This window comes from Hyperolius riggenbachi, chromosome 7 (genome assembly GCF_040937935.1).
Source record: "Hyperolius riggenbachi isolate aHypRig1 chromosome 7, aHypRig1.pri, whole genome shotgun sequence".
Taxonomy (NCBI): domain Eukaryota; kingdom Metazoa; phylum Chordata; class Amphibia; order Anura; family Hyperoliidae; genus Hyperolius; species Hyperolius riggenbachi.
The window spans coordinates 25,046,518-25,118,606 of NC_090652.1; the positions used below are offsets into that span (position 1 = coordinate 25,046,518).

A 72,089-nucleotide genomic window follows, 5' to 3' on the forward strand; every position below is an offset into this window, starting at 1 on the left:
GACCCTAACCTGCCCCTTGCGGGCGTCTGATCACCCACCCACAGTGGGTGAGTGAACCCACCTCCCTGCATCTAACTACCTTTGTGTTGAGTGAACCCACCTCACTACATCTAACTACCTTTAGTGTTCAGTGAACCCACCTCACTGCATATAGCTAGCTGTTGTGTTGAGTGAACCCACCTCACTGCATATAACTACCTATTGTGTGGAGTGAACCCACCTCACTGCATCTAACTACCTTTAGTGTTCAGTGAACCCACCTCACTGCATATAACTACTTATTGGGCTTGATTCACAAAAGAGAGCTAACTATTAGCACGGCCGTTTTCGCGCGAATTTTTGCATTGCGCGTGATTGCGAATTTTCTCGCGAACCGATAACGGTTTTCACGCGCAAACATGAATTTTCGCGCAAATCGATATCATTTTCGCGAAAAAAATGCGTTTGCACATGAAAACCGTTATCGTTTCGCGCGGAAATTCGAGATAACGTGTGATGCAAAAATTCATGTGAAAACGACCGTGCTAACAGTTAGCACTCTTTTGTGAATCAAGCCCATTGTGTACAGTGAACCCACCTCACTGCATCTAACTACCTTTGTGTTGAGTGAACCCACCTCACTGCATATAACTACCTTTGTGTTCAGTGAACTCACCTCACTGCATATAACTACCTTTGTGTTCTGTGAACCCACCTCACTGCATATACCTAGCATCCCCCCCCCCAAGATTAAAAAAATGGACAAACCAGGTAGAGGAAGAGGTAGAGGTAGACCCAGAGGAAGGCCACCTGGCACCGGCAGGTCTGTGCGAGGTGGTGTTGCTGTGATTTCGTGCAGACCTGGCCCAAAGTACAGTGCTCAGAAGAAGGCATGTGTCATCACTTCCCAAAATTGTGAGGACGTGCTTAAGTATTTAACACAGAACACCTCATCTCCCGCAGCCACCAGCACTACTACAAGCACCACATCCGCTGCATTTGACACTTCGCAGGAGTTATTGGGTGTGGAAATCACTGATTCACAGCCAATAATGCTACAACAAGATGAAGGCGCTAAGCAAGTTACAACACCTCATATGTCTGAGTTAGGTGGTGATAGTATGGACGTAACGTGTGAGGAGGGGGATGATGAAGCACCTGATGTTGGTGCAGTTGTGGAGGTGTCTGAGGAAAGCGAAGCTGGGCAGGAGGATTATGATGATGATTATACGGATGCCACGTATGTTCCCAATAGAGGAGATGACCAGGGGGACAGTTCAGAAGGGGAGTCAGAGAGGAGTAGGAGGAGACGAGTCCATGATAGAAGCAGAGGGAGCTCATCCTCAGAAACAGCTGGGGGCAGTGTCCGGCTCCATGTATCAGCAGCTAGGGACAGCCAGCCAACATGCTTTTCAAGGTCAGCTGCTGATGCCACCATAGTGCCATCACCCCAGGGTTGCTCAGTGGTTTGGAAATGTTTTAACGTGTGTACCGCAGATCGGAGCAAAGCCATCTGTTCTCTCTGCCTCCAAAAATTGAGCCGTGGAAAGGCCAACACTCACGTAGGGACAAATGCCTTATGAAGGCACCTGGAAAAAAAGGCACAAACAGCAATGGGAAGAACACCTGAGGAAAAGCAGCACCCAAAAGACAAGTCACCCTCTTTCTCCGCTTCCTCTTTCAAGTGCAGCATCTTCAGCCGCTTTCTCCCTTGCACCTTCACAGCCACCCTCCTCCACACCGCCTCTGCCCTTGAGTGGTTCCTGGGTGATGATATATTAAGCAATATATATCAAATAACAATAATAATCCTAGTCTGTGTGAAATTCCCGGTTTCCTCCCGGATCAAAGCACACCGGATCTATCTAAGGGTCTGGTTCATCATCATTTTTCCATACAATGATGATGGCAAAAAGAGGACCAGCTCAACAGTTGTCTGGAACTCCAATCAATCTGAGGGGAATGTTTTTGAAGCCACGGCATACCAAGAATCACTGTGGAGGTAGCCATCTTAAGAACAAAGAATTGTTCTCTATGCAAAACTCCAATCTGACACAATAATACAGGAGTGCGAGAGAGAGGTTGTTTGCTCTGTAGTGGTGAATCATCCACTGCAGTAACCACAATCTGACATCCCAAGGAAAGGAAAGGAAAACCAAACTTGACAGCAAAATCATAATCCATAAAATTAGCTGCAGAACCCGGGTCTATAAATGCCTGGGTGGACCGGACTTGATCCTCCCAGGTGATAGAACACAGGAGCAGTAAGCGATTATTTTTTAGAGGTGAGACAGAATCGCCTAGGGTAGTACCTCCAGCTACACCTAGGCGATAGAGTTTTCCACCTTCCTGGGACAATTTTGTACCATATGACCCTTCTCAGCACAATACAGACAGAGTCTTTCAGTACATCTCCTGTTTTTCTCAACCTCCAAAAGCTTAGATTGTCCGATTTGCATCAGTTCATCCTGAGGAGGAGAAGAAGGAGCAGAGAAAGGAATATGAGAGTGTTTTCTTGGCGGTCTAGCTCGAGTCTGTCTTTGATAACGGACTCGACGATCAATCTTGACTGCTAAAGAAATTGCCTTATCCACCGTTTTAGGTTCTGGGTGGCTTAACATTAGATCAGCAACAGCATCAGATAATCCTGATAGAAAACAATCTAATAAAGCATACTGCCCCCATCTGGCTGATACTGCCCATTTTCTAAACTCAGCAGCGTAAGTTTCAACAGTATTGAGCCCTTGTCGGAGCATTTTGAGCTTCCTTTCTGAAGTCATAGCTAAATCGGGATCATCATATATAATTGCCATAGCTTTAAAAAATTCCTGAACAGAAGTTAAAGCCTCATGACCAGTGGGAAGGCTGTAAGCCCATGTCTGCGAATCTCCAGATAATAACGTCTTTAAAAAAGTAACTCGCTGAGTCTCAGAGCCTGAAGATACCGGGCGTAACTCAAAATATGACAAGCAACGATGTTTAAAGTTCTGGAAGTCAGACCGGTGCCCTGAAAATCTTTCAGCATGAGGCATCCTGAGCTCACTGACTATAGGGGATGACACTGTTGTATTGGTCTTTTGAAGTCGGGTCACTACCTCAGATAATAAATTAATCTAAGTCTGCTGTGTGTTGACCGCATTGGTAAGATCGTTTACGGATGTGGTCAACAATTTGACCTGAGTGCACACTGTCTCCATAGACATGTTCGTCTGCTGTTCTGTAACGATTTGTGTCAGCAAAAGGCAGAATTCTGATTATTACAGTGCTGGGCGTAATGGAAAAAACTACGCTTACGGATCATTACGCGTAATTTTACGCTATTACGCATTACGGAATTACGCTTACGGCGTAGATATTTATCTACGGTTCATGTCTGTAATTACGCATAGCCCTTACGCATTTACGCATAAGAATACCGTAATGCAGGTTGTTAGGTTATTGCCTTACGCGTTATTTCCTACTAGCAATTAATGCGTAAAGCCTTGCTCCCAAGCGGAAAAGTTGACGCATGGATCAATGTTAGGTAGCCGCCGACTTTAAGGGTTAATAGCAAAGCCCCCTTAATTGCTGAGAGCCTCAAATTTGGAGAACATATTAAGGAGATCAGAAGGAATAAGAGGAAAATTTTTTTTTCAAAAAGACCTTATAGTTTTTGAGAAAATCGATGTTAAAGTTTCAAAGGAAAAATATATACATTTAAAAACCCGCCGACTTTAACGGTTAACCTCCTTGGCGGTATGAAAAATACCGCCAGGAGGGAGCGCAGCAGTTTTTTTTAAAAAAAAAAATTTTTTAATCATGTAGCGAGCCGAGGGCTCGCTACATGATAGCCGCTGCTGAGCGGCACCCCCCCGCCCGCTTCGATCGCCTTCGGCGATCTCCGATCAGGAAATCCCGTTCATAGAACGGGATTTCCTGGAGGGCTTCCCCCGTCGCCATGGCGACGGGGCGGGATGACGTCACCGACGTCACTGACGTCGGGACGTCATTGGGAGTCCCGGGCCACCCCTCGGCGCTGCCTGGCACTGATTGGCCAGGCAGCGCTGGGGTCTGGAGGGGGGGGGGGGCCCGCGCCGCAGCAGATAGCGGCGATCGGGCAGGGGCCGGCGGCGATCAGAGTGCTGGCGCAGCTAGCAAAGTGCTAGCTGCGTCCAGCAAAAAAAAAATTATTAAAATCGGCCCAGCAGGGCCTGAGCGGCACCCTCCGGCGGCTTACCCCGTGTCACACACGGGGTTACCGCCAAGGAGGTTAATAGCAAAGCCTGCTTAAAATTTAGGAACACCAAATTCCCAGGGTATATTAAGGGGATCAGTGGGAATAAGAGGAAATTTTTTTTTCAAAAAGACCTTATAGTTTTTGAGAAAATCGATTTTTAAGTTTCAAGGGCAAAAATGTCTTTTAAATGCGGAAAATGTCCGTTTTTTTTGCACAGGTAACAATAGTGTATTATTTTCATAGATTCCCCCAAGTGGGAAGAGTTTTACTTACTTCGTTCTGAGTGTGGGAAACATAAAAAAAAACGACGTGGGGTCCCCCTCCCGGACCTCTTTAACCCCTTGTCCCCCATGCAGGCTGGGATAGCCAGAATGCGGAGCACCGGCCGCGTGGGGCTCCGCACCCTGACTATACCAGCCCACATGGTCCATGGATTGGGGGGTCTCGGAAGGGGAGGGGCAGCCAAGCTTTCCCCTCCCCCTCCGAGCCCTTGTCCAATCCAAGGACAAGGGGCTCTTCTCCACCTCCGATGGGCGGTGAAGGTGGAGGCCGCGATTTCCTGGGGGGGGGGGGGTTCATGGTGGCATCTGGGAGTCCCCTTTAAAAAGGGGTCCCCCAGATGCCCACCCCCCCTCCCAGGAGAAATGAGTATAGGGGTACTTGTACCCCTTACCCATTTCCTTTAAGAGTTAAAAGTAAATAAACACACAAACACTTAGAAAAAGTATTTTAATTGAACAAAAAACATAACCACGAAAAAAGTCCTTTAATATTCTTAATTAACCATTAATACTTACCTGTCCCTTTAAAAGCCAGTTCCCACGCAATATCCTCGGAAATTGGCTAATCAGTTACAATGTAACAAAGTTGTTACAATGTAACAACTTTGTTACTTTGTAACTCCACCGCACCCGACGTCTCTTGCCGCTCACCCGCCGGCCGCCGCATACACTTACGCTAAGTCCCCGCCGGCTCCCGCCGTCCACTCCACCCACACCTGTCACCCATATACATGTATATAGGTGACATGTGGGAGAGGCGGGGAGGGCAGCGAGAGCCGGCGGGACTTAGCGTCCTGCACGGACCCGACAGAGCTCTGAGCTATATAGCTCAGAGCTCTCTAAGCATCTTTGTATTTGGGCTCCAAGGAGCCCCATTGGTCCTTAGCAGGTCCTTAGTCCTTAGTCCATTGGTCCTTAGTCCTAATGATTCTAAACGTCGGAGTGTTTCCCTTAGCTGTCATGGCGGCTGTGGACTCCTGCAAGTAAAGGTCGCGCATGTGACGTCAAACTTCTGCTCCGGTTGGCAAAGCAGCTGAGTGTCTATTGGTTGCTCCTGCTTTTTATGTGTTTTGCCTGAGGAAGCGGGCTTGTGTCCCGTGAAACGCGTTGCAGATTAATTGGTTTTTTTGGGAGTTTGAAATTGATTAAAAATGTATATCTTTTACCATACAAAGTGGTTGTTTGTTCTTGTAGGGCAGGCAAATCTACCAGTGCCGCCTACATTTTATTTGGTTTTAATTGGTATCATTTTTATCCTGTTGGCGCCTCTGTTTTTTTCATTACGTGATTATCCACCTGGTGGATAGGTGTGGACACCTTTTTTCTTCTATACAGAGAGCGACTTTTTAGCCTGAGCGGGGACAGGCTTAATCTCCCCGTCTGTGCTATAAGTGGTTGCCTGAACATGGCAACCCACACTTGTGAGTATAATTCTACTATTATTATTTGACGCCAACTGTTTTACAATATTACACTATCGGGGGCTCTCGATTGTTTCCTTTTTTTTTCTCCCTAAACGCCAGAAGCGTGCTCATGTCACTCAATGCGGGTTATGGTCGGCTGGCGCCGGATTATGACCATTCTGTAACGATCGGTGTAACACAGAGAGGGTCTGATTATTGGCGATCTGCAGTATCACCAAGAATACAGATATACCTGATTATTGATGATCTGCAGTATCACCGATAATCAGCTATATTACTAACCTCTGGACACCTGAGTAATATGAGTGTTTGGTGCAACAGTAATACTTTGAGAACAATATCAGGAGGACAGGTACAAAGGCAGTAAGGAATACTGCAAGAGTATGAGTACCTTTCAGCAGCCTGAGAATCTCCTGCAGGGAGGAGTCAGACTGGGAGAGGGAAGGACCAGAATGTGAGTGACACCAAGGAGGATGTCACTGACTGATCTGTGAACTATCTCTTAACTGGGGAGATAGCTCTCAAGGTCGGACAAGCCAGGTCGGCAACACACGGACATACAAAGTACAAAGACAGGAGACAGATTCAGAAATCCTAGGACATGCAGAGTTTGGCAACAGAATATCAGATATAGCGAAGTACCAAATCAGTAATCAGAAGAGTGGTCAGGAAAGCAGAAAGTCATAACAGATAATAAACAATGCCTAGTCTTGGTGTGAGCTCAGTGATCATCAACACCCTGGAACTAGTCTGGAGTATAACAGAATGGTAATACAAGTCCCTAATCTGGGTGTGAGGCCCTTGATCATCAACACCCTGGAACTAGTCTGGAGTATAACAGAATGGTAATACAAGTCCCTAATCTTGAGTGTGAGGTCCTTGATCATCAACACCCTGGAACTAGTCTGAAGTATAACAGAATGATAACACAGATTCCTAATCTTGGGTGTGAGGTCCTTGATCATCAACACCCTGGAACTAGTCTGAAGTACAACAGAATGATAACACAGATTCCTAATCTTGGGTGTGAGGTCCTTGATCATCAACACCCTGGAACTAGTCTGAAGTATAACAGAGTAATAACACAGATTCTGACAATAAGGTCTGAGTGCTTCCACGTAGTGATCGCAACGGCAGACAACCAGCGAATGACCAGTACCCAGTATATATAGCCCAGCGCTCTCCAGCGCCTCCCCTAAGTGCTGGACCAATAGGAACTGGTACAATCGTCAGCTGACCGGCTTGGTCAGCTGACTCCCTTCTGGCTGTCATAAAAGTTCTGCCTCTCAGCGCGCGCGTCCTTCTAAACCTGTGTGGACTATCAGTCCCAGCCACACCAGACATGTCTTGCATACCACCCGCCGCGCTGGACGCGGAGCCAGCCGCACCGCTATGAAGGCATGCGGCGGTTTCTCCGCGTTCAGCCATACTGACAGATGTAGGCCCACGCGTGCAAACCACCGCGTTGGATGCGGAATCAGCCGCCTTGTTCTGAGCGGACGCGGCAGCTTTTCCGCGTTTTCTCACAGTACCCCCCCTGAGGAGTGGACTCCGGACAGCTCCTACCCGGTTTCTCAGGATGTAGGGCTTGGAACTCCCTCTTTAATTCATCCGCATGCATGCGGCAATCAGGTACCCATGTTCTTTCCTCAATGCCATAACCCTTCCAGTGAACCAAATACTGTACTGAGTTCTGTACAATACGTGAGTCTAAAATCTTTTCCACTTCATACTCAGGTTGGTCATCCACCATCACAGGGGGAGGAGGAGTGGAATCTACCTGCACTGCTGGCTTAAGCAGGAATGGAATGATCTCACACCCCGCATACTGGCAGGAAGATCAATGGCATAAGTAACATTGTTGATTTTCCTTGTCACAGGGAAAGGACCCACAAATCTGAGTCCTAACTTGGGTGAAGGCTGTTTTAGGGCCAAATGACGAGTGGACACCCAGACCAAGTCTCCTGGCCGGAATTTCCACTTTATGGAACGTTTCTTGTCAGCTTGACCTTTCTGACTCTGAAAAGCCTTCTCTAGATTCTTTTTCACAATTCCCCAAATGCTTTTAAATGACTTTTGCCAAGCCTCCAGAGCTGGAAACGGAGTAGAAGCTAATGGCAATGGGGAGAACCTAGGCAACCTTCCTGTTACCACCTGGAATGGAGAGAATCCAAAAGAAGAGCTTTTCAAATTATTGTGTGCAAATTCTGCAAACGGCAAGAACTTGACCCAATCAGTCTGTGCATCCGCAACATAACACCTTAGAAACTGTTCCAGAGATTGATTAATTCTCTCGGTCTGACCATTGGTCTGTGGGTGGTAGCCCGACGAAAACGAAAGTTCCATGCCCATCTGATGACAGAATGCCCTCCAAAATTTAGAAACAAATTGGACCCCCCGATCTGACACTATATTTTCCGGAATACCATGTAGCCGGAAGATATGGAAGACAAGGGGAGTCCTTTCAGGGGCACGAAATGGGCCATTTTACTGAATCTTTCGACTACCACCCAAATGACCGACATGCCCTCAGACTTCGGGAGTTCGCCCACAAAATCCATGGACAAATGGGTCCATGGTACACTCGGGGTGGGTAAAGCCTGCAATGTTCCCACAGGTGCCTGACGAGAGGGTTTACTTCTTGCACACACTGCACATTCTCTCACATACTCCTTGCAGTCAGTTGCCAATGAAGGCCACCATGCACACCTAGCAACAAGGTCCTGTGTTCTGGTGGCACCAGGATGTCCAGCATTTTTGTGAGAGTGGAACATCTGCAATATCTGGAGACGGAATGGCAACGGCTTTCCTTCAGGGACATCCTGCTGGAAAGGACTTAAAGTTTCAGTCCAGTTCCTCCAGGTCTCTGTGGCTGCCAACACCACTTTCTGTGGGAGAATAGTCTCTGGGTCTGAGGGCTGTGCTGTCTCTGGCTCAAAACATCTGGATAAAGCGTCAGCTTTAATGTTTTTACTACCAGGGGTATACGTAATTATAAATCTGAATCTCGAGAAAAACAGTGACCACTGAGCCTGTCGGGAACTCAATCTCTTAGCCCCCTCGATGTATTCCAAATATTTGTGATCAGTGTAAACTGTAATCGTATGTTCTGCACCCTCTAGCCAATGACGCCATTCTTCAAAGGCCAATTTAATGGCTAGGAGCTCCCTGTTGCCTATATCGTAGTTTTTCTCTGCGGGTGAAAATCTACGAGAGAAATAGGCACACGGGTGTAACCTTCCCTGCAACCCAGAACGCTGAGACAGCACAGCCCCTACCCCAACCTCTGAGGCATCTACCTCCACAATAAAGGGATAGGAAATGTCAACGTGTCTTAAAATGGGTGCAGTACAAAACAATTCCTTCAGGGTGGAGAAAGCAGCAAGGGCTTCAGAGGGCCAGTGGTTAGCCCCTTTCTTTGTGAGACTGGTAAGGGGTGCGATGACTGTGGAGTACCCCTTTATGAACCTTCTATAGTAGTTAGCGAACCTCAAGAATCTCTGGAGAGCCTTCAGACCCATGGGCTGAGGCCACTCCAGAACAGCAGAGACCTTGGCAGGGTCCATAGAAAGGCCCGAGGTAGAAATTATGTACCCCAGAAAGGTGACAGATGTTACCTCAAAAATGCATTTCTCCAATTTGGCATATAACATGTTTTGCCTTAGCTTGCGCAACACAACCCTGACATGATCCCTATGCTCTGAGAGGTTGGCTGAGAAGATTAATATATCATCCAAATATACCAGGACAAATTTGCCTAAAACCTCTCTGAACACCTCATTAATGAGCTCCTGAAAAACGGCCGGGGCGTTACACAACCCGAAGGGCATCACCAGGTACTCGTAGTGCCCATCGGGTGTGTTAAAGGCCGTCTTCTATTCATCGCCCTCTCTGATCCGTACCAGGTTGTATGCACCCCGCAAATCCAATTTTGAGAAGATCTTAGCATTGGTGACCTGAGTAAATAAATCGTCTATCAAAGGCAATGGATAGCGATTTTTTACTGTGATTTTATTCAGGCCCCGATAATCAATGCACGGCCGAAGGCCTCCGTCTTTTTTCTTTACAAAAAAGAAACCTGCACCAGCAGGCGACCGGGAAGGGCGAATTAACCCTTTAGCTAGATTTTCACAGATGTATTCCTGCATGGCCAATTTTTCGGGCCCAGATAAATTGTAGAGATGACCTCTTGGGGGCATACAACCAGACCGGAGATCAATAGGACAATCGAAAGGGCGGTGTGGAGGAAGTTTATCGGCCGATTTAGGACAAAACACGTCTGCAAACTCAGAATACTGATCTGGCAATCCTTCCACATGAATCTTGGTCTCACCCAAGGTTACCTTCGCTAAACAATGATGAAAACACTGGGAAGACCAGCTCGTTAGCTGACCCGTGGCCCAGTTAATCTGAGGTGAGTGAAGTTGTAACCAAGGCATGCCAAGAGGTCGTCATACGTAACACAAGGAAAAACAAATTTTCCCTATGCAACACCCCGATAGTGACCCCCACTTCTGGAGTCTGTGACAGAGGACTGTTACCCTGCAGAGGGGAATCATCTACTGCAGTAAGCTGTATCTGTGGTTTTACCGGAGTGACCGGAATACCCAATTCTTTTGCAAATTCAAAGTCCATAAAATTAGCCGCTGAGCCAGAGTCAATGAAGGCTTCAGTGACTTCAGACCTATCCTCCCATGAAATAGTACAGGGAAGAAGCAAACGTTTATCATCTAGGGGTAAAAATTGAATGCCTAGGGTATTACTCCCGACTACACCTAGGCAGTAGCGTTTCCCGACTTTTTAGGGCAGTTCTGTACTCTATGACCCCCCTCTGCACAATAAAGACAGAGACGCTCTGAGATTCTGCGTTTCTGCTCCACTTGAGACAACTTTGACCGACCAATCTACATTGGCTCCGGTGGAGGTGAAGCGGGTGAAAGGGGAGTCACTGGAGGTGCACCATTCTCACATGGCTTTTACCCCGGGTCTGTCTCTGATATCGCAGCTGGCGATCTATCCTGATGGCCGATGAAATGGCTTTATCGATGGACTTAGGTTCCGGCTGACTTAACATAAGATCGGAGACCTCGTCTGCCAACCCTGATAAAAAACAATCTAATAGGGCAAATGTGTCCCACCTGGCCGATACTGACCATTTCCTAAATTCAGCAGCATATTCTTCTAATGGACTCTTGCTTTGACGTAAAAGTTTGAGCTTCCGCTCAGAAGTCGAGGCAATGTCTGGATCGTCGTAAATTATAGCCATAGCTTTAAAAAATTCCTCTACAGAGGTTAGGGCCTGGTGACTGGAGAGAAGGCTATACGCCCAGGTCTGAGAATCGCCAAATAACAAGGTTTTAATAAAGGTAACCCTTTGGGCCACAGTTCCTGAAGAATTAGGTCTTAACTCAAAGTATGATAACACTCTACTTCTAAAATTACGGAAGTCAGATCTGTGACCAGAAAAATTTTCAGGTACAGGCATACGTATGTCTGTGCTAAGAGTATATCGCACATCCTTCACAGCCATCTGGAGGGTTTGTAAAGATCCAGACAAAGCGTCCATTACCGTCTGGTGGCTGCCCAGCACTATATTGATGTTTTCCACAGAAGTGGTAAGTGTGCCCAGACAGCTGGTGAGTAGTGTTGGGCGAACACCTAGATGTTTGGGTTCGCAAACGTTCGCCGAACATCGCCGCGATGTTCGGGTGTTCGCGCCGAACTCCGAACATAATGGAAGTCAATGGGGACCCGAACTTTCATGCTTTGTAAAGCTTCCTTACATGCTACATACCCCAAATTTGCAGGGTATGTGCACCTTGGGAGTGGGTACAAGAGGAAAAAAAATATTTGAAAAAGAGCTTATAGTTTTTGAGAAAATTTATTGTAAAGTTTCGAAGGAAAAACTGTCTTTTAAATGTGGAAAATGTCATGTTTCTTTGCACAGGTAACATGCTTTTTGTCGCCATGCAGTCATAAATGTAATACAGAGAAGAGGTTCCAGGAAAAGGGACCGGTAACGCTAACCCAGCACAAGCAGCAGAACACGTGATGGAACAGGAGGAGGCGCAGGAGGAGAAGGCCACGCTTTTTGAGACACAACATCCCAGGCCTTGCATGAGGACAAATAGCGTGCGGATATAGCAATGCTTTTTGCCACCATGCAGTCATAAATGTAATAAAGATGAGAGGTTCAATAAACAGGGACCGGCAACGCTAACCCAGCAGCAGCACACATGATGGAACAGAAGGAGGCGCAGGAGGAGAAGGCCACGCTTTTTGAGACACAACCCAGGCCTTGCATGAGGACAAAAAGCGTGCGGATATAGCAATGCTTTTTGCCGCCATGCAGTCATAAATGTAATACAGATGAAAGGTTCAATAAACAGGGACCGGAAACGCTAACCCAGGCCAGCAGCAGCAGCAGCACACGTGATGGAACAGGAGGAGGCGCAGGAGGAGAAGGCCACGCTTTTTGAGACACAACATCCCAGGCCTTGCATGAGGACAAATAGCGTGCGGATATAGCAATGCTTTTTGCCACCATGCAGTCATAAATGTAATAAAGATGAGAGGTTCAATAAACAGGGACCGGCAACGCTAACCCAGCAGCAGCACACATGATGGAACAGAAGGAGGCGCAGGAGGAGAAGGCCACGCTTTTTGAGACACAACCCAGGCCTTGCATGAGGACAAAAAGCGTGCGGATATAGCAATGCTTTTTGCCGCCATGCAGTCATAAATGTAATACAGATGAAAGGTTCAATAAACAGGGACCGGAAACGCTAACCCAGGCCAGCAGCAGCAGCAGCACACGTGATGGAACAGGAGGAGGCGCAGGAGGAGAAGGCCACGCTTTCAGACACAACAACCCAGGCCTTGCATGAGGACAAGAAGCGTGCGGATAGCATGCATTTTGCCGCCATGCAGTCATAAATGTAATAAAGATAAGAGGTTCCATAAACAGGGTCCGGCAACGCTAACCCAGCAGCAGCACACGTGATGGAACAGGAGGAGGCACAGGAGGAGAAGGCCACGCTTTCAGACACAACAACCCAGGCCTTGCATGAGGACAAGAAGCGTGCGGATAGCATGCTTTTTACCGTCATGCAGTCATAAATGTAATAAAGATAAGAGGTTCCATAAACAGGGACCGGCAACGCTAACCCAGCAGCAGCACACGTGATGGAACAGGAGGAGGCGCAGGAGGAGAAGGCCACGCTTTCAGACACAACAACCCAGGCCTTTCATGAGGACAAGAAGCGTGCGGATAGCATGTTTTTTGCCGCCATGCAGTCATAAATGTAATACAGATAAGAGGTTCAATAAACAGGGCTGTTCTGTGGGCTGCTGCTGCATGGGTGTCATAAAATTTTCCCACTCCAAGGACACTGCCGATACCATTCCCTTTTGGGCACTAGCTGCGGCTTGTGTTGTTTGCTGCCCTCCTGGTCGTCCTGGGTTTGCGGAAGTCAGTCTGTCGGCGTACAACTGGCTAGAGGAGGGGGAGGATGTCAATCTCCTCTCTAAAGTCTCCACAAGGGCCTGCTGGTATTCTTCCATTTTGACCTGTCTGACTCTTTCTTCAAGCAGTTTTGGAACATTGTGTTTGTACCGTGGATCCAGAAGGGTATAAACCCAGTAATTGGTGTTGTCCAGAATGCGCACAATGCGTGGGTCGCATTCAATGCAGTCTAGCATGAATTGAGCCATGTGTGCCAGAGTCCTACCAGAATCCTCATCATCCTCTTGTGAGCGTTGTGATAGTTGTTGTGATGCATCATAGTCGTCACCTTCTTCCTGGTCTGCTTCTGCTGACCATTCGCGCTGAATAGTGGAAGTCCAAAGTGCACCGCTCTGGCCCTCGTCAGTGGTGGCAGGAAATTCCTGCTCCAACTCCAGCTGTTCCTCCTCCTCTTCTTCATCATAGCTGCTGGGGCCAGCGTTTCCTGAGGCGGATGGCCTGATGTTGGTACCATCACGCTGATCGTTTTCTCCTTCAGATTCCCCCAGTTGCATCATGACAGCTGTTTCCTTGGTTTTCAACATTGACCTCTTCAGTAAACACAGCAGTGGTATGGTAATGCTGACTGAAGAGTTGTCACTGCTCACAAGCAACGTGGATTGCTCAAAATTTTGGAGGACTTGGCAGAGGTCCAACATGTTGGCCCAATCGGATCCACAGAAGCTTGGCAGCTGTCCGGATGCGCCTCGGTACTGCGCCGTCATGTACTGGACCACTGCACTCTTCTGCTCGCAAAAGCGGGCTAGCATGTGCAGCGTAGAATTCCAGCGCGTAGGGACATCACACAGCAAGCGATGGTGGGGGAGATTGAAGCGCTCCTGCATCTTGGCGAGTGCCCCCGAAGCAGTACTGGAATTTCTACAATGTTTGGCCACTCGTCGCACCTTCAACAGAAGATCGGCCACGCCTGGGTATGTCCTCAGGAACCGCTGAACTACTAGGTTCATCACGTGCGCCAGGCAAGGGATGTGTGTCAGCTTAGCCAACCTTAAAGCGCGAATGAGATTACTCCCATTATCACACACAACCATGCCCGGTTTCAGGTCGAGCGGTGCCAGCCACAAATCCGTCTGTTCCTTTATTCCCCTCCAAATTTCCTCCCCTGTGTGCTGCTTATCCCCAAGGCAGATCAGCTTCAGCAACGCTTGCTGACGCATGCCAACAGCTGTGCTGCACTGCTTCCACGATCCTACTGCTGCTGGGTTAGCGTTTCCAGATGAGGTACAGCTTTGAGATGCGTTGGAGGAGAAGGAGTCAGAGAGGTAGGTGCTGCTGTTGTTATCCAGTGGGAGGGATGGCGGTGCAGCTGTTTGCGGCGTGGGCAACACCCGCGCCGTAGCAGGTGAGGAATCGCTGCCAGGCTCCACAAGGTTCACCCAGTGCGCGGTAAGGGAGATGTATCGACCCTGGCCGAACGCACTCGTCCAGGTGTCAGTGGTGAGGTGAACCTTGCAGGCAACGGCATTCTTCAAGCTTCGGGTTATTTTGCTGACCACGTGCTCATGCAACTCAGGCACTGCAGAGCGCGCAAAGTGGTAGTGGCTGGGAACCACGTAACGTGGGATGGCCACTGACATCATGCCCTTGAAGCTGTTTGTCTCCACCACTCGATATGGCAGCATTTCGCAGGCCAGAAGCTTGGCTATGCTGGCTGTTACTGCCACGGCCCGGGGGTCATTTGCTGGCAATTTCCTCTTGCGCTCAAACATCTCCGAGACAGACAACTGAACCGTAGGGCTGCACACTGAAGGGCTGTTGGTTGTTGTGTTTGATGAACACTGGGAGACCTCAAGAGCACTACTCCGGAAAGTGACAGTGTCAGCGTCGTCTGATGTTTGTGAATGTTGTGAACCACGCAATGGCTGGGCTACTGCTGCTGCTGAGGCGGGTCTGGTGGTGAGTCTGGTGACCCCAAGGGAGGCAGTGTTGCTGGTACCCTGTCCTGCCGCGTTTGCCCACAGAGTGGGATGTTTGGATAGCATGTGGCGGCTCATGCTGGTGGTGGAGAGGTTGTTAATACGTTTCCCCCTGCTCAGCTATTCCCAGCAGCGACACAGAGCACAATGCTATACAGTGGTGGGTGAGCAGTGTACCACTATTCCCAGCAGCGACACAGAGCACAATGCTATACAGTGGCGGGTGAGCGGTGTACTACTGTTCCCAGCAGACACAGAGTGGAAGTAAACACAATGCTATATAGTGTGGCTGAGCGAGGTACACAGAGTGGCAGTAAACACAATGCTATATAGTGTGGCTGAGCGAGCAGTGTACTACTGTTCCCAGCAGACACAGAGTGGCAGTAAACACAATGCTATATAGTGTGGCTGAGCGAGGTACACAGAGTGGCAGTAAACACAATGCTATATAGTGTGGCTGAGCGAGCGGTGTACTACTGTTCCCAGCAGACACAGAGTGGCAGTAAACACAATGCTATATAGTGTGGCTGAGCGAGGTACACAGAGTGGCAGTAAACACAATGCTATATAGTGTGGCTGAGCGAGCAGTGTACTACTGTTCCCAGCAGACACAGAGTGGCAGTAAACACAATGCTATATAGTGTGGCTGAGCGAGGTACACAGAGTGGCAGTAAACACAATGCTATATAGTGTGTCTGAGTGAGCAGTGTACTACTGTTCCCAGCAGACACAGAGTGGCAGTAAACACAATGCTATATAGTGTGGCTGAGCGAGGTACACAGAGTGGCAGTAAACACAATGCTATATAGTGTGGCTGAGCGAGCAGTGTACTACTGTTCCCAGCAGACACAGAGTGGCAGTAAACACAATGCTATATAGTGTGGCTGAGCGAGGTACACAGAGTGGCAGTAAACACAATGCTATATAGTGTGGCTGAGCGAGCAGTGTACTACTGTTCCCAGCAGACACAGAGTGGCAGTAAACACAATGCTATATAGTGTGGCTGAGCGAGGTACACAGAGTGGCAGTAAACACAATGCTATATAGTGTGGCTGAGCGAGCAGTGTACTACTGTTCCCAGCAGACACAGAGTGGCAGTAAACACAATGCTATATAGTGTGGCTGAGCGAGGTACACAGAGTGGCAGTAAACACAATGCTATATAGTGTGGCTGAGCGAGCAGTGTACTACTGTTCCCAGCAGACACAGAGTGGCAGTAAAAACAATGCTATATAGTGTGGCTGAGCGAGGTACACAGAGTGGCAGTAAACACAATGCTATATAGTGTGGCTGAGCGAGCAGTGTACTACTGTTCCCAGCAGACACAGAGTGGCAGTAAACACAATGCTATATAGTGTGGCTGAGCGAGCGGTGTACTACTGTTCCCATCAGCGAGACACAATGACTGGGGGGACCCTGGCTAGCGTGGCTGGAGCGCGAACTACCCTGCCTGCCTACCCAAAGCTAAACCCACAGACAAATGGCGGAGATATGACATGGTTCGGGTATTTATTTACCCGAACCACGTGACAGTTTGGCCAATCAGAGCGCGTTCGGGTCCAAACCACGTGACCCGTTCGGCCAATCACAGCGCTAGCCGAATGTTCGGGGAACGTTCGGCCATGCGCTCTTAGTTCGGCCATGTGGCCAAACGGTTTGGCCGAACACCATCAGGTGTTCGGCCGAACTCGAACATCACCCGAACAGGGTGATATTCTGCAGAACCCGAACAGTGGCGAACACTGTTCGCCCAATGCTACTGGTGAGTGCGTCCATTTGCATTTTTTGGTCTGCCGTTCTGTAACGATCGGTGTAACACAGAGAGGGTCTGATTATTGGCGATCTGCAGTATCACCAAGAATACAGATATACCTGATTATTGATGATCTGCAGTATCACCGATAATCAGCTATATTACTAACCTCTGGACACCTGAGTAATATGAGTGTTTGGTGCAACAGTAATACTTTGAGAACAATATCAGGAGGACAGGTACAAAGGCAGTAAGGAATACTGCAAGAGTATGAGTACCTTACAGCAGCCTGAGACTCTCCCGCAGGGAGGAGTCAGACTGGGAGAGGGAAGGACCAGAGCGTGAGTGACACCAAGGAGGATGTCACTGACTGATCTGTGAACTATCTCTTAACTGGGGAGATAGCTCTCAAGGTCGGACAAGCCAGGTCGGCAACACATGGACATACAAAGTACAAAGACAGGAGACAGATTCAGAAATCCTAGGACATGCAGAGTTTGGCAACAGAATATCAGATATAGCGAAGTACCAAATCAGTAATCAGAAGAGTGGTCAGGAAAGCAGAAAGTCATAACAGATAATAAACAATGCCTAATCTTGGTGTGAGCTCCGTGATCATCAACACCCTGGAACTAGTCTGGAGTATAACAGAATGGTAATACAAGTCCCTAATCTGGGTGTGAGGTCCTTGATCATCAACACCCTGGAACTAGTCTGAAGTTGTCATGATCGCTGCTGCAGCAGGTATTGCTGGAAGTAGTAGTGCTGCAGCTCAGGCAGTTCTGATCTCTTTCCATGCAAGCTGCATAGCTTTGTCTGCCTTTCCCTGCTGTCAGCTTGTGACTGATTATCATTCACCTGTGTGGGAATCTGCATGTCTGCTCCCATTGGATGACCTCAGTATAAAGATCTGCTTCCTGCAGGACTCCTCGGGTTTTCATAGCTTCAGTTTAAGCCTGTCTTGCTGTCGCTTCAGCCCCCGATCGTGTTTCTTGTTCTAAAGATACTTTGCTGGTTTTGCATCATATATTGGTTCATTGCCCATATATATGCATACCAGCACGTTTATTATTTTCCTTGTATTCGTGTTACGTTGATACATCAGTGACGCTGATATATATGTACACGAACTGTTTATATCCTGTGTTCAGTTAGTCAGTTCCAGCACGTTTTGGTGGTTGCGCGTATCGTGATCCCCCGTGCTGAGCTAGTTATCCTGTTCCTGGTCCTGTTTGTGGATTGCGTTCATCTCTGCGAAGAGATAACGAATCCTTCTGAATCCTGTCCTGTTACCGTTTGTGGATTGCGTTCATCTCTGCGAAGAGATAGCGAATCCTTCTGAGTCCTGTTCCCTGTATCGTTCCAGTCCTAAGTCAGTGTTCCTGCTTATGTCATATATCGGTTCATTGCCGATATATACATATGTTAGTCAGATGTTACAAATAGTTTCATTGATAGCTGTAATTGTAATACGCTAGGAAAACATACTTATTGTATATTTGTCTGTGTTACGTTCATCTATCTTGATCCTGCTATTTCCTGACTATCCTGTCCTGTCTTTGTGAGGCACGCCATCGCCACCACGCATTGGCTGCCTCATTCCAGTCTGTCTTGTTGTGGACGCTTGCTGTCACTAAGTAGCGGCTAGCTAGCAAGCGTTCATTCTGTCTACCTGTCCTGATCTCCTCAGTTCTGGTTTATGCGCTCAGCGCTACTTTGCGCTGAGACGTTATAGCGAAAGCATTGTTTGTGGCTGTCGGATCTGCACCGGCTCTGTGCGCCACAATCTCCTATTGGAGTCAGTCCTCCCCTCCACTATACTAGGGATAGCCTGTTTCCTTGTGCTAGTGTGTGTACCTCCTCCACGTCCGCTCATGCGTTGCATGCTGACTGTGGAGAATACACCACCAAGCCTTACATTATGAAAACCCCATTACCAATCCCTATTGTGGGGGGAATTTCCAGAAATTATGACACTGTTTGTCAGGGGTCCTGCTCCTTTAAAAAATTTGAAAAGCTTGGTCCTGAAGTTACAGACAAATTTATATCAGAATTGGTTAAAGTTCTGGCCAATCCCGACTTTCGGGCTTCTGCAATTTCTACCTGGTCTGATTGGATCGTTTGTGCTCTTTTTAAGGGCAAACTTTTTGATTGGGCAATCGATGTCTTAGATCACACTCAGTTTAGACAAAGTCCTTTGCAATTTATAGCTTTTGTAATTCACAATTGGTTGCGCATAGATCCATTGCCTTTTCCTCTTAATGAACTCCTGGCAGCAGGCCAATCAGCTGCTCCTTCAATTGCTTGCAAAAATGATCAGCAAGCAGAAAGTGTTACTGATAATTTTCCTGCAGCCTTGAATAAATCACCAAAAACAGCAGGGTCTAAGGCAAAACGCAAACGTTCTAAGAAACGTGTCCGATCTGCAGAGTCGTTATCCTTAGCGACTGAGACCTATAATGAGATTCTGCCATTAACAGATAATGAAATGCAATTGTCTTTCAGGGGAGTTAAATGGACTTATGAAACTACTAATGAACTTTCATCACTGGCTAGGGAAAATAAAGATTTTTGTTTAAAAGAATTATCTGAGTATGATTATGAGGAGATATTACAGAGTATTGAACAAATCAACTTATTTGTGAAGCAAGGAAAGTTTGCATACACTACAGTTCAACACTTGCTACAGGTATTGGAGATTCTTAAGAATAAGGAATCTGCCAATCACCTGCTAATTAACCCAATATATGTCCCTGCCACAATCATATCTGCAAACTGTGATCTGCCTGTTAAGTATGCTTGGAATCCTCCATTTGAGAAAGGAGAGATGGAAGCTCTGGTCAATGAATGGAAGAATGATTCAAGTTCATTTTGTCAATTTTACAGTGCAAAAAGTGAATTGGTATTGAATGCATGCATTAAGTCTGCCTATAACCTAATAAAAACTGGTGTGTGTGGGTATGACTTTGTGGCTCCATTGATCGATGTGTGGAAAATTATTTTGGACGATTTTTATGCGATTCAATCAGTTGATACCAGGGAAGACACACTGTCAATTGGAGACTGTCCCATTTCTCCAGTTACTGAGTCCCTGCCATGTCTTGTGAATGTTCCTGTAACTCCACCCTGTACCATGGATAACTCAGTATTACTTCCCAGTAAAACAGAAGCCACTGATACTTTCTTAACTTTGCCCTGCACAAATTTCTCAGCAGAGAATCCAGAGGTCCTGCTGACTTCTGAGTCCAGCCTAGCCAGTACTCATGAGTCTTTGTTCAGTGAAACAGACACCAGAAAAATCTTGCCTGTCTCTGCAAACACTTCTGCAGAAATTACCTGTGTTAATAAAGTTCAACTCCTGTCTGATCCAGCAGATGCCAATAGATGCACTACATCAGTTTCCAGCAATCCTGTCCAGAAACCTCAGAACCCCAGCATCTGAATTTTCCAATTTTACAATTGAATGGTGATTCAGATGCGCAAACATTGTGTTTTGATCTTCCTGTTTCTACACCTCACTCTAGTTTCATGAATAACTCAGAGCGTCTGCTATGTGAATCCGAAATCGCAGAATTATTACCGTGTTCAGAAAATGTTCCAGTAAATTTGCCCTGTACCATGAATTGTGCAGTAGATCTCTCCAATGAAACTCAGGTCACAGAATCATTATGCTGTCCAGCAGGTGCTTCCATGGTTTTGCCCTGCAATATGGACTGTTCAGTGATCCTGTCCAGTGAAGCTGTGGTCGCAGAGTCTTATGCTTCACCCAGTACTTTGGATACTTCAAACCCTCTAGCAGAGGAGTCTGAGGCACTGCTTACCTCAGTTGGTGTTGCAGTAATATTCACTTGTCTAGCAGCTGTTTTGGAATTACAGTCTGCTCTAATAAAACTTGATGAATTTCTGCCCAGCGAAGCAGAAGCCATTGAAATATTGTCCTCGTCAGCAAGTGTGTTAGATACCTTGCCCTGTACACAGTCTGATTTAACCAATGTTGTTGAGTCCCTCTCCAGTGTTGTAACAGCCGAGGAACTCCAGCCCGGTCCTCTGAATGTTTCAAAAGTCTTGCCCTGTAACATGGATAATTCTGATTCTCTGGTCAAAATAATAGAAATCTCAGAATTTCAGTCCGGTCTAATGAGTGTTCCTGAAACCCAGCCCTGTATCCTGAAAGATTCTGGTTCTCTGGCCGCTGTGGCAGAGGTTCCAGAGTCCCCTTCCTGTCCAGGGAATTCCTCAGTTTTGCCTAGTCCAGTGGGGGCTGCTGCAATACTGACTTGTTCTGCAGCGCCTCATGAGCTCCAATCCAGTGTATTAGATGAGTCTCTGTCCAGTCCAGAGGTAGTTGTGGAGTCCCTATCTGGTTCAGTGCACACATCAGAAGATTTGTCCTGTCTTGTTAGTGCCCCTGAATCTGATTTGTTACTGACTTTGCTGGAATCAGCGACATCTAAGTCTGATCCTGCATTCTCATGTAAAAGTCCAGTAGTTGCGAAGTCTAGTCATGATGATTTTTTTTTTGGCCAGTCCTGGTTTTGGTCCTGTCTTGGCTGACCCTGAGGCCCACAGTTCCTTGACATGCCCAGAGGTTTCTCTTGTGCCAGTGTGCCCAGATGTTCTTTGTGTGCCAGAATGCCCAAGTGTGTCTAAGGTGTTAGCGTGCTCTGATGCTTCCTTAGTGGGAACATGTTCTGATGTTGCCAGTCTGCCTGCATGCCCAGAGATGGTTCTGGTCCCTGAAAGCCCTGATCTTGATGTTTGTCCTTGTGGCCCTGACTCGGGAATTGCCCTAGGTTCCATAGGGGTTCTTGATAGTTCTCCATGTGAGCCTAAGGGGCGTTCTGACCTATGGGGATCTCTTTGGAGCTTCAAGGTGTTCTGGGAGGTCTCTGAGAAAACTTGTCCTGGTGCCTTGGACTGGTTCAACAGTGGGTTTTGTGTTGGTAAAGACAGTCCCGGTGGGCATTGCAAAGGCTTTGGCGTTTTTGAACGGTTCCTGGAAGGCGGTGGGTATCGCTCAGGGAGTTTCGGAGGGCTTTCTTCTGGAAATCATGGTTCTGATGGGTGTCACACTGGGGCTTGTAGTACTGATGGGCATGGTTCTGTAGGTTCTGGTTCTGATGGGTCCAGTCTTGTGGGGCCTGATTCTGGAATTTGGTCTTGCCGGGCTGTCCCGGTCATCATGAATTATCAGTCAGACTGTTTTGTTGGGAATTTCAGTTTTGAAAAGCGTCTGGAATCCGCTTTTAAGGGCGGGGGTACTGTCATGATCGCTGCTGCAGCAGGTATTGCTGGAAGTAGTAGTGCTGCAGCTCAGGCAGTTCTGATCTCTTTCCATGCAAGCTGCATAGCTTTGTCTGCCTTTCCCTGCTGTCAGCTTGTGACTGATTATCATTCACCTGTGTGGGAATCTGCATGTCTGCTCCCATTGGATGACCTCAGTATAAAGATCTGCTTCCTGCAGGACTCCTCGGGTTTTCATAGCTTCAGTTTAAGCCTGTCTTGCTGTCGCTTCAGCCCCCGATCGTGTTTCTTGTTCTAAAGATACTTTGCTGGTTTTGCATCATATATTGGTTCATTGCCCATATATATGCATACCAGCACGTTTATTATTTTCCTTGTATTCGTGTTACGTTGATACATCAGTGACGCTGATATATGTGTACACGAACTGTTTATATCCTGTGTTCAGTTAGTCAGTTCCAGCACGTTTTGGTGGTTGCGCGTATCGTGATCCCCCGTGCTGAGCTAGTTATCCTGTTCCTGGTCCTGTTTGTGGATTGCGTTCATCTCTGCGAGGAGATAACGAATCCTTCTGAATCCTGTCCTGTTACCGTTTGTGGATTGCGTTCATCTCTGCGAAGAGATAACGAATCCTTCTGAATCCTGTCCTGTTACCGTTTGTGGATTGCGTTCATCTCTGCGAAGAGATAGCGAATCCTTCTGAGTCCTGTTCCCTGTATCGTTCCAGTCCTAAGTCAGTGTTCCTGCTTATGTCATATATCGGTTCATTGCCGATATATACATATGTTAGTCAGACGTTACAAATAGTTTCATTGATAGCTGTAATTGTAATACGCTAGGAAAACATACTTATTGTATATTTGTCTGTGTTACGTTCATCTATCTTGATCCTGCTATTTCCTGACTATCCTGTCCTGCCTTTGTGAGGCACGCCATCGCCGCCACGCATTGGCTGCCTCATTCCAGTCTGTCTTGTTGTGGACGCTTGCTGTCACTAAGTAGCGGCTAGCTAGCAAGCGTTCATTCTGTCTACCTGTCCTGATCTCCTCAGTTCTGGTTTATGCGCTCAGCGCTACTTTGCGCTGAGACGTTATAGCGAAAGCATTGTTTGTGGCTGTCGGATCTGCACCGGCTCTGTGCGCCACAATCTCCTATTGGAGTCAGTCCTCCCCTCCACTATACTAGGGATAGCCTGTTTCCTTGTGCTAGTGTGTGTACCTCCTCCACGTCCGCTCATGCGTTGCATGCTGACTGTGGAGAATACACCACCAAGCCTTACAGAAGTATAACAGAATGGTAATACAAGTCCCTAATCTGGGAAAAATGATAACACAGATTCCTAATTTTGGGTGTGAGGTCCTTGATCATCAACACCCTGGAACTAGTCTGAAGTATAACAGAATGATAACACAGATTCCTAATCTTGGGTGTGAGGTCCTTGATCATCAACACCCTGGAACTAGTCTGAAGTATAACAGAATGATAACACAGATTCCTAATCTTGGGTGTGAGGTCCTTGATCATAAACACCCTGGAACTAGTCTGAAGTATAACAGAGTAATAACACAGATTCTGACAATAAGGTCTGAGTGCTTCCACGTAGTGATCGCAACGGCAGACAACCAGCGAATGACCAGTACCCAGTATATATAGCCCAGCGCTCTCCAGCGCCTCCCCTAAGTGCTGGACCAATAGGAACTGGTACAATCGTCAGCTGACCGGCTTGGTCAGCTGACTCCCTTCTGGCTGTCATAAAAGTTCTGCCTCTCAGCGTGCGCGCGCGTCCTTCTAAACCTCTGTGGACTATCAGTCCCAGCCACACCAGACATGTCTTGCGTACCACCCGCCGCGCTGGACGCGGAGCCAGCCGCACCGCTATCAAGGCATGCGGCCATACTGACAGATGTAGGCCCACGCGTGCAAACCGCCACATTGGATGTGGAATCAGCCGCCTTGTTCTGAGCGCATGCGGCGGCTTTTCCGCGTTTTCTCACACATTCCAGTTATTGCATGTTCTTTCTGCTTGTCATGACAAAGGGTGTGAGAAGGCACCATCTCTTTTTACAACTCCACCCTCTGGCAGAGGAAGAGTTAAAACAACACTGCTGAACACAGGAGAGAGTCTTTTGTCCAGCAATCCATCTACCATTAAAGGATTGGCATTTCATTCTACCAAAGGACTTCTATCTATTCCACAGAACTTTCCATAACTGGACTTTATATCTTCTGTTGGACTTATTATCGCAAAGGACACGGTAAATTGACAAATTGCTCAGACTATCAATAGCTATTTTCCCATTTAATCTTTATTATTTCTGTATCGATTTGTTTCTATTGCTATATTTTGTTCTGCATTATTTCTTTAAATAAACTATTAAAAAATCGTTAGTCTAAGTGCTGTTCTGAAAAATCTCTGCAACAAGGATTCACCTCTCCTTAGAGAGAGACCCGTTACCATAACAGTGTTGATATTAATATTGTTATTTTTCTATCTCTAGAAAGGTTGTGTATTAACCCTTATTGTATAGCGCTGCGTAATATGTTGGCGCTATATAAATCCAATAAATAATAATAATATACTAATTCCCATTATTACTGTGCTCAAACTTTCCCATAACCAAGTTTATTGACCTAACCTCCCCCCATGGCAATCTATCTTACAACCTGTGCAGCGCAACAAGGGCATACATTTGCTAGTGATCGATCATTTTCATTTGACAAGAAACAGGCTAGTAATCAATCACAGCTCAGTCAGCTGAAACCTTATGACTGACTTATGAGTGCGAAAAATAAATCTTGAATCACACAGTTATAGGTGTATCTACCTGATGCTGTATGACTATAAAATGAACACCCAAATAATTAGAGTAAAAAGTGAGAAATCGAATTGGAGAAGATCCTTACAGGATGGATTGCGGACCAAAGAAATTCTACCATAAACATGACTTTGACTGTCGATCTTTCCATGACAGATATTTCTCGGATAAGCCAGATATGGTGTTTGGAGATGATACTTTGACATTTCCCATGGTGAATTTTCACTACGTGTTCAGCTCCGGTATGTATTTTACAGAATATATTCAATATGCAATAAATTCTACTATATACTTTTTATCCAAAGAAATGAACATTTTCAGCAGGATATCCTTTTAGTTTGTATGGGGGATATCCTGATTCTTTTGCTCTGTGTGTTACAGAAAATCTTTTCCAGTATACAGTAAGACTGCATTCACACTTAAAAGCGCAAAACGCCGGCGGTAATGGTTTGCGGGAGTGATTTTTCGTTTGCGGGAGTGATTTCTCCACGAGTTACCGTGGAAAAATCACTGAACACTGCAGCGATTTTTCCGCGATTGCGTTTAGCACTTCTATAGCACTGAAACTCGATCGCCTGAAAATCACCTGAAAATGGTGCAGGCTACGCGATTGTGTTTGGCAAATTGCGTTAATCGCTGGTGATTAACGCAAATCGCCCAAGTGAGAACAGGCCCATAGGGTTTTATTGCACTAGTGCTTTAAAAAGGGCTAGCACTTGAGCGTTTTGTCGAAATCGCCGGCAAAAATGCTCTAGTGTGAATGGGCCCTAAGGGTTTGTTCACACTATGAGCATTTGCAGGGTTTTTTAAGTGCTGGCGGTTTCAGAAATCACCCTAAAAGCACTTGTGCAATGATTCCCTATGAGAGTGTTCACAATTCGCTCACCAAAGCTCTGTCTGTACCATTTTCTGTGTGATTTGCCTATAATGGAAAGTATAGGGAAATTACAAAGTGCTTTGTATAGCAATTTCCCCAGCGTTTAGGTTTATGTCCTAACAGCATACTGCACATGATGTCTCTAGTAGAATGTGAAAGTAGGACCTGTTCCATAGTAGCCCATCTTTTTTCTTTTAGAGAATACCACCACGTATTGGCAAAATCTAAGTTACTTGCATAGTAATATTTCTCTAAATTAGGGATTCCTAACCCTCCTTGTTTCCTTGAGAGGTAGGAGATGGAGGATAAAAAGCGAGATCTTTTTCTTGCCCAGATAAAGTTACGCATAGTTTTAGTGAGATCCTTGAGGTATGAGCGAGGTAAGGGTAGCGGGAGCGACCGCAATAGGTATAGAATCTTGGGGAGAGAAAACATCTTAAATGCAGCTATTCTGCCGGACCACGAAAAGCCAAATTTGGCAAAATTAGTACAGTCTTTCTTTAAATTATCTAACAAAAGAAAAAAAATTGCTTAAAGTGATCTGTTACATGTTTAGTGAGGTTGATTCCTAAATATTGCACCGCCAAGTCTGCCCAGGGGAAGAAAAACTTCTTCTTATTGTAGTTCAGGGGACAAATTTAGGCCGAGAATGTATGATTTATGCTGATTGAGTTTGTAAAATGATGCATTTGAAAAATGTTGTCATTCTTCTAGGAGGTAACTAAGTGAAACTAGGGGACGTGAGAGTATTAAAGCTACGTCATCAGCAAAGAGACTAATAGAGTGTTGGGATTCACCTATCTTAATTCCTGAAATGTTTGGGGACATTCTAATTTTTTGGGCCAGCGTTTCCATAATGAGTACAAAAATAATTGGGAAAAGAGGGCAGCCTTGGCGAGTGCCATTAGTGATTGAAAAAGGGTCCAACAAAAAACCTGCAGCGTTAACTCGAGCTGTTGGGTTAGTATATAGTGACATGATAGCTGTTAGAATAGGGCCCGAAAAAACAAATTCAACTAAAGTAGCCCTGAGGAAACCCCAATGAACTCTATTGAATGCTTTCTCCGCATCCAAAGTTAGGCGGAGAGAAGGCATCTGACAGAGCTCAACCCTACGTAAAACATTTAACATTCTCCTGGTTCCAACAGGAGATTGCCTCCCCTTGGTGAATCCGACTTGGTCTGGAGTGATTAAGGTAGGTGTAGTATTTATTAACCACCTGAGCGGTCTGGACGAGCTCAGCTCATCCAACACTGCCGGAGGCTGCCGCTCAGGCCCTGCTGGGCCGATTTTAATAAAATAAAAAGCAGCACACGCAGCCGGCACTTTGCCAGCCGCGTGTGCTACCTGATCACCGCCGCAGCGCGGCGATCCGCCGCGTGCAGCGGCGAAAGAGGGTCCCCCCAGCCGCCCGAGCCCAGCGTAGCCGGAACAAACAGTTCCGGCCAGCGCTAAGGGCTGGATCGGAGGCGGCTGACGTCAGGACGTCGGCTGACGTCCATGACGTCACTCCGCTCGTCGCCATGGCGACGAGGTAAGCGAAACACGGCGTGTTACTTCTGGCCGCCGGAGGCGATCGGAAGAACACCTCCGGAGCGCCCTCTAGTGGGCTTTCATGCAGCCAACTTTCAGTTGGCTGCATGGAATAGTTTTTTTTTTATTTAAAAAAAACCCTCCCGCAGCCGCCCTGGCGATCTTATCAGAACGCCAGGGTGGTTAAGCGGTTCGCTAATAGTTTAGCATAGAGTTTCGTGACTGTGTTTAAAAAAGAGATTGGTCTGAAGTTGGCGGGTGACTGGTGATCTTTCCCAGGTTTGGGAATTACGGAGATGGTAGCTAGTAGATATTCTTCTGGGATGGGGGAACCGGACATAAAAGAGTTAAATAATTTGGATAAGATTGGTGAAAGGAGCTGGGAGAATAAGATATAATATTCATTAATAAAGCTGTCAGGACCAGGAGCTTTAATTTTTTTAAGGGATTTAATAGTTTTCATGACCTCTTCAGGAGTAAAGGGGACATTTAAATGATTCAAATGTGATTGAGTCAATTTAGGAAGATCAGTGGAAGAAAGGTAATCATCGATAATCTGAGGAGTGGGTTGAGGGGTTAGTTTATCCATATTAAGATTATATAGTTGGGAGTAGTAGTCTTTAAAGGCATTTGCTATGAGTTTTGGATTGAGAGTTTTTTGTTTAGTCACTGGGTGATTAATAGCATGTATGACGGACTTGGCTCTTTTGAATTTGATTAAGTTTGCCATAATTTTCCCTGCCTTATTATTTTGAGAATATCTGGTGGAGTTTAATTTCTATAGACTGTGTTCATATTTGTATAGTAAGAGATCATGTAATTCTTGTCATAGTTGAAAAAGTTGTTTTGGTTTTGTTTATGAGATTTTTCTAGTGTTTGAATCTGGTTCAAAAGTTTGGTGTACTTTTTATCTCTGGCTTTTTTAATGGAAGCACATTGCCTAATATAAAGGCTTTATGGGCTGACCATACAGATGATCCGTCAACTTCAGGCGTTTCATTAAGAGTGAAAAAATGTTCTAAATTTTGGGATAGATGAGGGATCTGTTAGAACCATTTGATTAAGTTTCCATGTTCTCGGTTTGACTGGGTATAAGTTATTTTTAATACATATGTGTATTGGTGTGTGATCCGGCCAAGTAGTACAGTCTATGTCTGTGGAAGTTACTACTTGTAGAAGTGACCTATCCATTAAGAAAAAATCTATGCAGGAGTGACTTATGTGGACTATAGAATAGTGAGTGTAGTTCCTACTTGAGGGATTAAAATTCTTACAGGTGTCAAACAAATCGTAACATCGGATGGTCTTCTCTAGCAGAGGAAGGGGTGATTTTCTAGTAGAGGATGAACCTAAGGGCGTAATACAAGCGTTAAAATCACTTCCAAGTAAAAAGAGGTCCTTTTTTAATTTCATTAATTTTTTTAAGTAGGCAGTTCAAAAAGGTTTTTTGGGCGCAATTTGGTGCGTATAGGGAGACTATAGTGAGGGGTTGGTCATTTATAGTTCCTACAAAAATTATATATCTCCCATTGTTTTGGGTTTTTTTTTTCATTTTTTGGTAACATGTTTGTATTTTTGGATGTTTTTGTAACAGCCTTTTGTAATTTTGCACAGTTTAATATTTATTGAGACTGTATCAAGCACGTACTAATACAATTCTCGCACTAGCACTTTGGTTGTTGTACTTTACTCCCATTATTCAACCATTTGTAACCTTGTATTTTGTGTGGTCGGGGATGTATTGCTTTTAAGCAATGTTTTTGGGAGATTTTATATAATAGTTTTTATTTATTTTAAAGGGATATGTCCCTAATAAACTGAATTTATTTTTTGAAAGATTTGTTTGGAATGATCAATTTTCATTTATCAGGAATATATACCATAATCTTTCACCATTAGTGGGCAGTCTTTTCTTCAATTAGATATACAATTGTTTGCCTGAGGTGTTAATACCTTATTCGAGATAGCGTTTTTGCTCAGTTTTTGCTCTCCCGTTGTTATCTGTTTCCGTGTAGTCAGAAGTGACTTTTAAGTCTTTATGAAATGCTAATAGGACACCACATTTTTTTCTTTTAAAAACGCTATGAAGGATCACAGGGTAATTGTGATTGACACAGTATTTAGTATTTGAGGATAATAAGTGTGTTTCCAGAGCCATTAATATTTGAGATCCATTTGTTGCAGCAGTGGACCACAATAACTTCCTTTTAAAAGGGGAGTTTAGGCCTCTAACGCTTATCGAGGTGATTTTAATAAAACCTGTGTTAGCTATAGGAGTCTGGACCTGACCTCATTGAGCCATTGAGCCAATCAGAGGCCTCCCAGCCTAAGCCCTGGCACCCAATCACAGAAAGGAACACTGGCCAGCCCCCCTGTATAATAAGGAGGGCTGCCATGATGAGACAGATCGTCCTGGCTTGCTGAATGCACACTGAGAGACATGCTCCAGTGCTGGTGCCCTACAAAGGGCTGTACACAGTTATAAACCTAAAGCTGTTCATTGATTAACCCCTTCACTACTATCACTACTCTATAGTTAAATCGTTAATTAGCTTGATTGATGTCTCATGGTGTGACAGTTAGAGTGTGTGCTGCAGTGCTTCTGGGCCAAGGGCTGTACACAGTGATAAGCTGTTCAGTGATTAACCCCTTCACTATCACTACACTATAGTTAAATCTTTCATTAGCTTGATTGATGTCTCATGGTGTGACAGTTAGAGTGTGTGCTGCAGTGCTGCTGGGCCAAGGGCTGTACACAGTAATAAGCTGTTCAGTGATTAACCCCTTCACTATCACTACACTATAATTAAATCGTTCATTAGCTTGATTCATGTCATTGGGCTCGATTCACGAAAAGCCAGTTTAGTCGTGATAAGTTTAGGCGTGATAAGTTTAGATAAGTTTAGATCGCGTGCAAAGTCCCGCACGCAAAGCAGCGCCGTTAAACTCTATGCAAAGTGCACCAGACTTTGCTAGCGCAAAACTTTTGATCAGCTGTGCACTGCGGTGCTAACCCAGTTGGTGCTATAGTTATCACGCCTAAACTTATCACACCTAAAGGGCTTTTCACCAGCATGCTAACTGTTGGCACCAATTTCAAGCCCATAGTGTGACATTTAGAGCTCGATTCACAAAGCGGTGCTAACCCAGTTAGTGACTTTAGGCATGATAACCATTGCACCACGCTGGTGAAAAGCCAGTTTAGGTGTGATAAGTTTAGGCATGATAAGTTTAGATAAGTTTAGATCGCTTGCAAAGTCCCGCAGGCAAAACAGCGCCATTAAACTTTATACGAAGTGCACCAGACTTTGCTAGCGTAAAACTTTTGATCAGCTGTGCACTGAGGTGCTAACCCAGTTGGCGCTTGAACTTATCATGCCTAAACTTATCATGCCTAAACTTATCACACCTAAACTTATCACACCTAAACTTATCATGCCTAAACTGAGTTTAGGCATGATAAAGGGCTTTTCACCAGCGTGCTAACTGTTAGCACCGCTTTGTGAATCACCTTAGAGTGTGTGCTGCTGCAGCTGCTATGTGTCTGTGTGTGTGATGTGCACACACCAGGCCAGCTGCTACCTGCCACGTGTATACACGTGTAAAGTGCAAAGTGCCATGTGCAAACACATGCAAAGTGTAAAGTGCCACGTGCAAAGTGCAAACACGTGCAAAGTGCCACGTGCAAACATGTGCAAAGTGCAAAGTGCCACGTGCAAACATGTGCAAAGTGCCACGTGCAAAGTGCAAAGTGCCATGTGCAAAGTGCCAAGTGCCACGTGCAAAGTGCCAAGTGCCAAGTGTAAAGTGCCACGTGCAAACACGTGCAAAGCAAAGTGCCACATGCAAACATGTGCAAAGTGCTATGTGCAAACACGTGCAAAGTGCAAACATGTGCATAGTGCCACGTGCAAAAACGTGCAACGTGCCACGTGCAAAGTGCCACCACTTTGCACGTGGCACTTTGCACATTGCACTTTGCACGTGGCACTTTGCGCTTTGCACGTGTTTGCGCATTACACTTTGCACTTTGGACTTTGCATGTGGCCCTTTGCACGTGTTTGCACTTTGCACATGGCACTTTGCACTTTGCACGTGTTTGCACGTGGCACTTTGCACGTGTTTGCATGTGGCACTTTGCACTTTGCACGTGTTTGCACGTGGCACTTTGCACTTTGCACGTGTTTGCACTTGGCACTTTGAACTTTGCACGTGTTTGCACGTGGCACTTTGCACATGGCACTTTGCACGTGTTTGCACGTGGCACTTTGCACTTTGCACGTGTTTGCACTTGGCACTTTGCACTTTGCACATGGCACTTTGCACTTTGCACGTGTTTGCACGTGGCACTTTGCACTTGGCACATTGCACATGGCGCTTTGGACTTTGGACACAATGTGGGCTGCACGACCGCTGTCTGGAACCTAGGCCGGATGTTAATTGACAACCGGGTTTTTTTTAGGGGGATTTTAAGTCCCCACATCATCAATTAGTGTTCCCCTTTGCAAAATAATGATGATCCATGCCTCATTGACCCCAAAAAAACTTTTTTAAAGCAATTTAAAGGGCACTTATGGTTTTTCTATCCAGATATCTGAATCCGGACGGATATCCCGGATACTGGGGCCGGAAATCCGATTTGGATTCCGGATTGGAAAATGTTGAACTCGGATATCCGAACCGGATCGGATATCTGGGTATCCAGATCCGGATCCTACTCGGATTTTGAAAAGTGGTATCCGAGCACCACTGCCCAGAGGCATGTCGCGTGCACAATGACATGCCTCTGGGTCATTGTATCACCGCTGCCAGCCCCCCCCCCCCCCCCGCGCGCTGCACTGCATCCCCTTGAACGATCGTCAGGCTAGCAACAATCTGCTTGTCGCTAGCTGGCTTTACTTATGTGAGGCTGTCCACCGCTGCTCTCCTCACCTCTGTTAACTTCCACCACTAGGAAGCCAAGCCTCGACCCAGGAGGCGCCTGGTTGCAGTTCAGACTGACACTTGCTTTTCTCTGTTTGATGCTGATGAAGTTGGACTGTGCCTGCAAAACTCATTGCAAACTGGAGCTACAAATAAATGTTATTTTTGTATATTAAAAATAATGAATTTAAGTCTTTTTTTTTTCTCTGAGGGATGTAAGTCCACCAACTTCCCCCTTTTAATCTGTTTTTAGATGCTTTTATCCAATTTTGGCACCTCTGTTCATGCCTTTATATTTAGTCTAGTCCACCCCTGGTGGAGGGGCGTTATCCCCTTTTTCCTGTCTACAGAGAGTGACTTCTTAAACTTGAGTGGGGTCAGGTCATAATTCTCCCCACCTGCTGTTTGAGTGGTTACCTATTAGGTAACCCATGTTTGTGAGTACATCTACAATTACTCATATAATTACATTGTGATCTACAAAGATACTACACTACTGTATATTGGGCTCTCGGTTTTGTTTTTGTTTTACAAACATTTGAATTATGTCCCTAGTGCAACGTATGGCAACAATATTATTTGGAAATAAAGGTGCATTTTTTTCAGTGTTGTGTTACTAATTACATGCCCATATATGCAAATATAACAGTAATATACCCTCATTCCATACATAGTAAAAAAGCGGAGTCCCTAACGTAAGTACTTATGCTTTTTTGTTCCGTTTTGCTTTTTTTTTGCTTTTTTTATGTTTGTATCTCATTTTATTTTACCACTAGATGTCCTCATAATCACTGTCTCTATGCTTAGGATAAGCACAGAGACAGTGTTTGTTACAGCAAAGCTCATTAGCTTCTTGTTAAACCCATGATCTTTGCTTTTAGGCACTTTGATTGGTTCAGAGAAGACTTCTTCCCTTTCACCAATTGCGGTGCTGCGGGTTCTCATCGTTACCTGCTCGGGCACAGTAGCGCTGGCGGCGAGGACATTTTAACCACTTAAGGACCGCCTAATGCCGATAGGCGGCGGCGGGTTTAAGTGGTTATTACATCGAGCGGCCTTTCCATGTCAGTTCACGGAGACTGTCTTCGTGAACAGTTGTGCGAGCCGCCGATCGCGGCTCGCATGCCAATGTAAACACACGGGGAAGAAATCCCCGCTGTTTACATCAATACGGCGCTGCTGCACAGCAGCGCCATAAAGGAGATCGGCGATCCCCGGCCTCTGATTGGCCGGGGATCGCCGTCATTTGATAGGCTGAAGCCTATCCTACAATGCGCAGGACGGATATCCGTCCTGCGCAACTCTATGAGGGAGAGGGAGGGACGGGGAAGGAAGGAGCACGGAGACCGCTGCGGAGGGGGGCTTTGAAGAGCCTCCCCACTTGGCCACACGGAGCGGCGGCGATCAGACACCCCCAGCAGGTCATCCCCCTAGTGGGGAAAAAAGGGGGGAAGTCTGATCGCCCTGCCGTGCACACGATCTGCGCTGCGGGCTGGAGAGCCCACGCAGCGCAGATCTGCAAGAACAGCCCCGGTCCAACGTCCTGTGCTCCATTAAGAGGGACCAACAGGACATTTTAAAATGGCGGGCGAGTGGTTAGTGGTTAAAGGTACTACCTGAATCAACATTAGTTGGTTTGAATGATGTCAACATATCGGCTCCCTCAACTAACTCTGGATTCATAACTCACTTAGCATACCAATCCAAAGAACAAAGTTGTGTTTTGCTGGAACTGGAAAAAAGGATGCAGGAGGCTCCCTGAAGGAAAAAATGGTGCCGCCATAGGGGCCTATTGTAGAAGCCGCAATTTTCTGGCAAAGAAAGTAAATTTGGGTGCACGGCGGGGCCTGCTATCAGGCACCTCCCTGCACCCAAATTTACCTTCTTTGCCGCAGACTGCGGCTTTTACAATGGCCGCAATATGCGACAAAGAGAGTAAATGTCAGCACCCGGAGGCACCTGATTAGCGGTACTAAAAGTACATTTATGGTAGAGGGGGTAAAGTTTAGAAGGGCGAGTAGGTTTAGGGGGGTTAGGATTAGGCACTGAGGGGGTTTGGTTAGGCACCTCCAAGGGGAGTCTTAGGGTTAGGCACCACCAGGGGGGAGGTCTTAAGGTTAGGCACCACTGTGGGGGCTTAGGGTTAGGCACCACAAGGGAGGGTCCTAGGGTTAGGCACCACCAGTCAGGGTCTTAGGGTTATGCACCACTGGGGGGACTTAGGGTTAGCCACAACCAGGGGCTTTAGGCATCACGAGGGGGGGGGGGGGTTCTTAGGGTTAGGCACCACCAGGGAGGGTCCTAGGGTTAGGCATCACCAGTCAGGGTCTTAGGTTTATGCACCGCCGGGGGGTTTAGGGTTAGGCACCGCCAGGGGGGTTAGGGTCAAGCATCGTAAATGGAGGGTTCTGTGTGAGAGTAGAGTCAAGTTTATCTAAAGTAAAATACTGGTAAACATTATCAATATTTTACTATCGGAATCTAGCTACTATATTCTACTAGTGGCAATCCCCTGCGCCATTTTTTCCAGGCGCCTTTTTTATGTATGTGTGTTTTGCCATGAACGCTCAGAATGCAGAAATGTGTACTGTTCAAGTCACAAGGTTGAGCAAGTGAAGTATACATAGCTGGGTTCTGTGAGACAGCCTGTATGTGGCAAAACAGAATTTTTATAATGGATCAGTGACAGTGTGCGAATGGAAAAGAAGAGGGTGCAATAAAAACATGTGCAGGTCCTGAAACGCCCCCAAATGGCTGTTGTGTGGAGGTCACAAGAGAAGCTCTTGTTTGCACTCAGTTTACACAGCTTTGTGGCATGCACAGTACAAGTCTCCTGCTAGGGTCCTATAGATGCTTCTCTGCCATAGGGGCAGCATAGCAACATACGATCGGAGTCAGTTGCAGTGGTACTCCTATGGCAGCTGAAGGCTATGCTTCTATAGCCCCACAAAGGGAATTTCTTATTTCTATAACCTGCTAGATGTTTCCTCCCCTGTGGAGGAATGAACTCACCTAAAATCTGTCTTCAAGAGTTTTACAAAGGATAGAGATAATTTAATTTAATTGTTGGTGGCATATGTTTGTTTTGATTATTAATTATATTAAGCATTTTTCCCAGGGGTCGAGTCCTGTGTGAACGCGGGTGGACGACGTCCACTTACTTTTTCCTGAGAGTGGACGCTGTCCACCCTGGCTTGTGTGGAGGGGAGCAGCACAGAGAAGGAGAGCTGTGGGGACAGCGAGTAAGTGCGGACATCTCCCCCCCCCCTTCCCTCACCTAGGGGCTTCCCTTCATGGCTCTCCCCTCCGGTATTTTTACAGCTCGGTGGCTAAAGTGGGCAGAGACTTCCCGCCGTGCTTCCAGCCGCAACTCACAGGGGACGTTCTGCTCTGTACGTGGCTAGTCTGGTCTACTCAAGACCAGACTAGCCGCACACAGAGCAGAGCGTCCCCTGCGAGTTGCGGCTGCAAGAACGGCGGTAAGTCTCCGCCCACTTTAGCCGCTGAGCTTTTAAAAAAACCGGAGGGGAGAGCCAGGAAGGAGAGCCCCTAGGTGAGGGAAATGGGGCGGGGGAGACATCCGCCCTTCCCCGCTGTCCCCATAGCTCTCCTTCTCTGCACTGCCCCCCAGCAGGAGGGAAGCAGCGCAGAGAAGGAGAGCTATGGGGACAGCGGGGGGACACCTGGCTACCTGGGGATATATACCCCTGCCTAAATATACTGGGCACATATCCTCCTGGCTATATATACTGGGCACATATCCCCCTGGCTATATATACTGGGCACATATACCCCTTCCTACATATACTGGGCACATATACCTCTGGCTACATATACTGGGCACATATACACCTGGCTACATATACTGGGCACATATACCTCTGGCTACATATACTGGGCACATATACACCTGGCTACATATACTGGGCACATATACCCCTGACTACATATACTGGGCACATATACCCCTGGCTACATATACTGGGCACAAATCCCCCTGGCTACATATACTGGGGACATATACCCCTGGCTAGATATACTGAGGACTCATACCCCTGGCTACATATACTGGGCACATATCCCCCTGGCTACATATACTGGGGACATATACCCCTGGCTACAGATACTGGGCACATATACCCCTGACTACATATACTGGGCACATATCCCCCTGGCTACATATACTGGGCAAATATACCCCTGACTACATATACTGGGCACATATCCCCCTGGCTACATATACTGGGGACATATCCCCCTGGCTACATATACTGGGCACATATACCCCTGCCTAAATATACTGGACACATATACCCCTGGCTACATATACTGGGCACATATACCCCTGACAACATATACTGGGCACATATCCCCCTGGCTACATATACTGGGGACATATCCTCCTGGCTACATATACTAGGCACATATACCTCTGCCTAAATATACTGGGCACATATCCCCCTGGCTATATATATATATATACTGAGGACATATACCCCTGCCTATGTATACTGGGCACATATACCCCCTGGCTACATATACTGGGGACAGCTATACACCTGGCTTCATATACTGGGGACTACTACACACCTGGCTACTTATGGAACATATACACCTGGCCAGTGGCCACCTATTCTGTGGACATCTATACACCCGGCTACCTATTCTGGGGACAACTATACTCATGGCTTCTTATACTGGGAACACCTGTAGACCTGGCTACCTATGCTGGGGGTACCTATTTTGGGGGAACTGTTGTCAGATTATCTGCATTTTTGGGGAACCGCTGTTAACAGATTAAGTGTATTGTGGGGAACCGCTGCCAGATTATGTGTATGTTAGGGGAACAGCTGCTGCCAGATTTCGCATATTTTGGGGATCTGCTGCCAGATTATGTATGTTTGGGGGACCACTGCTGCCAGATTACGTGTGTTTTGGGTCAGGTTTTGCGTATTTTGGGGAACTGCTTCCAGATTATGTGTACTGCCACATAGTCTACTTTGAGGGAACCACTGCCATATTATCTGTATTTTGGAGGAACTTCTACCACTAGGTGTCTTTTTGATGAAATGCTGTCAGATTGCATCTATTTTGGGGGGATACACTACGGCAGAGCTCAAACTTCCCCTGCAGACCTTTTACATCACTGCTAAGGTCATGTAAATGTGGCCCCACCCATTACCACGCCCACGTTATGCTTGACCACGCCCGTTTTTGGCGCACCGTGCAAAGGTTTTCGGAGTGAGTCCACTCACTTCTTTTCCTAGGACTAGACCCCTGATTTTTCCTCACCATTTTACTATGAGATTGCTGTTTTATTTCAATTTTTAATCAATACACAAAAGTGTCCCTCTAAAGGTATTGCCTGAATCAACGTTGGTTGGTTTGATGCTGGCATTCTTTCTAAAAACAAGTATGTGATAAGAAACAAGGGCCCATATGCAATTCTTTTTTCTCCTGAGTTTTCTCCTAGGTGAAATTTTTAAACTTGTAAATAAAATGCCTTTTAAACCCTCAGCAAGCAAGAAAATACTTAAAATAGTTTTGATAGTACTCCTTTACCTAATTTTTGGTACTTTTCCAATTGCAGAGTGCTGGGAAGTTAATTTAATAGAAAATGAAAAATTATCTCCTAGGAGAAAACTCAGGTAAAAAAGTTAATTGCATGTGGGCCTTTGTCAATAAAATGCCATTTGAACCACCAGCCAGCAAAAAAAAAAAAAATGCTCAAAATAATTTTTATAGTACTTTTGAACCTACTTTTGGTACTTTGTCAATTGCAAGGTGCTGAAAAGTTATTTGTAAAAGAAGTTGACAAATGATCTTCTAGGAGAAAACTCAAAAGAAAAAAGTGAGTTTCAAATGGACCTGTGTCTGCTATGACTACCAGTGAGCTTACAATCTAAAGGCCCCCCCTTTAGATTGTAAGCTCGCTGGCGGGGGGGGGGGCGGGGGGGGGGACCAGAGCTTGTAATTAAGTGTAATTACACAAAATAACAAATGGATTATACAAAATCAATTGAATTTCCAAATTATAATTACTGTATATTCTGGCGTATATGACTACTTTTTAACCCTTGAAAATCTTCTGAAAAGTCTGGGGTCGTCTTATATGCCGGCTGTCATTGATGCTGGGTGATACTCTGGTTTACTCTCATTCAACTTGCGATGGACATTTGGAGGTCGTGAGTATGAGAATTTACACGCAGTGAATATATGATTCATAATGTGCCAGTTCATTTGAATGAGACATCATTACGTCTATTTGGAGGACATTGGACACTCTGTTACAGAATCCTGTGTGTTTTTGAATCTGGGCTGTCCCTCTTCCTGCAGGCGGACTGATCATGTTGCCACTCATGGGGTACCCCGTAGACATCTGGATACGTATGGTGTGAAGTGTGTCAGTGTGGTGTGGATGTTGGCTTGGTTTTAATTGACAACAGCGCTGTTGCTTTTATAGCTCCGTGTGCATTTCCCAGTTGGTCTTACAAATATGTATATTTAATAGTCAATAAAGTTTTTCTATTTTGCATACACCGTTGAGTCCTAAGGAGCCCTATGTTAATTTGATTTGCACTCACAAATAAGGTTCAGGACCATTGCCGAACATGGTAAAGGTGATGTTTAATTAACCCATTTATGTCCCTAACCTTTCCCTATACCCTATCCCCCTATGCACCTGTAGAGGGGAATTCCTGCCGGCAGATGGAGCTGTGGAGAACAGAGAAACAACCCCTCTGTACTGCCACAGATGCCAGATAGGAATTGTACGAGGGGAAGCAATGCAGGGCAAGATAGCCCTTAAAGAGAGAGAGCACAGAGACAGGATGTATGTGTGTCCACCAATCTAGTCGCCACCCAGCGACGATGAACACACAACAGTGAAGACCAAGTGGGAAAGCAATCGCAAGAGATGGCGATTGCTAACAGCGACACAAGACTGAATAAGCACAGAGAAGGAATGTATGTATGTCCACCAATCTAGTCGCCACCCAGCGACGGCAAACACACAACAGCGGAAACCAAGTGAGAAAGCAATCGCAAGAGATGATGATTGCTAACAGCGAAACAAGACTGAATAAGCACAGAGATAGAATGTATGCGTGTCCACCAATCCAGTCACCACCCAGCGACGGTGAACACACAACAACGGAAACGAAGTGGGAAGCAATCGCAAGAGTGGTGATTGCCAATAGTGACACAAGACCAGATCAAACAGAGCACAAGTGTAGCAGGAAAGACATAGCAATAAACAATGATCAGAACATCAAGGAAAATAACAAACGCTTGCTAAACGTGAACACCGCACTCATTCGCAACAGCAAACGCGTTTAAGACACGATCACCGCGCGTTAGGCGCCCAGTGATAAGTGTGCCACCCTAACTAACCAACGAACACAAAATAGAGAACGCAAACGCTTGCTAAACGGTTACCTCACCGAGCCTACAGCAAGCGTTCGTACTAGACAAGACAGACAGATGGGGCTACCAGTAGCAACCGCTGCTCTGGCTAGCACCCCTAAGGCAGGATATAGAAGGAACCACCGCTGCTACCGCTAGAGCAGATGCAATCCAGACAGACAAACAGATGGGGCTACCAGTAGCAACTGCTGCTCTGGTTAGCACCCCTAAGGCAGAATACAGAAGGAAGCACTGCCACTACCACTAGGGTGAATGCAATCCAGACAGATGGAGCAGCCAGTAGCAACTGCAGTTCTGGCCTACACTCCCAGACAGAGTACAGAATGATTTCCTGTTAACCGCCGCTGGCGACAAGACAATCGCAAGACAGAACGATTCACAATCGCCAACCGCTGGGACCGTGCAATCGCACAGACAAAACAGATAATACAACCTGACTGCACTAGAAGGGATGCCTAGTGCAGTCCCAAGGAATTACTCTAAGATAATCTTTAGCAAACGATAGCAAAGGCTGACACTCCAGGTGTTAGCAGGAACAAACCATCATGACCAGCAAAGGATCCTGGGAGAACATGGTATTTATACTGCAAGCCTTCAAAGGAGGCAGCTAGGCAATTTGCATGACAAATGTATGCAAATTCCTCAGTAGCAGAGCAAGTCTGAAACTTGCAAAGTGAAGACAGGTCTCTTTTCCAGAGACCTGCAGCCCTCAGACTTAAGGAATGGTCAAACAGCTGTCTGCCTGTGCAGACAGCTGAGCGGATCATTACAAATACATGTCATTAAGATGCCTTAATTCAAACAGAACATCTAAATGGGGTTAGAGGTTGTTAGCTGAGATAAGGATCCTTGTTTACTCCATGCTCACAGACCTGAGATTAGGATTGACCCAGAGGTATCGTAAATTCTGAGTTCACAAATTCAGCTATATAGGCTGAGAAAGTTCAAATATCATCAGCCTCATACCAATATAAAACGTTTTTGTCCATATTCAAACCCTTCTCCACAGCTTTGAACCAATTTATAAATTTTGTTTCCGCTATTAATCGATCATTTGACGTTTTGAAGTTACCCTTAAGGGCAGTGACACGAAGATCATACATGCTGTGTCCATTGGACCGAAAGTGTGTAGCAACTGGGAGTTCAGATTTGGTATTGTTAATAGTGTGCCTGTGTCCATTCATACGTTTGCGCAGAGTTTTTCCAGTTTCTCCCACGTACATAACATTGGGGCATTTAGCACACATGATCAGATATACCAGATTGGTGGAACCACAGGAAAATGTGCCTTGTACTCTGTACTCCTGTTGTGAACCTGGTATCGTTAACCTGTCAGTGGAGTAAATGTGTCTGCAGGTCCCACATATTTTTTGTCGGCAGGGTGATGTTCTGTTTTGTTGAGGCCTATTCAAAGAACTCCTGACAATCATCTGTTTTAGATTGTGTGGTTGCCGATATGACAAGAGGGGAGGTTTAGGGAATATCTTTCTCAGTCTGTGATCCTTGTGTAAAATGGGATGAGGTTCCATCCTTAGCAATCCTCCTTAAGATTTCCAGGTGTGGGTTGTAGGTGACAACCAAAGGGACACGTTCCTCTTTCTGGTTTTGCTTATATTTCATGAGTTCAGTCCTGGGGATGATGCTAGCTTTCCTGATTTGGGCCTCAGCCATAGGAGGACTGTAACCTTGTTTAACCTTCCTGCCGTTCTAAAAATGTGCTGCGCACGGCAGAGAGGGTGTTTTTTTGCATTTTTTTCTTTTTAGCATGTAGCTAGCCTAGCGCTAGCTACATGCTTCCCCCTCCATGCGGCGTCCCCCCGTATGCGCCGATCCCCGCCAGCGCATATGCCCATCCGGAAATCCCGTTCTGAACGGGATATCCATGAGGGCTTCCCCCGTCGCCATGGCGACGGGCGCGATTACGTCACCGACGTCATCGACGTCGTGACGTCAGAGGGAGTCCTGATCCACCCCTCAGCGCTGCCTGGCACTGATTGGCCAGGCAGTGCACAGTTCTCAGGGGGGGGCACCCTCTGATGCGGCGGATAGCGGCGAATCGGCACGGAGCGGCGGCGATCGTAAGTGACATGCAGCTAGCAAAGTGCTAGCTGCGTGTATAAAAAAAATTATGCAAATCGGCCCAGCAGGGCCTGAGGAATCCTCCGCGGCAGGTTACCCTGAGCTCGGGATAACCGGCAGGGAGGTTAATGAAAGTGTTCTTAAAGAGACTCCGTAACAAAAATTGCATCCTGTTTTTTATCATCCTACAAGCTCCAAAAGCTATTCTAATGTGTTCTGGCTTACTGCAGCACTTTCTACTATCACAGTCTCTGTAATAAATCAATGTGTCTTTCCCCTGTCAGACTTGTCGGCCTGTGTCTGGAAGGCTGCCAAGTTCTTCAGTGTTGTGGTTCTGCTATGAACTCCCCCTTCCAGGCCCCTCTATGCACACTGCCTGTGTATTATTTAGATTAGGGCAGCTTCTCTCTTCTCTCTTATCTTTTACAAGCTGGATAAATCGTCCTCTGAGCTGGCTGGGCTTTCACATAGTGAGGAATTACAGACAAGGGCAAAGCTGTTTGCAGGAAGAAACGAGCAGCCTGGAACTGCAGGGGGAAAGAAACACACAAATGATCTCTTGAGATTCAAAAGGAAGGCTGTATACAGCCTGCTTGTGTATGGATGTATTTTCTATGTGTGGACATACTGTACATCAACCTACTTCCTATTTTGGTGGCCATTTTGTTTGTTTATAAACAAACTTTTTAAAACTGTTTTTAACCACTTTTAATGCGGCGGGGAGCGGTGAAATTGTGACAGAGGGTAATAGGAGATGTCCCCTAACGCACTGGTATGTTTACTTTTGTGTGATTTTAACAATACAGATTCTCTTTAAGGCGATCCAGGTGCTTGTCTCTGTCCATCCTGTCAGAACAAATCCAGTTGTACCTTATAGCTTGGCTATAAATTATAGAGTTCTTAATGCGCTTGGGATGAAAACTGTCATATCTTAGGTATGTGGGACGGTCTGTAGGTTTGCGATACACAGAGGTTTGTATGTTGTTACCCCTGATGTATATGGTGGTGTCCAGAAAGTTAATCTCTGTGTGAGAGTAGGTAAGTTTCAATTTGATTGTAGGATGGAAGGCATTGACGTTCCTGTGGAACTGGAGAAGATCATCCTCACTTGCGGACCAGATGATTAAAATATCATCAATGAAGCGGAAGTAGGCCATGGGTTTTATGGGTTTTATGCCACATACTATATCTTATGTTCAGCATGTCATTGCTGTTCCTCCATATAGCATGTGCTCTCATGTAGTAAAATAATACGGCTGTGTGTGTATGTATGTACTGGGAGCAAAGCAAGGGACTTGTCAGCTGCAAGTGGCTGGAGGAAGCCCCGGGTAAGTAGATCTGGGGGTAGTATAGATTGCCTGACATTTGTTTTAAGTCTAAGTGAAAACACATTGGTCCTCAGTTTTCCAGTGCAGAAAGCGAGGGGTGTGTGTGTGTGTGTGTGGGGGGGGGGGTGGAGCTTTCAAAGTTTCGCAGGGGGGCCCAGTGATGTCTAGTTATGCCCCTGCACACAAATATTTGTCCATCATGCTGACATGAACGTGGATGCAACGCAACCTTTATGAAGAACAGAGGCTGTGGTGTGCAGCATGTGCACAAATGTGGTAGCACGCATGTGCGAACACAGTAGTACGAATGCTCATGTTTTCGTGGCTAAGTTTGCTCATCTAACAGCCACCCACTGCTGTTGCTTCTGAGCAGCTTGGGGCTAGTTTTACTAGAGCCAGTTATAAGTTTATTAATCTCCTGTTAACTTGTCAGCAAGTTTAACAGTTCCGTAAATTCTCCAAGTCTCTGCTATGTTTAGGTATTGTTATGCATGTTCTACTTTGGCACACTACAGTTGGAATCATGGGTCATACAGAAGTTTCACTGAATCCCAATGGCTTATCACATGTTTGCAAATGTGTGTCACCCAGGCCTGGGCAAAATACCCCAAATGATCACCGACTTTTCCCTCCTTTCGGCTTGAAGGAGGAAGTGACGGCAGCGAGGCTTGGGTTGGGAACACGACTAACAGGATGCATGGACCTATTTAAAGCGTAGGGAGGACACGCTGATTTATGAGTAAATCACCCTTTCATTCCCCGCCGCACACCTGCTGTAATTAAACCTCATTTGAATCACGAGTAATCACTGAGGTCGGTGATCATCCCTGCAAAATACGGCACGTGGGCTGGATTCAGCCAAGGACCGCTATGAAGCTGGCCCAAAGATAGAGGACGGGATTTCGCTCCTCTCCCCTTCACCCTCCCATTGTCCATTCAAAAATACATGCAGCACACATACAAGGGGAGAACTTACCCAATTGCATTCCCCAGTGATGATCTTAATGGCAACAGTGGTCATGTGACCTGCTGTCAGTACGTACCAGTGTGTCACATGACACCACTGTGGCCATGGAGATTGCCACTGTAAGGAGTGATTGGGTGAGTTACCACCCAATCTCTCCCCGCACACGCTTTCTCACGGGTGAGGAAAGGAGGAAGGGAGGGAGACAGACTCTGTTGCTGTGTGTGTGTCGCATTCTAGAGGAATGCGGCCTGATTAAAGAAAAGGTTGCCCACCCCTAGTGTAAATGATGCCTCCATTTAAATTACATTCAGAGATAAGTATGGATGCAAACTTGCTGGAACTGACCCACAGTCATTCCATCATACAATAACTGTCTTTCTGTAGTAGAAAAAAGTAGAGCACAAAACACTGCAATTTGTGTAGAAGCAACCCTGCTGGCCGAAGAGGGTAAGCCTGAGGCTAAGATTATTTTTATTTACATAAACAATGCTGCTACTGTTGATAACCTGTTTGAACATTAAGGAGGCACATTAAAGTGAACCTCCGGACTAAAAATCTCCTCAGCAGAACTGAAAAGGCTTGGTGTTTCTTTAACAGTTTCACAGCATCAGAACTTTGTTTTTCTTACCAAAGCATCATTTTTAGCTGCATTTTTAGCTAAGCTCCACCCATCAAAGAAAACTGCCCAGGCTTTTTTCCCCTGATGCTGTGCAAAAGTATGATGGGATTTCCTATGTTGTTATTCACATTGCCTAGCAACTGGGAGGTGGTGATCAGCACACAAGACAATTGTAACCGTGTCTCATGCTCCCTGTCACCCCCTTTCAACCAAAAAGATCGCTGCCCTCATGAAATCAAACATTTGCCTGTTCTTTTAAAACAGGGTGGGTGTAATGATCCGCTCAGATGGCTGCACAGGCAGACAGCTGTTTGACCATTCCTTATGTCTGAGGGATGCAGGTCTCTGGATAAGAGACCTGGCTTTGCTTTGCAAGTTTCAGACCTGCTCTGCTGCTGAGGGATTTGCATACATTTGTTATGCAAATCACCTAGCTGCTTTCTTTGAAGGCTGGCAGTATATAGGTTGGGTCTTCCCACAATCCTTTGCTGGTCATCTTTCATGGTTTGTTGAAACAATCCAGGAGTTTCAGCCTTGCTATTCATTGCTAAAGTTATCTTAGAGTATTCCTGGGGGCTGTATTAGACACCCCTCTAGTTCAGTCAGGCTGTATCATTTGTATTGCCTGTTCTGTCGGTCTGGGGGTGCTAACCAGAGCAGCGGTTGCTACTGGTAGCCCCTTCTGTTCATCTGTCTGTCTTGCTTGGATCGCACTAGCCTCTAGCGGCGGTGGATCCTTCTGATCTGTGTTCTTGGAGTGTAAGCTGGAGCAGCGGTTGTTACCGGCTACCTCATCTGTCTGTCTAAAAACAAGAAGAGAATCGAGAGCCCAGTATGGTGCAGTATTGTCCGGTAAAATGAAGAGTTCAATACAATTTTATGTGTATATACTCACAAACATGGGTTACCCATAGGCAACCACTTTAAATGCAGGTGGGGAGCATTAGGACCTGACCCCACTTAGGTTAAGAAGTCGCTCTCTGTAGATAGTAGATGGGGATGTACCCCTCCACCCAGGGTGGACTAGAAGATCAGCAAAAGCTCGGTATACAGAGGCGCCAGAGTAGAGTAAAACGTTTTAAAAACCGTTTAAAAGCAGAGGGGGATGTTAGGGTGGACTTACCTCCCTCTTACAAAAAAGAAAACTCACTCGAGTCTCGATAAAACAGAATTGACAAATAATTTATTCAACTCCACAAATGCAACGCGTTTCGCGGGCGTGACCTCAGGCAAAAATGGGAGCACAGCTCAGTGGGTCAAGACAGAGGCGCTCAAACCTACTGCTTGACCCACTGAGTTGTGCTTCTATTTTTGCCTGAGGAAGCGGGGTCACGCCCGCGAAACGCGTTGCATTTGTGGAGTTGAATAAATTATTTGTCAATTCTGTTTTATCAAGACTCGAGTGAGTTTTCTTTTTTGTAAGAGGGAGGTAAGTCCACCCTAACATCCCCCTCTGCTTTTAAATGGTTTTTAAAACGTTTTACTCTACTCTGGCGCCTCTGTATATCGAGCTTTTGCTGATCATCTGTCTGTCGTGTTTGGATCGCACTAGCCTCTAGCAGTAGTGGCTGTGGATCCTTCTGATCTGCTTTCTTGGAGTATAGCTGGAGCAGCGGTTGCTACCGGCTATCTCATCTGCCTGTCTTGCTTGGATCGCACTAGCCCCTGGCGGTAGCGGCTGTGGATCCTTCTGATCTGTGTTCCTGTTCCTGTACCCGGATCGCACTCGCTCTGATGGAAAGAGCAGTGGATCTTTCCTCTCCTATTCCTGTTTCCCGTTTGTCTGTCTTGTCTGATACGAACGCTTGCTGTAGGCTCGGTGAGGTAACCGGTAAGCAAGCGCTCGCATTCTCTGTTTCGTGTTTGTCTGTCGGTGGTTAGTTAGGCGTGCTTGTCTCTGTTGCGCTTAATGTGTGGAGACCGCACTTGCGAATGAGTGCGGTGTTTGCGTTTAGTTAGCGTTTGTTATTTTCTTCATCATTCTCATTGTATTATTTGTTGTGCCTTTGCTCTGCTCCTAGGTTACCTCTGCTCTGTCTTGTGTCACTTGTGGCAATCGCTACTCTTGCGATTGCGTTCCTACTTTGCTTCTGCGGTTGTGTATTCACCGTTGCTGGTTGGCGACTAGATTGGTGCATACACATTGGTCCTTTCTCTGTACTCGCTCTTTTAGGGCTATCTTGCCCTACCCGGTTGCAAATCGGACACTTCTCATCTGGCTTCTGTGGCAACGCGGAGACCTTGCTCCTCTGTGCTCCACAGCTCCACCTGCCGGTGAGAATTTCCCTCTACTGGTGTTTCCACCAAAGCTGGGTTCCCCCCTTCATACGCTTGTGGAGGATTTCCGCCGTGTCAGCGCACGCCTTGTGCGCTGATCACGGAGATTATTCCGCAATCGTTACAGAATGACCAGCCAAACCGAAATTCCCAGTGTAGAGGGAATTTCCGATTTGTACACTTTTGTCGAGTATGGGTCCTATGTCTTTAAGAGCTTTAAAAGGCTAAATTCAGAGACCAAGGCGGAATTCCTCTCTGAATGTGTGAGATTCTGCCTAAATCCTACCTTTCAGATTACTGATCCGTCCACGTCAGCTCTCCAGTTAGCCTATGTGCTCTTTCAAGGGGATCTGTTCTCCTGGGCTTATAATGTATTAAAAGACAATTCTTGGAAGGATAATCTGTATCAATTTCTTACATTGGTCTTCTCTCACTGGTTTTAAGCTGCCTTGCTTACCACCTGCTCTGTTTGAGTCTGTAGCTGTTAATAAGTCAGCTGATCTATCCCTTCCATACAAAACCATGCAGTATGACAATCAGTTCAATGTTTCTGTTGCCACTTCAAGTTTTATGCAGATGCAAGAGGAATGCTTTGATTCCTCTCTTGCGTTTAAACAGCAGCCATCCAAAGTTGCTAAAAAGAAAACATCTAAAAAACACAAACATCTGAATAAAACGTTTCCTACTGATGTTGACAATGATGTTGCTCAGTGTCAGGATTTTTTGCCCCAATCTGAAGCATTTGTACATCCTTTAATAGGCAAAATTATTTTCTATATTAAAGGAGTAAGAAAGTCTATGCATATTCCTGACCCCAACCCTTATGAGTCCTACTTAGATACCGGGTTGTTTGAGCCCCCATTTGCTCCATGGGATATTGGAGCGTTGGTTGATGAGTTTGAGATTGATTGGAAGGCGTTTTGCGATTTCTACATCGCAGAAAGCGCAGGGACGCTAAACGCTTGTATAAATTATGTGTACACTTTGATAGATTCTGATGAGTGTGACAAATGTTTTGTGGATCCAGTGATGTGTGTCTGGCAGACGATCTTGGATGAGTTGCACACACACCAGTCAATTGATTCATCATTATCGGATGATTGTTCCTGCCTTCCTGGGGTAAAGCATGTGAGTTTAGACACCGTGCGATCTGAGATGAATGGGTGTACCTTTGTGGTTGATTCCGGTGCGAATCCTGAAAGATTCTCTCCTGACTGTGTTCAGTTTGAATCTATGCGATCTAATGCCTGTTTCTCAGATGTTCCTGCAAAATGTTATCAACATGAATGTGTCATTTCTCTCAAAGATTTGCGGGATCCTTTGTCATCTAAAAACAGATCTTTAAGATCTTCCATCTATGATCCTGCTATGGGGAAAAGTCCTAAACTATGCAGCATCAAAAGTAAAATTAATATGTCTAATAAAGTTTCTCCTGTTGTTGTTGCTCTTTCTTCTGCAAATGGATCTCTGTCTCACCCTGTTCACACCTGTAAGGGCCCGTTGCCTGATGACAGTTGCTCCAGTGTTTCTGTCCTGAACACCTTGCGGTCTGCTCCGCAGATCGCGGAGGTTTGCGCTATGGAAGCCTCAGTTTCACAACCTAAAGCGATCTTGGATTCGCAAGTTTTGCGTTCTGCCTCCTCGGATTCGACATTGTTAGCTGAATCTAAGAGTGAGACACTGCTTCGGTTTTGCGAATCTGATGCTGAAGCTTCTTTGCCTTGTCCAGAGAAGCTTTCTCTGATCCTACCCTGTACCATTAATGTAAACATGATTTCCACTCGCACTGACATTTGTGAGTCCCTTTCTTGCTCTGAGGAAAGTGCTGATTCTGCACCCTTGCTCCTCTGCGCTCCACAGCTCCACCTGCCGGTGAGAATTTCCCTCTACTGGTGCTTACACCAAAGCTGGGTTCCCCTCTTCATACGCTTGTGGAGGATTTCCGCCGTGTCAGCGCACGCCTTGTGTGCTGATCACGGAGATTATTCCGCAATCGTTACAGTGGGTAAGAGATTATATTACCTATCTATTTTAATTAACATAACTTAATGACAGTATGTTTATTTAGGCTGAAGTTCCTCTTTAACATTACTATAATAACTTCATAACTAGGATGATGTGCTTAAAAGGACTTTTTAACAATTCTGCAGGTTTCGTAAAGGGTGATGTTTTGATTGATGTCAGTATGAGTTCCCTCATCCATCACCTCTATTCAGCTTGTGATATCTTCAAGGACATAATTATACTGAAGGCCAATGAGAGATGTAACATGGAGACAAGCAAATGGAAAGACACTCGTACCGGAGCTTATCACTGGGGGCACGCATCAGCCCATGCCGCCAAGTTAGAGGGAAAGAGGTGAGGTTTCTTGTAAATGCAGTATATGATTAGATAAAGGGTCTTCATGTCCATTTCTGGTTTTCATTTAACCAGTTTTCCACTAAGGGGGCTTTTCCCCATATGGACCAGAGCAATTTTCACATTTCAGCACTCCTTCCTTTCATTCGCCAATAGCTTTATCTATACTGATCACAACAAAATTATCTACATTTTTTTTGCCACCAATTAAGCTTTCTTTGGTTTGTACATGTTTTAAGAATGAATTTATTCTAATGACATATTAACAGGAATCATAAGAAAAAAAAGTGTAAAAAAATAATTATTTCCCAGTATTCAGTCATTATAGTTTTAACATAAAAGGTGCTACTGAGGCTAAACCCATACTTTTCATTTGCCCATTTGTCCCGGTTATGACAACATTTAAAATATGTCCCTAGTATAATGTATAAAAATGACACTCTGAGAACAGCACAGTCTATGAAAAAGGATTGCTGCTATAAGGTGGGGGCAGGTCCCAAGGCCCAAAAGGTGTGAAGATAAAACAAAACAATGAACCTCAGGGCAATCACAATAGCATTCACCAACCGCTAGCCAATGCGGAATAGGACAAAGTATATAACGCTAATGTTAATGCTCATGCAGATATTCCAAAATTCTGAGCTAAGCACATAAAATGGAGCAATACAGTACCTCCTCCTGAAGTAATGAATACTTGATACCTTTCAGCTGCATTCTAATAACACACGTCTTGCTGTAATCCCGATATCCAGCTCAGTGTAGAATCATCCTGGCCACAACACCTCCCGGTCAGCTGACACCCAACTTCCTGCTTCCGGCTCCTCTGCTTTCCACAGTGGTTCCTCCTCGTATTACAGCCAGTGAGAGTGATAGCGGCGTTTCCTGACAAGTTCCTTCTGCTGTAGAATACTCTTTAACAGATCAGTGGCACTGGAGTATTCCTTAAAACGCTTTGTCTTCAGCTCTTAAAACCATTCTCCAGTCTGCAGTTTTAGACATCCGCTATCAAATCTCTGGCTCCAAATCTTTATCCATCAAATTGACAATTTCCATGAGTCACAGTCTGCAGCAGATAGATGTGAACTGCAGTGATCAGCCAGTTTCTATTATCCACCCTTCCATGGATAATGGATAATCAGCCAGTTTTCCATGGATAATGGAATCTGAATTATCACTGCAGTGCACATCTAGCTGCTGCAGACTGTGGCTCATGGAAATTGTCAATTTGATGGATAAAGATTTGGAGCCAGAGATTTGATAGCGGATGTCTAAAACTGCAGACTGGAGAATGGTTTTAAGAGCTGAAGGCAAAGCGTTTTAAGGAATACTCCAGTGCCACTGATCTGTTAAAGAGTATTCTACAGCAGAAGGAACTTGTCAGGAAACGCTGCTATCACTCTCACTGGCTGTCATACGAGGAGGAACCACTGTGGAAAGCAGAGGAGCCGGAAGCAGGAAGTTGGGTGTCAGCTGACCAGGAGGTGTTGTGGCCAGGATGATTCTACGCTGAGCTGAGTTTCACTCGCTCTGGATATCAGAATTACAGCAAGACTTGTGTTGTTAGATCGCAGCTGAAAGGTACCAAGTATCCATTACTTCAGGAGGAGGTACTGTATTGCTCCATTTTATACGCTTAGCTCAGAAGTTTGGAATATCTGCATGAGCATTAACATTAGTGTTATATACTTTGTCCTATTCCGCTTTGGCTAACGGTTGGTGAATGTTATTGTGATTGTGCTGAGGTTCATTGTTTTGTTCTAGCATAATGTATGGTGACAATATTTTATTTGGAAATAAAGGTGTATTTTTTTTCCAGTTTGCATCCATCACCAATTACAAGCCCCTATTTGCAAAAATAAAAACATGCAACAGAGAGAGCGCTCTGAGTGACAAATAAATAGGAGCATCCACCCTGCCAAGGACAGGTCTCACCTGTTCAGAAATGGCTGCTCGTAGGACACAGCCTCTGATAGCGTTTGTCCCTTTAGGGGCCAGGGACCAGGCTCACGATCCAGCTCCAGGCAGGGAATCCAGAGGGCCACCAGGTAGTCACGGTCTCAGTTTGGACACTTCCAGGGAGGCTGTAGGCAGGCCAAACATTAGATCCAGGTGCACGCTCACCTTGCGAGACCAAACGGGAGTGAGCGGCGTCTATGCGATGTCAGTAGCGTACTGAGTAGTATTATGCGGCTAGCAGATATAACCGCTGACTTGCCGCAAATAGAGAGTGGTGAGGTAGTAAGGTGTAAAAGGGGGGCTTATTTATTAGTAAAAAACAACGCGTTTCTCAGAGAAAACGTTCTCTGTTTCATCAGGCTAATATAAAACAAGATGGCGGCATCTCTTTTTATAGGAAATGCTAAACATTGGTTCTTTGGGATTGGCCAATCCACATTACATGGGCAGTACTATGGAAAATAGTGTGAGGTCATAAAGGTGGTGCTAATGATGTAACTTCCACTAGGTGGAGTATGTAAATAAGAAGGAGGAGTTAGAAAACTGCTCCTTTATCACAATACTATAAAGATCACTGAATAAAATAATTGAAAGTTGTATATATAGCAGTAACATTTTTTAGAAAGGATCTTCTTAATTTAAATTACTCGATCTTAAGAGGAAAGTAATATTGAAATGTCCCAATAATCAGTCACCATAATGGGGTACCATTAATGGTTCCCTAGGGTATATATAGATAAAAAAAGGGGGAAGTGGTGTAATGTGAATTCGCTCACAATTTCACATGGTTACTAACAAAACAGGCATCATGCACACAGATCCACGTATATATATGCAGCATGTGGGCCTGCCCACCAATGGCTGTACCCCACAGCCACACACACCCGCTGTTCACAATCCAATCTTCCATTATATACTTTGTAAATAAGGAGGGGAGGGGAATAAAATAGGAACCAGAACAGTGAAATTGATTGTCATCAAATATGAAGTGTATGCATTAATATCCTATATTCCTATTAGGGAATATATGGGGCCTGATCCACAAAAGAGCGCCAACTCCCAGCACGGCCACCCCCACGCGAACCCCCGCTCTCTGCCCCGGGAGGGATTTTTTGAATGAAAGTTGTTGTAGCCTTTGTAGCTAGCACTTCGCTAGCTACCATTGTCCCCCAAGTCCTTCCGCTCTTTTTTGATCGCCCCCGATCGCCACCGTTATACGTATCCCCCCTCGGATCCCGCGATGGTGCAGCCTCTCCAATCAGCTCCAGACTTTGCTATGGGGAAGATCGGGATTGTGCATGATGTTATGACGTCAATGACATCAGACGTCATATCCGATCGTCACCATAGCGACGACTGAAGCTCATTGGGGAGGCTGCGGCTCTCGCGGGATCGTGGCTAGGTAACGTATAGCGGCGGCGATCGGGGGATCAAAAGGGTGCGGGGGGACTTTGGGGACAATGGTAGCTAGCCTAGTGCTTTAATTCAAAAAATCCCTCCCGCGGACGTAGCCTCAGAAACTGCGTAATGCCAGGGAGGTTAAAAGTGAGGTCCAAGATTCATGTGGTAGGACAGTTTCAGTCCAGAAATTACTACTTCAGTCCTGATATGTTGAAAGATCATTTTAAGAAAAAAACTCTATTATATATTTTTTGTTCTTCAGTGACCAATTTCAGGACAAGGAGAAGCAACTAAAGACAGCCATCAGTCACGTTATATCGTGTGACTTTGAAAATGAAAATATAACGTATCCTGTTGTGCTTCCTCTTGCCGACTGTGTCACCAGTATACATATTCTAGAGGCTATTTGCAAAGATGAAGATGATTTTATGAGGAACCTGGGAAAAATCTCAAAGCTACTGAAACCTGGAGGCCACCTGATACTTATTTCGGTATTAAATACAACATATTATATGGTTGGAGGAGTGAAGTTTTCTGCCTTTCAATCTGAAGAAATGTTTGTGAAAAATGCCCTTCAGAAGTTGGGTTTTGTTATTGATTATTGTTCAGTGCAGAGGAGGAAGAATGACAGCAGTCTGACTGATTATGATGCTGCTATGTTTATCACAGCTTGCAAGACCAAGTAGGTCAGGTTACCTGCCAACCATTATCCCTAAACATGTGCTGGTGTGTTGCAATGAAATTTTAACATCTATATATATAAAATCGGATGTATGTATGCAGGGCAGTTTCTAGGCTAAAATGCACCCAGGGCGAGGGTGTTAAAATTGCGCCCTCCCCCCCCCCCGCGGAGCCAGGTATACTTGCCCGCTGTATAGGTTAGCCAGGTCTAGTTACACTCAGTATAGGTAGCCAGCTATAGGTCCCCCCCAGTATAGGTAGCCAGGCATAGTATAGGTAGCCAGGCATAGGTGCCCCAGTATAGTTGCCCCCATTTAGCCAGGTAGGTGCCTCCAGTATAGGTAGCCGGTATAGTTGCCCCCAGTATAGGTTAGATAGGCAGGTGCCCCCGGTATAGGTTAGATAGGTAGGTGCCGCCAGTACCGGTTAGCTGGGTGGGTGCCTCTAATATAGGGAGTCAGAATAGTTGCCCCCAATACAGGTTAGATAGGTAGGTGCCCCCCAGTATAGGTTAGATTAGGTAGGTGCCCCCCCCCCAGTGTGGTTAGATTAGGTAGGTGCCCCCCAGTGTGGTTAGATTAGGTAGGTGCCCCCCAGTGTGGTTAGATTAAGTAGGTGCCCCCCAGTGTGGTTAGATTAGGTAGGTGCCCCCAGTATAGGTTAGATTAGGTAGGTGCCCCCCAGTATAGGTTAGATTAGGTAGGTGCCCCCCAGTGTGGTTAGATTAGGTAGGTGCCCCCAGTATAGGTTAGATTAGGAAGGTGCCCCCCAGTATAGGTTAGATTAGGTAGGAGCCCCCCAGTATAGGTTAGATTAGGTTGGATGCCCCTCAGTGTGGTTAGATTAGGTAGGTGCCCCCCAGTATAGGTTAGATAGGTAGCTGCCCCCAGTATAGGTTAATTAGGTAGGTGCCACCAGTATAGGTTAGATAGGTAGCTGCCCCCCAGTGTGGTTAGATAGGTAGCTGCCCCCCAGTGTGGTTAGATAGGTAGCTTCTCACCCCCAGGCCAGTAATGGAGGGGGGAGCCGGAGCCACGGGGAGGGCAGCCCGACCTCTCCCTCCCTTCCTCTCCGGGCGCCCTCCGTGCTCCCCCCTCCGAGTGTGACTGCTAGTGTTGGGCGAACAGTGTTCGCCACTGTTCGGGTTCTGCAGAACATCACCCTGTTCGGGTGATGTTCGTGTTCGGCCGAACACCTGACGGTGCTCGGCCAAACCGTTCGGCCATATGGCCGAACTAAGAGCGCATGGCCGAACGTTCCCCGAACGTTCGGCTAGCGCTGTGATTGGCCGAACGGGTCACGTGGTTCGGACCCGAACGCGCTCTGATTGGCCGAACTGTCACGTGGTTCGGGTAAATAAATACCCGAACCACGTCATATCTCCGCCATTTGTCTGTGGGTTTAGCTTTGGGTAGGCAGGCAGGGTAGTTCGCGCTCCAGCCACGCTAGCCAGGGTCCCCCCCAGTCATTGTGTGTCACTGCTGGGAACAGTAGTACACCGCTCGTTCAGCCACACTATATAGCATTCTGTGTACTGTTCTGTGTCTGCTGGGAACAGTAGTACACCGCTCGTTCAGCCACACTATATAGCATTCTGTGTACTGTTCTGTGTCTGCTGGGAACAGTAGTACACCGCTCGTTCAGCCACACTATATAGCATTCTGTGTACTGTTCTGTGTCTGCTGGGAACAGTAGTACACCGCTCGTTCAGCCACACTATATAGCATTCTGTGTACTGTTCTGTGTCTGCTGGGAACAGTGGTACACCGCTCGTTCAGCCACACTATATAGCATTCTGTGTACTGTTCTGTGTCTGCTGGGAACAGTAGTACACCGCTCGTTCAGCCACACTATATAGCATTCTGTGTACTGTTCTGTGTCTGCTGGGAACAGTAGTACACCGCTCGTTCAGCCACACTATATAGCATTCTGTGTACTGTTCTGTGTCTGCTGGGAACAGTAGTACACCGCTCGTTCAGCCACACTATATAGCATTCTGTGTACTGTTCTGTGTCTGCTGGGAACAGTAGTACACCGCTCGTTCAGCCACACTATATAGCATTCTGTGTACTGTTCTGTGTCTGCTGGGAACAGTGGTACACCGCTCGTTCAGCCACACTATATAGCATTCTGTGTACTGTTCTGTGTCTGCTGGGAACAGTAGTACACCGCTCGTTCAGCCACACTATATAGCATTCTGTGTACTGTTCTGTGTCTGCTGGGAACAGTAGTACACCGCTCGTTCAGCCACACTATATAGCATTCTGTGTACTGTTCTGTGTCTGCTGGGAACAGTAGTACACCGCTCGTTCAGCCACACTATATAGCATTCTGTGTACTGTTCTGTGTCTGCTGGGAACAGTAGTACACCGCTCGTTCAGCCACACTATATAGCATTCTGTGTACTGTTCTGTGTCTGCTGGGAATAGTGGTACACCGCTCGTTCAGCCACACTATATAGCATTCTGTGTACTGTTCTGTGTCTGCTGGGAACAGTAGTACACCGCTCGTTCAGCCACACTATATAGCATTCTGTGTACTGTTCTGTGTCTGCTGGGAACAGTAGTACACCGCTCGTTCAGCCACACTATATAGCATTCTGTGTACTGTTCTGTGTCTGCTGGGAACAGTAGTACACCGCTCGTTCAGCCACACTATATAGCATTCTGTGTACTGTTCTGTGTCTGCTGGGAATAGTGGTACACCGCTCGTTCAGCCACACTATATAGCATTCTGTGTACTGTTCTGTGTCTGCTGGGAATAGTGGTACACCGCTCACCCGTCACTGTATAGCATTGTGCTCTGTGTCGCTGCTGGGAATAGTGGTACTGTATAGCATTTCTGTACTGCCACTGTACTGCTGCCAGTCAGCGTGTACTGTAAGGATAAGTGAAATGAGGAAGAAATCCGGTGAAAGAGGGAGGGGCAAGGGAAGAGGTGTTTCCCCTGACGGTTCACGTACAGGCCACAGGGGAGCACCCAAGAAAACCCACTCAATACCGCCCATGTTGTCCAGGACAACAACCCTCACAAATCCAAAAGAACAGGACCAGATAATTACTTGGATGACCTCTCAAGCGTCCAGCAGTGGGTTAAGCAGCACCAGCACATCACGCACGAGGTCCGAGTCCTCAGCCAGTTACAAGGAGCCAGTGGGCACAAAGCTGACACAACCGGCAGCGACACCACGCACACAACTGCCAGATAACCAGTCCGATGAATTACCTCAGGACACAATGGGGTATTCGCAGGAGCTATTCCCAGCCCAACAAACTTCCACCTTTCAAAGGTCAATGGAGGAACAGCCAGAAATGTTGTGCCTGGATTCACAACCGTTAACTGTGGGAAATGCACCGCGCACTGAAATACAAGGCGAGTCCGAAGAGGACTCGGAAACCCAAATCCCAGAGCAATTTGGGCAGGAGGGGTTGCAATTGCAGGAGGTCGGCCGACAAGATCTGGAAGACGACGTTGGAGTGTGCTGCGCAGAGGTTGTTGTGGGGAGCTCTACTCCACGGCGGTGGCCCACAATGACATATGACGAGTTTGAGGAGATGGAAGAGGAGGGTATGGACAATGTGGACAGAGACCCAGATTTTGTTTGTGAACGAGAACATCGCCGTCGTAGCAGCAGCACAGATGAGTCTGTTGAAGAACACACTGCTGCACGAGTTCGCCTTGTGCCACAAGGTAGGCGGCGCGCAATTTCAGGCACCACAAGCGTGGAAGTTCAAGTGAGAGGCAAAAGAGGAGCAAACAGAAATCGCCAGCAAGGAGGCAGGTGCTCCAAAGTCTGGGCTTTCTTTGAAGACTGCACTGAGGATGTTACCATGGCGATTTGCAAGGTGTGCAAGACCCGCCTGAGCAGGGGGAAAAATATTAACAACCTCTCCACCACCAGCATGAGCCGTCACATGCTATCCAAACATCCCACTCTTTGGGCAAACGCGTCAGGACAGGGTACCAGAAACAACACTGCCTCCCTTGGGTTCACCAGACTCACCACCAGACCCGCCTCAGCAGCAGCAGTAGCCCAGCCATTGCGTGGTTCACAACATTCACAAACATCAGACGACGCTGACACTGTCACTTTCCGGAGTAGTGCTCTTGAGGTCTCCCAGTGTTCATCAAACACAACAACCAACAGCCCTTCCGTGTGCAGCGCTACGGTTCAGTTGTCTGTGTCGGAGATGTTTGAGCGCAAGAGGAAATTGCCAGCAAATGACCCCCGGGCCGTGGCAGTAACAGCCAGCATAGCCAAGCTTCTGGCCTGCGAAATGCTGCCATATCGATTGGTGGAGACAAACAGCTTCAAGGGCATGATGTCAGTGGCCATCCCACGTTACGTGGTTCCCAGCCGCTACCACTTTGCACGCTCTGCAGTGCCTGAGTTGCATGAGCACGTGGTCAGCAAAATAACCCGAAGCTTGAAGAATGCCGTTGCCTGCAAGGTTCACCTCACCACTGACACCTGGACGAGTGCGTTCGGCCAGGGTCGATACATCTCCCTTACCGCGCACTGGGTGAACCTTGTGGAGCCTGGCAGCGATTCCTCACCTGCTACGGCACGGGTGTTGCCCACGCCACAAACAGCTGCACCGCCGTCCCTCCCACTGGATAACAGCAGCACCTACCTCTCTGACTCCTTCTCCTCCAACGCATCTCAAAGCTGTACCTCATCCGGAAACGCTAACCCAGCAGCAGTAGGATCGTGGAAGCAGTGCAGCACAGCTGTTGGCATGCGTCAGCAAGCGTTGCTGAAGCTAATCTGCCTTGGGGATAAGCAGCACACAGGGGAGGAAATTTGGAGGGGAATAAAGGAACAGACGGATTTGTGGCTGGCACCGCTGGACCTGAAACCGGGCATGGTTGTGTGTGATAATGGGAGTAATCTCATTCGCGCTTTAAGGTTGGCTAAGCTGACACACATCCCTTGCCTGGCGCACGTGATGAACCTAGTAGTTCAGCGGTTCCTGAGGACATACCCAGGCGTGCCCGATCTGCTGTTGAAGGTGCGTCGAGTGTCCAAACATTGTAGAAATTCCAGTACTGCTTCGGGGGCACTCGCCAAGATGCAGGAGCGCTTCAATCTCCCCCACCATCGCTTGCTGTGTGATGTCCCTACGCGCTGGAATTCTACGCTGCACATGCTAGCCCGCTTTTGCGAGCAGAAGAGTGCAGTGGTCCAGTACATGACGGCGCAGTACCGAGGCGCATCCGGCCAGCTGCCAAGCTTCTGTGGATCCGATTGGGCCAACATGTTGGACCTCTGCCAAGTCCTCCAAAATTTTGAGCAATCCACGTTGCTTGTGAGCAGTGACAACTCTTCAGTCAGCATTACCATACCACTGCTGTGTTTACTGAAGAGGTCGATGTTAAAAATCAAGGAAACAGCTGTCATGATGCAACTGGGGGAATCTGAAGGAGAAAACGATCAGCGTGATGGTACCAACATCAGGCCATCCGCCTCAGGGAACGCTGGCCCCAGCAGCTATGACGAAGAAGAGGAGGAGGAACAGCTGGAGTTGGAGCAGGAATTTCATGCCACCACTGACGAGGGCCAGAGCGGTGCACGTTGGACTTCCACAATTCAACGCGAATGGTCAGCAGAAGCAGACCAGGAGGAAGGTGACGACTATGATGCATCACAACAACTATCACAACGCTCACAAGAGGATGATGAGGATTCTGGTAGGACTCTGGCACACATGGCTCAATTCATGCTAGACTGCATTGAACGTGACCCACGCATTGTGCGCATTCTGGACAACACCAATTACTGGGTTTATACCCTTCTGGATCCACGGTACAAACACAATGTTCCAAAACTGCTTGAAGAAAGAGTCAGACAGGTCAAAATGGAAGAATACCAGCAGGCCCTTGTGGAGACTTTAGAGAGGAGATTGACATCCTCCCCCTCCTCTAGCCAGTTGTACGCAGACAGACTGACTTCCGCAAACCCAGGACGACCAGGAGGGCAGCAAACAACGCAAGCCGCAGCTAGTACCCAAAAGGGAATGGTATCGGCAGTGTCCTTGGAGTGGGAAAATTTTCTGACACCCATGCAGCCGCAGCCCACTGAACAGCAAGCGTGCAGATCCACCTCCAACACCGATCGCCTGGAGAAGATGGTCAAGGACTACATGTCAGATGGCGTAGCTGTGTCGAACCATCCATCTGCACCCTTCAACTATTGGGTATCGAAGCTAGACACCTGGCACGAACTGGCAATGTACGCAATAGAGGTGCTGGCTTGCCCGGCAGCCAGCGTTATGTCGGAACGCTGTTTCAGTGCTGCCGGAGGCATCGTCACAGATCGGCGTATCCGCCTCTCTACAGAAAATGCAGACCGTCTGACTCAAATTAAAATGAATCAATCCTGGATTGGAAATGACTACGCAACACTCCAGGACCCCAACCAAGTAACATGACCAATGAACATCTGGGATGGTGTTGCGTTTCCGGGCCCTGTTTATTGAACCTCTCATCTGTATTACATTTATGACTGCATGGCGGCAAAAAGCATTGCTGCTATATCCGCACGCTTTTTGTCCACATGCAAGGCCTGGGTTGTTGTGTCTCACAAAGCGTGGCCTTCTCCTCCTGCGCCTGCTCCTGTTCCATCACGTCTGCTGCTGCTGGGTTAGCGTTGCCGCGTGGTCCCTGTTTATTGAACCACTTATCTTTATTACATTTATGACTGCATGGCGGTACAAAGCATGCTATCCGCACGCTTCTTGCCCTCATGCAAGGCCTGGGTTGTTGTGTCTCACAAAGCGTGGCCTTCTCCTCCTGCGCCTCCTCCTGTTCCATCACGTCTGCTGCTGCTGGGTTAGCGTTGCCGCGTGGTCCCTGTTTATTGAACCACTTATCTTTATTACATTTATGACTGCATGGCGGTACAAAGCATGCTATCCGCACGCTTCTTGCCCTCATGCAAGGCCTGGGTTGTTGTGTCTCACAAAGCGTGGCCTTCTCCTCCTGCGCCTGCTCCTGTTCCATCACGTCTGCTGCTGCTGGGTTAGCGTTGCCGCGTGGTCCCTGTTTATTGAACCACTTATCTTTATTACATTTATGACTGCATGGCGGTACAAAGCATGCTATCCGCACGCTTCTTGCCCTCATGCAAGGCCTGGGTTGTTGTGTCTCACAAAGCGTGGCCTTCTCCTCCTCCTGCGCCACCCTCCTCCTGTTCCATCACGTGTGCTGCTGCTGGGTTAGCGTTACCGGTCCCTTTTCCTGGAACCTCTTATATGTATTACATTTATGACTGCATGCCGACAAAAAACATGTTACCTGTGCAAAGAAAACAGACATTTCGTGCATTTAAAAGACAGTTTTCCCTTTGAAACTTTAAAATCGATTTTCTCAAAAACTATAAGCTCTTTTTGCTAAAAAAAATTTTCCTCTTGTACCCACTCCCAAGGTGCACATACCCTGTAAATTTGGGGTATGTAGCATGTAAGGAGGCTTTACAAACCACAAAAGTTCGGGTCCCCATTGACTTCCATTATGTTCGGAGTTCGGGTCGAACACCCGAACATCGCGGCCATGTTCGGCCTGTTCGGCCCGAACCCGAACATCTAGATGTTCGCCCAACACTAGTGACTGCACAGCTAGCGCTGTCTACAGAGCGCATTAGTGCAACTCACCTCCCTCCCTGGTTCCAATCGCCACCAGTCTCCTCTTCCGTCTTCTCCTCACAGCCGCTGATACAGTTACACACGCTGCTTCCGGCTAAACAGGAAGCAGCGTGTGTAACTGTATCAGCGGCTGTGAGGAGAAGATGGAAGACGTGACCGGCGGCGATTGGAACCAGGGAGGGAGGTGAGTTGCGCTAATGCGCTCTGTAGACAGCGCTAGCTGTGCAGTCACACTCGGAGGGGGCGAGCTCGGAGGGCGCCCGGAGAGGAAGGGAGGGAGAGGTCGGGCTGCCCTCCCCGCGGCTCCGGCTCCCCCCTCCATTACAGCGACCCCCTCCCAACAGCGCCCCGGGTGGCTGCACGCCCTGCACGGCCCTAGAAACGGGCCTGTATGTATGTATGTGTGTATGTATGTGTCGCGATCACTTGAAAACGCCTTGACCGATTTGAACGAAACTTGGTATACAGATCCCTTACTAGTATCTGGGATGATATGTTCTGGGGTCTTGCGGCCCCTTTGCACACCTGGGTGAAGCTACAAACAGCCAATAATATTCCACCCATTCATGTCAATGGAAAAAATGTAAAAGGCTGCCATTCTCGCAGTACTCAAGCCAGAGTCCCCACACTTGGCACAGTTGGTCACTTGGTGACTGAAGTTACAAATCCAGAAAAAGTGGGCGGAGCATAAAACAGCCAATCAAATTTCAGCCATTCATTTTTAATGGGAAAATGTAAACTGCAGCCATTCTTAAGCCCCGTCTACACGGGGAGAGATTGTGGCGATCCGGCGGCTCGATTAGCCGCCAGATCGCCTCTTCCACGTGCCCGCCGCGTCCCCGCTCGGCGCGTGTGCGCGGGAATCAATACCCGCTCGATTCCCGCTCGTCCCCGCGCCGCGCCGCTTATCTGCCGCTCGATTCCCTGCCATTGTCCCCTCACGGGGAGCGAGCAGGGAATCGGCGGTGCCCGTCCTGTCGGATCTTATCAATCGAGCCGCATCAGCGGCTCGATTGATAAGGAGCATCGCGGCCGCATCTACGTGTGTAGATGCGGCTTAAGACTGTTAATCGCAGGGTTCTCAAACTTACACACTTGGTCACTGGATGAATGAGATTAAGATTAAGGAAAGTGGGTGGAGCCTACAATAGCCAATTAAAATTCACCTATTGTTTTTTAAGGGGAATATTTAAACTGCTACCATTCTTACACTGTTAATGGCAGAGGCTTCAAACTTGCTACAGTCGGTCATTGGGTGACTGGGGTCCAAATTCACTAAAGGGGCTGGGCCACAAACAGCCAATCAGATTTCCTTGGTGGATAAACTGCTTCCATTCACACATTTGTGATGCCAGGAACCTGAAAGCTCACAAACTTGGTCATTAAGTGACTGTGTGCCCAGGTTACAAAAAGTGGGCGGAGCCAAAAACAAATTTCAATAGGGAAATATAAACTACAGCCATTTTTACACTGTTAATGGCAGGGTTCTCAAACTTGGCACAGTTGGTCACTGGGTGGCTGGGATTAATATTCAGGGAAATTGGCGGAGCCTACAACAGCCAATCAAAATTCACCTGTTGATTTTCAAGGGGAATATTTAAATTGCTGTCATTCTTACACTGTTAATAGCAGATGCCTCAAACCTGGTACAGTTGGTCACTGGGTAACTAGGGGTTCAAATACAGAAAGGAGGCGGAACCACAAACAGCCAATCAGATTTGTTTAATTTCAATGGGTATATACAAATTGATACCAAGGACCCCAAAGCTCATAAACTTGGTAATTGACTGATTGTTTGTCAAGGTTAGAAAAGGTGGGCGGTGCCAACAACTAAATTTTTTACATGGGACATTATAAACTGCAACCATTCTTACACTGTTAATGGCAGTGTTCTCAAACTTGGCACAGTTGGTCACTGGGTGACTGGGATTGATTGATTTTCAAGGGAAATATTTACATTGCTGCCCTTCATACACTCTTAATGGCAGAGGCCTCAAATCTGGTACAGTCAGTCACTGGGAGACTGGGGTTTAACTTCTGAAAAGGGGGCGGGCCACAAACAGCCAATCAGATTTGTTTAATTTCAGTGGGAAATTGCAACTTATTGATACCAAGGACCCCAGAGCTCATAAACTTGGCCATTGAGTGACTGTATGTCAAGGTTAGAAATAGTGGGCGGAGCCAAAAACAACCAACTTTTTGCATGGGAAAATATAAACTGCAGCCATTCTTACACTGTTAATGGGAGGGTTCTAAAACTTGACACAGTTGGTCACTGGGTGACTGGCATTAATATTCAGAAATGTGGGTGGCGCCTACACCAGCCAATCAAAATTCATCAATTGATTTTCAAGGGGAATATTTACATTGCTACCTATCTTACACTGTTAATGGCAGAGGCCTCAAACCTAAAACAGTCATTGGTTGACTGGAGTACAAATTCACTAAAGGGGGTGGAGCCATAAACAGCCAATCAGGTTTGTTAGATTGATTTCAGCCATTCTGTTATTGGCAGGGTTCTCAAACTTGACACCGTTGGTCACTGGATAACTGGGCTTAATACTCAAGTGGGTGGAGCCTACAACAGCCAATCAAAACTCACCTATTGATTTTCAAAGGGAATATTGAAACTGCTGCCATTCTTACACTGTTAATGGCAGAGGCCTCAAACCTGCTACAGTCGGTCATTAAGTGACTGGGGTTCAAATTCACTAAAGGGGCAGAGCCACAAATAGTCAATCAGATTTTGTTGCTGTATAAAATACTTCCATTCACACCATTTTGATGCCAGGAACCTGAAAGCTCCAAACTTGGTCATTATGTGTCAAGATTACAAAAAGTGGGTGGAGTCAAAAACAGATTTCCCTGGGAAAATGTAAACTGCAGCCTTTCTTCACTGTTAATGGCAGGGTTCTCAAACTTTGCACAGTTGGATACTGGGTGACTGGGATTAATATTCAGAAATGTGGGTTGAGCCTAAAAAAAGCTAATCAAAATTCACCTGTTGTTTTTCAAGGGGAATATTGAAATTGCTGCCATTCTTGCACTGTTAATGGCACAAGCCTCAAACCTGGGACAGTTGGTCATTGGGTCACTAGGGTTCAAATTCAGAAAAGGGGGCAGAGCCACAATCAGATTTGTTTTATTTCACTGAAAAAAATACAAATTATTGATGCCAAGTAGTGATGCTCAAATACCCCTTTTTAAAATTCGAGTTTGGTCGAATTCGAATAGTAAATTATTCGAGGTCAGTCGAATATTCGAGTCGAATAATTTTTACTATTCGATTCGACCTCGGACTTCGAGCTCACTATTCGAGTCGGTATTCGAGCTAACTATTCGAGCTGACTATTCGAATTGGCCTTAAATAGCTTCCAACACTTGTTTTGAGGGTGAATGATGCAAGAAACCTCTTTTTTTCCAAGTAACAACAGCAAGTGATTATGTGGGGATGTTCCTTTAAAAAAAAATGTGGAAAGAGAAGTTGTGTCCTTAATTTTGTTCAGTAGTGTTACTGTATATACTTGTTCTTCTTCTTCTTTATCTTTCTTCTTCTTCTTCTCGATCTTCTTCTTCTATATCTTCTTCTTCTTCTTCTATATCTTCTTCTTCTTCATCTATATTGTCTTCTTCTTCATCTTCTTCTTCTTCTTCTTCTTCTTCTTCATCTTCATCTTCATCTTCATCTTCATCTTCATCTTCATCTTCTTCTTCTTCTTCATCTTCATCTTCTTCTTCATCTTCATCTTCTTCTTCATCTTCATCTTCTTCTTCATCTTCATCTTCTTCTTCTTATTCTTCTTATTCTTCTTCTTCTTCTTCTTCTTCTTCTTCATCTTCTTCATCTTCTTCATCTTCTTCATCATCTTCTTCATCTTCTTCTTCTTCTTCATCTTCTTCTTCTTCTTCATCTTCTTCTTCTTCATCTTCTTCATCTTCTTCTTCTTTTTCATCTTCTTCTTCATCATCTTCTTCATCTTCTTCTTCATCTTCTTCTTCTTCTTCATCTTCATCTTCTCCTTCCTTTTCAATATCGTCTTCTTCTTCTTCACGTATTTCTCTTTTCAATTTTTTTTTTAAAGAAATGCAGCTATTTTTGAGCGTAACAAATAGCTGGTGGGCGCACGCATGTTGAAAGCGCCATTGTATGTGCTCCCTGGCAGTGGAAACACAAAGACAGCAGGAGGTAAATTCAGCAGCAGGAGGAGGAGGATGAGTGTGTGGCAGCAGGCAGTCAATGAGGCAGGCAGCTCGCCGTGACATAATAGCCCTGGTACCTAGCGGTGATACCAGGGCTGTAAATAAACACAACAGGAGGTCCCAGACAGCGGTCGTGCAGCCCACATTGTGTCCAATACACAACTGGGACAACACAGTTTTCAACCCGGGCACCTCAGAAAAATTAAACCTTTTTTTTTTTTTTAATGGTTTGTTTGGTTTTGGTTTTGCAACCAATATAGCTATTGTTTGACGTAATAGCTGGTGGCAGAGTGGCAGCAGAAGGTAATTCTGTGTACCCTGGCAGTGGGAAACACAGACAGACAGCAGCAGCAGGAGGAGGAATGGAGGAGTAGGCGAGCAGCTATTGTTTGACGTAATAGCTGGTGGCAGAGTGGCAGCAGAAGGTAAATCATCTGTGTACCCTGGCAGTGGGAAACACAGACAGACAGCAGCAGCAGGAGGAGGAATGGAGGAGTAGGCGAGCAGCTATTGTTTGACGTAATAGCTGGTGGCAGAGTGGCAGCAGAAGGTAAATCATCTGTGTACCCTGGCAGTGGGAAACACAGACAGACAGCAGCAGCAGCAGCAGCAGGAGGAGGTATGGAGGAGCAGTGTGAGTGTGGCAGCAGGTAGGCAGCGTGACATAATAGCCCTGGTACCTAGCGGTGATACCAGGGCTGTAAATAAACACAACAGGAGGTCCCAGACAGCGGTCGTGCAGCCCACATTGTGTCCAATACACAACTGGGACAACACAGTTTTCAACCCGGGCACCTCAGAAAAATTAAACCTTTTTTTTTTTTTATGGTTTTTTGGTTTGTGGTTTTGCAACCAATATAGCTATTGTTTGACGTAATAGCTGGTGGCAGAGTGGCAGCAGAAGAAGGTAATTCTGTGTACCCTGGCAGTGGGAAACACAGACAGACAGCAGAAGGGCAGTACACAGCAGCCCACTGTAGGTGTAAAATGTGTGGCTGCAGGCGACGTAATAGTCAAAGTGAACCAGGCTGGCTTAGTGAGCAGGAGCCAGGAGGTGGTAAAGGGTGGTAAGGCACATTAACGATGGTTCCGGCAGCCAGTTCATGTCCCCCTCTCGCCGACAACAGGGGCCAGGAACTCGCCTTCCACCCACGCCTGGTTCATCTTGAGAAACGTCAGTCTGTCCACAGACTTGTGAGACAGACGTGAGCGTTTCTCGGTGACCACGCCACCAGCTGCACTGAAGCAGCGCTCGGACAGCACGCTGGAAGGGGGGCAGGACAGCACTTCCAGGGCGTACTGCGCCAGCTCGCTCCAGATCTCCATGCGCTTGACCCAATACTCCATGGGATCAACAGGGGCATCGCTGTCAAGCCCGCTGTACGACCCCATGTAGTCAGCCACCATGCGGGTCAGGCGCTGGCTGTGACCGGAGGAGGATGCTGCTGCATGCATCTCCTCTCTAGTCACTGCTGCCGGAGCCTCTACAGTCCTGTAGAGCTCGTGGCTGAGAGACAGCAGGTCTGTGGGGCGCTTGCTGCTGCTGGATGCAGGCACCTGCTGCTGCCTCTGTGCTGGCTGCTGGACAGTGGGGGTGGAAGGCTGGGGGAAGGCTTCCTCCAAGCGCTCAACAAGGGCCTGCTGCAAGCTCCTTATTTGTTGCGCTGGGTCTCCTCCTGCAGGCGGCAGGAACTGGCTCAACTTCCCCTTGAGGCGTGGGTCCAACATCATGCTGATCCAGATGTCCTCCCTCTGCTTCATCTGGATCACCCTGGGGTCCCTGCGCAGGCACGTCAGCATGTGCGCTGCCATTGGGAAGAGGCGGGCCACGTCTGCTGGCACATCGACGTCAGTGCTGTCCTCATCCTCCTCCTCTGCCGCCTCATCCTCTCTCCACCCCCGCACCAACTCAGCTGCGCTGTGCTGATCCCCCTCATCAGCAGCCAGGTCAGGGACCTCCACCAAGTCCTCCTCCTCCTCCCCCTCAGAGGTGGACTGCGCAGCTGGTTGCCGCTCCTGCTGGTCCAAGGCTGCCGCTCCCTGTTCCAGCAAAGCATCGAGGGCCCTGTTCAGCAGAGAAACCAGGGGCACCCACTCGCAGACCATAGCATGGTCCCTGCTCACCATGTTTGTGGCCTGCAGGAAGGGAGCCAGCACTAAGCACACCTGCTGCATGTGCCTCCAGTCATCATCGGGGACGATGGACGGGAAGTTGCTGGTCTTGTCCCTTCTCTGAGCTGCGGAAACAGTGGCCAGGGCAAGGTACTGTTTGACAGCGCGCCTCTGTTCAACCAGACGCTCCAACATCGCCAGGGTGGAGTTCCAGCGAGTCGGAACGTCAAGGATCAGCCGATGGCGTGGCAGATCCAGCCCCTTTTGCACGTCTTCCAGGCTGCAGCCGAGCGCCGGAAGTGACGCACAACATTCCTTGCCGTTTCCAGCAGTTCGCCCATCCCCTGGTAGGTGCGCAGGAACTTCTGCACCACCAGGTTCAGCACGTGGGCAAGACAGGGGATGTGGGTCAGGTTTCCCCTGTCTATTGCGGCAACCAGATTGGCCCCATTGTCGGCCACCACCTCTCCGACTCTGAGGCCTCTGGGGGTCAGCCAAATCCTCTCCTGCTCCTGGAGTTTGGCCAACACATGGGTTGCCGTCAGCTTGGTCTTCCCAAGGCTGACCAAGTGCAGCAGCGCTTGGCAGTGGCGGGCCTTCACGCTGCTGCTGAGGCGGGGGGTTTGGCCAGGTGTGCCGGAGGATGGCAGAGGATCGGAGGAACCTGCTGCAGTTCCCCTGAGCCTGCGGGGTGGCACCACCCACTGTGTTGCTGCTGCTGCTGTGCCCGCTGCTGCTCTCCCATCCTCACCCCCTTCCACCAAGCTGACCCAGTGGACAGTGAAGGACAGGTAGCGGCCTGTCCCGAAGCGGCTGCTCCAGGAGTCCATGGTGACGTGGACCCTTTCACCAACCGCGTGCTCCAGCCCTCGCTCCACATTGGCCATCACAAAGCGGTGCAGTGCAGGAATGGCCTTGCGGGAGAAAAAGTGTCTGCTGGGGAGCTGCCAGTCTGGGGCTGCGCAAGCAAGCAGCGCACGAATGTCGCTCCCCTCCTGCACGAGCGTGTACGGCAGGAGTTGGGAGCACATGGCCCGTGCCAGCAAGCCGTTCAGCTGCCGCACGCGACGGCTGCTGGGAGGCAGAGCCCTAACCACCCCCTGGAAGGACTCGCTCAAAAGGCTCTGGCGTGGCCTTTTGCTGACACGGGAATCAGCAGACACAGCAGAGGAGGCCACTGAGGACTGGCTGCCAGAACAGGCCTCAGTGTCGGCGGCAGGAGTTGCAGAGGGGGGAGGAGCAGTGCGTTTCCGCACTCCTGCTGGTGCTGCTGGAGGAGCAGGAGGGCGGGTGGCTGCTGTTGCTGCTGCTGCTGCTGAAGGCTGTGCAGTGATGGGTGTGGTGCCACTGCCAGCACCAGATGCCTTCAGCCTCTGGAACTCCTCATGCTGGTGGAAATGTTTAGCCGCAAGGTGGTTGATGAGCGAGCTGGTGCTGAACTTTAAGGGGTCTGCACCTCTGCTCAACTTCCGCTGACAGTGGTTGCAAGTGGCGTACTTGCTGTACACAGTGGGCATGGTGAAAAACCGCCAGATTGGTGACAGAAACATCCCCCTACGGCATGGAAGCGCTGCTGCCGCCTGTCTCCCTGTGGTGGTTGGGGGGGGGGCTTGGGTGCGGCTGGTGGTGGTACTGGCAGATGCTGCTGCTGCTGCTGCTGAGCCTGAGACACCAGCAGGCTGTGGGACCTGCCTACTGCTGCCAATGCTTGCAATGATGCGCCTCCTTGCAAGGCCCACAAGCGCATCCTCCTCCTCCTCCTCAGAGCTGCTGAGGACGACATCCCCTGGAGGTGGTGGCACCCAGTCTCTGTCTGTCACCGGGTCATCATCATCATGCCCCTCCTGAAACATGTCCTGCTGGGATGATGACCCCCCAAACTCCTCTCCTGATGCATGGATGGGACGCTTGACTGTCGCCACAGTCTTGCTGTCCAATCCCTCCTCCCCCAAAGTGCCCATCAGCATCTCCTCCTCAAAATCGCCAACAACAGCAGACAATACCCTGATGGTGCCTGGGGTAAAAAGATTGCTGAGTGACAGGTCGGCGACTGATGGTGAACTGGCCTCCTCCCCAGGCCCTGCTGGGCGGCTGCTGCGAACAGGGGTGGTGGTGGTGGTGGTGGGGGTGGTGGTGGTGAGGGTGGAGGCCTCGGATGCAGAGCTGATGGCGGGCTGCTCATCCTCCGTCATGAGTTGCACCACAGTGTCTGCATCCTTTTCCTCAATGGGACGTTTCCGACCCGGCTGGAGGAAAATGGGAGCAGGTGCTACACGCTGCTGCTGCTGTGTCTCTGCAGCGTGAGTTGCAGATGCTCCTGCTGGGCGGCGCCCAAGGCGTCCACGGCCAGTGGCTATGGGAGGAATGTTAGCCACTGACGCTGCTGCTGCTGCTGCGGAACTGTGCATGGTGGCGCGCCCGCGGCCGCGGCTTGCCACAATGCTGCTCCCTCTCCTCTGATTCCCTTGCTGCCCTTCCCCTTGCCCAAACCGCGCTGGCTGCCACTTCCAGACATCTTAAATGTTTTGGGCGTATAGACAAAAGTTTTGTAAAAGGGCGGGTGAAAAGTGGGGTACTTTAATGGAGTGGGTTGGTTGGTGAGGTGACTGAGTGAGTGTCCCCTAGTACAGTAAGTAAGTAGTAACAGTCAGGAAGTACAACTAGCAGTTACAATAATCAGTAGTAATCACAAGTAAATTTAGTGTGTGTACACTCAGACAGTGAGTGCACGCACGCAGGAGCTAGTAGCCTATGAACACAGTGACTGAGTGTCCTAGACTCCTAGTACAGTAAGAGTAAGTAGTAACAGTAAGTAGAACTAACTAATTACAATAATCAATCAGCGATCAGAAGGAAATGGAGTGTGGGTGTGTGTACACTCAGACAGTGAGTGCACGCACGCAGGAGCTAGTAGCCTATGAACACAGTGACTGAGTGTCCTAGACTCCTAGTACAGTAAGAGTAAGTAGTAACAGTAAGTACAACTAACTAATTACGATAATCAATCAGCGATCAGAAGGAAATGGAGTGTGGGTGTGTGTACACTCAGACAGTGAGTGCACGCACGCAGGAGCTAGTAGCCTATGGACAGTGACTGAGTGTCCTAGACTCCTAGTACAGTAAGAGTAAGTAGTAACAGTAAGTAGAACTAACTAATTACGATAATCAATCAGCGATCAGAAGGAAATAGAGTGTGTGTTGTGTGTGTACACTCAGACAGTGAGTGCAGTGCGCACACGCAGGAGCTAGTAGCCTATATGAACAGTGACAGTGAGTGTCCCTACGGGTACAGTAAGAGTATAAGTAGTAAGTAAGTACAACTAACTAACAATAATCTATCAGTAATCAGAAGGAAATAGAGTGTGTGTACACACAGACAGTGAGTGAGTGCACACACGCAGGAGCTAGCTAGTAGCCTATAAACAGTGACAGTCAGTGAGTGTCCTACTCCTAGTACAGTATAACTACAATACTATTAGTAAAGGACAGCAGAAATACTGGTATAGATGAGAGAAATAAACAGAGGACAGCTGCCCACAGAGGCAAGGCCCCCCTGAGGCCTAAACCTGTAAGCTTGCAGCAGCTGGCCTGTCTCTATGTAACACAAAAGCTACTAACTAAAATACAATGTCTATCTAACTAACAACAATATAGGTGTATATGGCAGGTGTAGGTGAGCAAAAACGCTAGGTAAATGATCACAATAGAGCACTTGCTAAGCCAAAGCACAAAGGAGCAACTCTCTCTCTGTACAAGTCTCAGGCAAGCATGGAGAAACGGAACATGGCGGCCGCTATTTATAGGGTAGGGGCTGGCCAGGGTCCCCCTCTGTGATTGGCTGCCGTCAGAGGGCCTGGGAGCCCTCTGATTGGCTCTAAGGACATCAATCTGGGCTATGACGCTATTCGAGCTCGGTACCGAGCTCGAATAGCGCCGAGTTGCTCGAATAGCTCGAATAGTGAATGGGCTATTCGAGTGTACTCGGATAGCCCATTCGAATAGCTCCAGCTATTCGGAGCTCGAATACCGAGCTCGAATAGCTGAAAAAGAGCTCGAATATTCGAGCTACTCGAATATTCGAGCTCTGCTGAGCACCACTGATGCCAAGGACTCCAAAGCTCACAAAATTGGTCATTGAGTGACTGTGTGTCCACGTTATAAAAAAGTGGGCAGAGCCAAAAACAAATTTTACTGGGAAAATATAAACTGCAGCCATTTTACACTGTAAATGGCAGGGTTCTCAAACTTTGCCCAGATGAACACTGGGTGACTGATTAACCACTTAAGCCCAACTGGATGAGATTTCTCGTCCAGTTGGGCTGCGCGCACTCCCGCGGGTCGCGCGCGCTCCCGCGGGCCCCCCCGTGCGCGCCCCTGCTGCTGGCCGCTAGCCCACCGATCAGTGAAAGGGATTATAAATCCCTTTTGCTGATCGGACCCCCCCGGAGAAAAGCCGACAGCGTCTCTTCAGACGCTGCGGCTTTTCTGAGCTCTGGTCTCCTTTCTTCTGCCTGGGAGCGAGATCGATCGCTCCCAGGACTTTTTGATTCTGGCCA

General features: G+C 47.2%; 1 protein-coding gene across 1 annotated transcript; it reads left to right on the forward strand.

Annotated features, from left to right (window-relative positions):
• Positions 1-25,225: 25,225 nt before the first annotated feature.
• LOC137525947 (indolethylamine N-methyltransferase-like) lies at positions 25,226-53,583 on the forward strand. Its single transcript, XM_068247156.1, has 3 exons — positions 25,226-25,396; positions 49,333-49,540; positions 53,160-53,583. The coding sequence occupies exons 1-3, from the start codon at positions 25,246-25,248 to the stop codon at positions 53,581-53,583; spliced, it is 783 nt and encodes a 260-aa protein (XP_068103257.1). The 5' UTR covers positions 25,226-25,245.
• Positions 53,584-72,089: the final 18,506 nt, after the last annotated feature.

What these genes read in the sequence shown, in the direction of transcription:
- LOC137525947 (XM_068247156.1), top strand. Translation starts at nt 25,246, where the DNA reads ATGGATTGCGGACCAAAGAAATTCTACCATAAACATGACTTTGACTGT. An exon ending in TCACTACGTGTTCAGCTCCG is followed by an intron (nt 25,397 to 49,332) that starts GTATGTATTTTA and finishes ACAATTCTGCAG; the next exon opens with GTTTCGTAAAGGGTGATGTT. An exon ending in GCCAAGTTAGAGGGAAAGAG is followed by an intron (nt 49,541 to 53,159) that starts GTGAGGTTTCTT and finishes TTTGTTCTTCAG; the next exon opens with TGACCAATTTCAGGACAAGG.